At 45.4% G+C, this 72089-nt stretch overlaps 1 long non-coding RNA gene across 1 annotated transcript; it reads right to left on the reverse strand.

The window, feature by feature from the left end:
- Nucleotides 1–14840: 14840 nt before the first annotated feature.
- On the reverse strand, nt 14841–40139 carry LOC134473688 (uncharacterized). Its single transcript, XR_010044074.1, has 3 exons — nt 40088–40139; nt 36199–36300; nt 14841–14876 (listed from the first exon to the last, which is right to left on the reverse strand). It is a non-coding gene; the product is annotated as an uncharacterized LOC134473688 (long non-coding RNA).
- Nucleotides 40140–72089: the final 31950 nt, after the last annotated feature.

A 72089-nucleotide genomic window follows, 5' to 3' on the forward strand; every position in this document is an offset into this window, starting at 1 on the left:
TGAGAATCCACAAACAGTGCCACTCTGCCTGCTCCCAGTCCTTGGAAGTAAAAGAGGAGTCCTCTAGCCCTTGGAAGGGGCTACTTCAAACTGCCAGGTACAGCCTGCCCAAGGAGGGCCTGCCAACAGCGAATGACCACCTTGGGACTGCACCAGCAATCAACGAGTTCTGCCCAGGACACCCACAGAACAGACCCTGGAGAGGCCACTGGAGCATCCAAAGGACCCTCTCGCATCGGATGCACGTGAGCATCTAGCCCAGCAGCAGCCTAGAGGTGGAGCGACCTGTGACCAGCCAGCAGAGATGGAAATGACCACAAAGCAACCTGAGAGCCTCCGGAGTTTCTGGAGAAGGGAACTTCCAGTGAGATCTCGGAAGCACCCTGGATCCTTGCTTGACAGTGAGTGGCAAGGACCCCCAGGTCACCAGAGAGCTGGATTTCCGCTAGAATTACAGAGTGCTGCAGACAGGCAGGGAAGGGGTGCTGGCCTAGAGATTGTCACCTCTCCTCCAAAGGCACTCCACATACTTCTAAGACTCAGCTTATCTACCTGCCACATTGAAGGAAATGATCCACCTCTCCTCTCTCACCCCAGGGCTGAGGATTTGCATCCAGGCCTTTTGCTCTGAGCTACAAGCTCAGCCCTTTTAAATGGTTTTTTTTTTTTTTTTTTTTTTTTTTGAGGCAAAGTCTTTCTAAATCACCCAGGGTGGCCTTGAATCCACCAGCCTCCTGCCTCAGCCTCCCATAGTGCACCCTACACCCAATTGTCTTCTTCATTATTGTGAGGTCATCAGAGCTAATGTATGTACAGTTTGTATGACATGGGAGGGTGGTGTTTTTATTTTTAAAAAATACAACCATGGGAGCTGTTATTTACCATACTAAAAAGTTTTTTTCACAAACTGGGTCTCACTCTGTTGCCCAGACTAGTCCTGAACTCCTGAGCCCAAGCGAGCCTCCTACCTCAGCCTCCAGAGCAGCTGGGCTGATTGATGTGCCTGGCTTCGGACACGGGTTTGACATTCTCACTGGACTCTCACATTCACTTTTATCAGATGCTTTTGTTTTTATACTGAGTCATGCTGTGTAGATCAGACTGTACTTGAACTCACTATAGAGCCCAGGCTGTCCTCGAACTCACAGCAATTCTCCTGCCTTAGCCTCAGCCTTCTGAACACAGGGACTACAGGTGTGCATAATTACACCTGGCTGGGAAAACACTATTAAGAGACTCATTTTTCAGATGAAGAAAGGGAGACTTAGAGAATTATAAGACCACATGTTCTGGGTCCAGAAGCCAGTGAGTTGTCAAGCAGGATTTGAACACAGGCAATGAGGTCTCAGAGTCCCTCTGAATTAGCTCCATTCTCGAGAGACTTTCTCTTCCTTTTTCTTAGGAAATCACAATGTCACCCTTGAACCAACTCACGCTGATGTGACCAGGCCTAAGGAGTATAGGGGAGTGGCTAAGGCCATGCATGGCTTTGGAAATGCCACCTTCAGTCACAGAGGTGGTGTAGCAATGGCTTATTTAACCCTTTCACAACCCTGTGAGAAATGTAATATATTAACTTCCTGTGCAGGTGAAAAATCGGAGACAAGCAGAAAAAAGTAAACCATTCCAAGTTCTATGGTCAAGCAGTAGGAAGTAAAACACAAGTCCACTCCAGCCTCAGGCTGGTTTCCAGAAACACAGTTGCTAGATATTAAGTTATCTCACCTCTGTGAGGCCGGGCAGCCTGTGTCTACATAGGAAAACAAAGGTAGATAAATGCAGGAATTCACAGCCCTATAAAAAATGAATTAAGATAAAACACATACCCTTACTACTTAATGAGGGTGGTTTATGAACATAAATACATGACAATGACTCAGAAGAACATAATTATCTTATCATAAGTTAGAGGCAATCGATTTTCATTTCTAAGTAAATACCATATTTCCTCAGCCCTAACACACCTATCCTTTCCGCATGTCTGAGGTTTGGGTAAAAATCACCATGGATGTACCCGCTGACTCATTTCTTTCCCCCTGGAGTGAGAATGTGGCTAACAATATGTGTCACCTCGGAAATGAGGTCCCCTCTTCCTGTCTCACCTCTGTCGGAGGTAAGCAGCCCTCCTCCTCTGCCTGATCGCCTTTCCCGCCAAGTCAGAAGCAGAAAGCCATGGCTCCCTCCTTAGCAACTCATGGGTAACAGCCTCTCTCTCTCTTTTTTGGCAGTGGGTCTTAGAGAAAAACTAGGTGATTAGGGAAACAGAAGAGAGAGAGAGAGAGAGAGAGAGATCTCTTCCTGGGCCCAGCTCTGCCCCTATATCCTGACCCCTAGCTCAGGAATGGGGATGGTTGGCTGAGCCTGGATTGGTCTCTCTAGGGCTGGAGGTGAGGTCCATGGAGAGTGTGTCTGTGCAGCTGGACAGGTGAGTCGGACGGGAAAGCCTCACTGCAGACCAAGCAGCAACTCCAAAGCAGAGCCAGCAGCAATACCAAGGCTCTGGCTTCCCAGAATGAGTGCATCTCACTGCGCGGTCTTCAGTTTTTTCTCCTGACTCTACCCAGGAGGAGCTCTTGGTCTGTGAGATCACATAGAACACTGCCTTCCTGGCATGTGTGCCCCTGGTACATCACTTGTCTCCTGTCCTGTGCTCGAATTCCTGGCCTCATGTGGCCCCAAACTTCCTGTGATGGCCTTCTTCGAGGGCCGCTGGTCCAGATGTGGGAAGGACAGCTGGCATGGCCCGCACAGCCTCCTCTGTCCTGGAGTTCTCAATACAGGAATGAAACGTGGAAGGACGGAAGGAAGGAAGGAAGGAAGGAAGGAAGGAAGGAAGGAGAGAGGGAGGGAGGGAAGGAGGAAGGAAGGAAGGAAGGAAGGAAGGAAGGAAGGAAGGAAGGAAGGAAGGAAAGAAGGAAGGAAGGAAGGAAGCAAAGGAAGCAGGCAGTGCAGAGTCCAGAGTGTGGGTGCAGCCCTAAACTGTTCCCGCCCTCCTCACCCCTTCAAGCCCAGACATGGAAATGGGGACCTGCAGCTGCACAGGCAGAGGACCCCTTGCCCACTATCCGGGGGTGAAAGTCTGCTTGTAAACTGACCCATCTTGCTATGGTCTCCAAACCATATTCTCTAACCTTTTAAATAGCACATGGCAGACCCCCAAAATAGAAAGGTGCAATGTTAGCTTAGGCCTCTTAACAAAACACTGGTGTGAGGGACCAGGGATACAGCTCAGTGGCACAGCACCTGCCTGGCAAGGGCAAGGTCCTGAGTTCAACTCCCAGTACCCTCCTCACAAAAACACTCTGGCTTGATATTCTATGCCCCCATCTCTGGTACACAACTAGGAAATGGAGCCAGATCGCCAGCCTGAGGTGTGTGGAAGGTGAGTGACAGGGTAGGAAGGGAAAGTGAAGAGCAGACAAAACCCACCACCACTTCAGAAAAAGTTCTGAAGTACACGGCCAGCAGCACTCAAGTGAGGCTGAGAGTCACAGGTCCTGAGGGACACTCAGCAGACACACAGCTCCACGGGTGGCAGGGGCCTGGACGTGTGATCCCAGCTCTGCTCCCACTATGTCTGACCTTGGGCCATGATTTACCCTACCTGCAGCATGGGAGCACTAACTACGTAGCACCTGGCTGCTAGTGTCGGGGGACTCCTGGAAGAGTGCCAACACACAGCTAATTCCATAATATTGTTCACTCCTGCCCAGAGCTTTTCATGTATTATTATCTCATAGCTTCTCCCTAACAAGCCTGGGAAGAAATAATTATTTTGTAGATGAAAAACCTGAGACTCAAGTCACACTGCTGATTTGTCCCAAGGCTGGGGTTCGAAGGATCCCTGTTCTTTCTAACTTCACACTCCCCAAACCAGGCTCCCTCCTTGGGGGATGGAGCAGAAAAGGACCGCCTGGTAGGGAAGGGGAGGTGAATGATGTAGAAAGGAAATGGGCACTACAGGGAAAAGCTGAGAGGGGGCAGCTGGCTAGCAGGGCGCCCTGATGGAGACTATTTTCCCTAAGGACTCTGAACATCCCTCCCGGGAAGGAGGCCAGCTGTGGGCTAGGGCCCAGCAAGGGCCTTCAAGTCTTTCACAGCAAAGCTAGAATCTCTGCACCTCAAGACAAATCCTGCTGCAGACCATGCCACAGGTGAGCAGCCACCTGAGAGGGAGGAGGAGGACGGAAGACAACCCAAGGTCAGGACTCCCCACCGTCCCGGGACGACCGCAGCCCAGGGTCATCATGCCCTGTGATCCTAGACTCCTAAGTCCCAGATGTCTCATCCTGATGCAGCAAATGGAGAGGTGAGGCCCAGAGGAGGCAGGGTCATGGGGCAGCTGGGCAACCACTGGTCTACCCATCCCAGCGTCCAGTAGGGCAGGGAGCCAGCAGGAACCCAGAGCTGCTGTGACCACAGGCCAGGAGCTTCCAGGCCACAAAGGATGGCCAGGGAGACCAGACAGAAGGCTTCTTCTCAGACTGAGAGGAGTCTCCTCCACTGGGAGATAGTCCAGTCTCACATCTTTGCGACTATTCCCAGACTGACTAAATGTGGGGTGGGAACGAGCTGCCTGTGGTCAGCCAAGAGGGCCTCCAGAGTTTGCAGGAAAGCAAAACAAGGTTACACAAAACTGGGAAATGTCAATGAGACCAGAACTTGGGTGTCCTGATGCCTGGTCCCATGGATTTAAGGTATGCACGTGAGACCTAGAATCAGGTCTCCATGGCTCTGGCTGTGTCTCTGTCCCCAGCTAGCAATGGGCACTATTCTTGAAACTTCCTTTGGTTTGTGAATTCTGTACTTCCAAAATATAGAATGGCATGCTAGTGCATGTGCGTGCGTGTGTACACATGTATATGTGTCTATTCATTCCACAGCAAATATTTATCAAGTGCCTTGGGCCAGGTTCTATTTTAGGACCAAGAGATAAAGCAGTTCACAAAACAGATGAAGTGCTTCCTCTGTGTCAGTGGGGCCAACATTCCAGAGGAACCTGATGTCACCTGGGGGCATAGCAGGTGCCTAGACTCTGGGGGGTGGGACAGAGTCACTGGACATAGCCTTTCTCCTGCTTCAACGGCACACTGGAAATCTTGTGGAAGCATTCACTGAGCCCCACCCTGCACCCTGACTCCCTGCTCCCACAGCACCCCAGGGTGCTCTTCTGGCATTCTGCACACTGCCTTACAGTCACTGACTTTCTGGGGACCATGCCTAAGCCACCTCTGAACCCTAAGGCCTCAGTAGGTTGGAGCTCCCCACAGATTCCTTCGATGAAGCCATTGATTCTGGGCTCCAGGCACTCACCTGCAATGCATGGTGATAACCATCTGGGTGACTCCTGACTGTCCTGCAGATCAGATCAGACACAGGAGATGAAAGAACCTTGGAACCAACATTCCAGCAATGATACAGTTCTTATTATCCCCCATAAAAAAAGGCACCAGTTAAGTGTCTCTGGGAAAGGACTTGGCTTGGAGGTGGCTGGTTTTATCTGGAGTGTGCATGTGATTGCGCATGAAGATTTGTGTAAGGGGAAACTGTGTGCCAGCATAGAAGACCAGCCTGACTCCAAAAAACAGCTCTGATGTTTCAAAAGGGTTTGGGGGGCATGGTTCTCCTCCCTGGTTGAGTCAGCCTGCAGCAAAGGAAAGAGGGAAGAAAAAGAGAAAAGGCACCCCTGAGTCCTCAGGTCTGTCCATGGCTGTCAGCTACAGCGAGCAGCTTGCCAAGCAGGACGGAAGCACTGCCCGGCCATAAATGACCACTGGCTCCAGGCTGGCCACCCGCCCTGGCCGCCTGCACGGAAGGGCTGGACTTTACCCAGCAAATCGGGAAGGAACTAGAGCCTCTGAACTTGGGACTTGGGCTTTGTCGATAAGGCCAGTGGACAAACAGAGGGCAGGGGCCAGGGCTCCCCTTTATACACACAGAAGCCCGGCTCCAGGCTGATACTGCTGAGATCTTTGCCCTTTAGTTCAAACAGGAAATCTTAAAATGGAAAATGAGCCGTGCAAGGAAGGGGCGCAGCCATTGGCTTACAGGGAGGATGGAGCAGGTTGTTCGCAAAGGCAAAGGAGCCTTTGGGCTTCACAGGAGAGGAAAAACCGCAGGGCTGGGGTGCTCAGAGGGAGCAAGAAACTCCTGGGGAAGGGAACGGTAGCTCTTGGGCAGGGGGAAAGTCTGAAACTTGGGTCAGAGCCATGGCCTGCAATTTATTCCTTGTGTGGCTCATGGGGGATGACCTCACCCCAGGAACCTCAGTTTCTCCATCAGTAAAAGGGAGCAGCAATTCCGTCCCCTCAAAGCGAGTAGGAGGGGATCCAAATGAAGTCATCACACAAAAGTGCTGTGCCACTCACCAAGGGTTCCACTGACCAACCTGCATCCTGGTGAGGTCCTCCCCAAAATGCATTTTGCAATCGTGAGGGGAAATCCAAAGTAACATCTCCAGCTCCCCATGCCACCCCCATACACCCCCATGCTAGCAGTTCAAAGCAGAGAAAATTGGGAGAGGGTAAATAATTAGAGAACCCCAGCAGTCTCTGAGGTTTCCAAGTAATTATTCACCTGTAAATTACTCCTCTCACCTTAATTTCATCTCCAGATCCCTCAGATAAGGGAAATTCATTTATTTACATCTCTAACTATCCTGCTTTGGTAAACATTCCAACAAGCTTGGATGGCCCATTAAAGAAAAAAATAGAAGAAGTGAGGCAGGCAAAAGAGAGAGAGATTAACTCCTGGTCATTAGTGACATTTACAGAATTACCTTCAAGGGTAATTAATGGGGGAATCAAAGCCAAGGCAAACTTTACCCTGAGCCAAAAGGGAGCCCAAGGCAGCCTGGAGGGAACTGCAGGAAGCCCCGTGCAGGCAGCTGCCCCGCGCCCCCCCAATGTAGGATGCTACATTCCAGGGATCTTTCCTCAGGTCCTGCTGGGCAGTGACTCTTACCATGGTGACAGCTCCCTGTGTAGAGACATCACACCTGATTCTGCCTCCTCTCAAGAGTCTGTGGACCCCAGACCCCTCTAGATGACTCCCCATCTCAGGCCTGGCCATCTCTGGGCCTGGTACCTCTCAGGGTATATTGAATAATCATGAATACACGCAAATAAAATTGCTGCTGTGAATCAGTATATACTACTCTCTCTAGTGTCTCAAAGCCTCTCAAATTTTGTCAGACTCCAAAGTCATCCTACTCAGGTGACAGCCAACCACGACATTTACCAAGAACAGGGGATCCAAATAGCCTCTGTATCCAGTCTCTCCTCTCATTCTCTCAGAATCACCTTTCTCAAAGCGAAACTGAAAAATCAAAGTGATCTCCAGCTCAGGTGACCAAGGAGAAAGCTGTAATGTTGACAGTGGTCCCCAGGGTCACACAGCCCGGATTGCAGTCTGGATTGTCCATAGACCATCTGCAAGGCAGTGGGTTAGTTACTAAACATCTCTCAATTTTAGTTTCCTCATCTATAAAAGGAAAACAAAAATTGTTTTCCCCCTACACACACAACTTACTTACAGTTTACAGTTGTATTCGGAGTTAATGAAAACACAGCCCTCAGTAAGCACTAGCCACTCGGAAGCAGTGTCATTACTGTCACCCGGCCATCCTGGCTCACAATGCCTTCACCGCTTCCCCAGTGACTGCCAATTAAAGTGTGAGCTCCACGCGCCTCAAGAACACGGGCCCTCCTGCCTCTCGGACTTGATGCCACCGACCCAGCCTCCCTGGACCAGCCAGGAAGTCCCTGCTATTTCCCAAACCCCCTCCTCTTTTCGCATGGGCTCTTGCAGATTTCTCTCTGTGAAAACACCCTTCCAGGAACAGCATCAAGGTCCCAAGCACTCATAAAACACCACGGAAGGGACCTGGAACTCAGAGGTGTGTCCCACTTTACGCAGAGAATGTGTGAGGTTCGGGGAAGACCCTCCGGTGGCCTTGGTAAGTTCACTTCCTCTAGACAGAGCCTTCCCGCTGCTTTGAAATACCCACCACTGCCATGCACAGGGAAGGTAGGTGCCTCTCCCAGTTCTCAAAGGAAGAGACCAGGGCTCCTAGAAGGCCAGTGACTGGCTATGGTCACCACTGGGCGACAGTGGGGATATGATTTTAAACTTCCCAAGACAGAAGAATGGAGAGAAAAAAGACAGAGGTGGCCTGACTCTGCAAGCCTGGCCGGCTTCCTTCCAGTTTCCTCATCTGTGAAGAAGGTGTGGAATGACCCTGGATGCCACAGGAGAAACACACTCCAGGAGAAAGCAGTGGCTCAGCAGGGCCCAGCAGGGAAGGCACTGTAGGCGGCAAAGAGCGGGATGTTTACAGTCTGACTCCCAAAGGTCAAGGGTGAAGAAAGCCCTGCTCCCTCCGCTGGGTCAAGGGTCAGCAAGGGCAGCAGAGGGAACATGAGGGCTGGAGGGGCCGGCCCTGAGGAAGCCACAGTGGTGGGAGGAGGTGAAACCTCCCAGAGAGGGAAACCAGGGAGACCCAGGAGCCCGAGGGAGGGGAAGGGACTGAGAAGGAGCAGGGCTGACAGCAGTAGAGGGACCATCCCCACACCCCGCCCGCCTGAAATAGCCACAGTAGTATTTCCCTCCAAGTGTCTGCTATGGGATTCCCCTTTACCCTGCCCTAGGAAAACCAGTGATCTCACAGTGCCAGGAGGCAGGCAGCAGGCAGGGACTCCTCAAGGGCAAGGCCATAGTCCAGAGCCCAGTCTCCTCAAAAGAGATCATGAAGCCCATGTGGTGGTACCTGCCTGAAATCCCAGCACTCCAGAGGCTGAGGCAGGAGGCTTGTTGCAAGCTTGAGAGCAGCCTGGGTACAAAGTGCATTGAAGACAACCTGAACTGGATAATAAGACCTTGCCTCAAAAAGACAGAGAGAGAGACACACACACAGAGAGAGACAGAGAGAGAGACAGAGAGAGATCAATCATGAGTAGGGAAAGATAGAAAAGAAGAGCTAGGCCAGGTGTCACGATGCATGCCTGTAATCCCAGCATACAGGAGGCTGAAGCAGGAGGATTGCTGTGAGTTCAAGGCCAGCCTAGGCCAGCCTGAACTATACAGCAAGACCATGTCTCAAACAAACAAACAAAATTTTAAAAGCAAGAAAGAAAGAAAAGGAAAGAAAGAGAGAGCACTGACATCATATGGAGAATCCCCAAAAAGTCTTTAAATTCATATTCAGTAATATCTTAGAATATTCTCATTATTGTATTGACTTCCCAAATGACTGACTGAATGATTGCATAAATTTAAAAACTGTTTTAAACTGGGTGTGGTGGCACATGCCTGTAATCCCAGCACTCAGGAGGCTGAGAGAGGAGGATTGCTGTGAGTTCGTGGCCAGCCTGGACTACAAAGTGAGTTCAGCCTGAAATGCACAGTGAAACCTTGTCTTACAATGAGCAAAAAAAAAAAAAAAAAAAAGGCTTTGAGATAAACTACTCTGAATTAATATCTTCCTCCTCCACTGACCTTTCTGAGCCCCAGCTTCCTCATTGGACAAATAAACACTTATTTTGTATTTGAAATTTTTACTGTGAGGAATCAAAACAATGTATGCCAAGTATCATCTGTAAGGCTTTTCACTTCACAAACCTTCTCTACCTGCCTATAAAGCAAAGTAGAGTAACGTTTGGAAACACAGGATTCATACTGTTCTCTAACCACCGAGCAATCCATTTGGAAATAAATAATAAAAAGAGAACAAAAAAATCTTACGGATTTTGAAAATGTATGAGCACACTTTTTTTAAAAAGTCAAAGATCAAAGAAGAAATTAAAGTAGAACTAGGACTTACTTAGAACTGAAAGTCAATTAAAATACATGTCAAAATACGTTGAACACAGGCAAACCAATATTTTCTGAGGAATTCAAAACTTGAAATGCCTAGATTAGAAAAGCTGAAATATTATAACTTAACATGATTTAAAGAATTAAAAAATAATCATAGAAATTCACTGAAGGAAAGTAGACATGAGAAAGCAAGAAAAAGCCAGGTGTGGTGACACACACCTGTAATCTCAGCACTTTAGAGACTGAGGGAGGCAAGGACGGCTTCAAGTTCCATTGCTGCCTGGCTCAGAGAGAGAGAGGGAGAGAGAGGAAGAGAGAGAAAGAGAAAGAGAGAAAGGGGGGGGGAGAAGAAGAGAAGTAGCAGTAGTGGAGGAGGAGGAAGATGAAGGAAAAGAAAGAAAGAAAGATAGAGGAAGAAAGAAAAACAGAAAAGAGAGAGAAAGCAGGAAGGAAAAAAGCAAGCAGAAATTGGTGACATAGAAAATAAAAATTAAAAAGTTTTAAAAGAGAGCCAGGCGTGGTGGCACACACTTGTAATCCCAGCTGAGAGGCTGAGGCAGGAGGATCACTGCAAATTCGAGACCAGCCTGGGCTACAAAGTGAGCCCAAGACCAGCCTAAACTGCACAGTGAGATCCTGTCTCAAAAAGACAAAAAAAAAAAAAAAAAAAAAAAAAGTTTTAAAAGAAAATTCGTTCTTTTTTCTTTCTTTCTTTTTAAACGCAGGCTCTCAACCTGGGTGTGGCAGTATATGCCTATAATCCCAGCACTCCGAAGCTAAAGCAAAAGGGTTATGAGTTCAAAGTCAACAGAATATAGCAAATTCAAGGCCAGCCCAGAGGGCAAAACAAGAGCATGTCTCAGAAATTAAACTAAAGGACCAGGGATATAGCTCATTGGTGTGGCACCTGCCTGGCAAGCACAAGGTCCTGAGTTTGATTCCCAATACCCCCCCAAAAAACTAAACTAGTCTAGACTAAACTAAACTAAACTAAGCTAAATTTAAAATACATAATAAAGCCAGGATCTCACCTATGCATGAGTACCTGCCTGTAATCCCAGTACATAGCAAGACCTGTACATAGCAATACATAGCAAGACCCTGTCTCAAAATACCCAAGCATAGTAGCCCACACCTATGATCTCAGCACTCAGGAGGCTGAGGCAGGAGGATGGCTGAGAGTTTGAGGCCAGCCTGGGCTACATAAGCAAGTCCAAGGCTACCTGGTACTACTTAGCAAGACCCTGACTCAAAAAAAACAATCAAACAAAAGAAAACATGAGGCCAAAATAATACATAAAAGAAAAATCACTAGTCAATATAAAGACAAAATACCCGAACAAAAGTTTAGCAGATTAAATCACCAATTATAAAGAATGATATTATGGACAGCCATATTTAGTTTACCCAGAAACTGCCATTGTTAGCTTAACGTACTTATTTTTGACATTTATCATCATAACATATTAAGGGAGATAAATCACAAGATTGTATCAGTAGTCACAAAAAATTTGGATCTGCTTGCTTGTTTGCTTGTTTGTTTTGAGACAGGGTCTCTCTCTGCAGGGCAGGCTGGAACTCATGGTGAGTCTCCTGTTTTAGCATCCCAAGTGCTGGGATTATGGGGGTTTTTGTTTGTTTGTTGTTGTTTTTTTTTTTTTTTTTTTTTTTTTTTTTTTTTTTTGAGATAGGGTTTCTCTATACAGCTCAGGCTGATTTTAAATTCACTATTTGGCCCAAACTGGCCTCAAACTCATGGCAGATCTCCTGCCTCAGCTTCCTGAGTGCTGGGATAATAGGTATGCACCATCATGCCCAGTATAAAAAACTTGAGAAATTCAATGTGATCTAAGTAAAGAGAGAGAGAGAGAGAGAGAGAGAGAGAGAGAACCTAGTAAGCTAGAAACAAAAATTTCCTTAATTTAAAAACTGATATTGGGGACTGGGCATAAGCACCTGCCTTGCAAGCAGGTGGTCGTGAGTTGGATCCCTGGTACCGGTAAAAATGAAAAAGACAAAAAAAAAAAAAAAAAAACTGATATTTACAAAAATCCAAAGTAATTGCCATACTTAACAGTGAATTATTATAATTTCCTCTACATTCATCCAAAAAGTAGCTATTCTCATTGATTTGACATGTTTTTGAGATCCAAAAAATCATGAAATTAGGTAATACAAATGAAAGAAAAATCATGTTGTTTCTCAATTATGTGAAACACACCAATAGGAAATGTAATTAGAAAGATAACAAAATTGTTATCAGGAAACAACTCAATTAGATTTTTCAACACAACAACCAAACACAATTTAAAAAATATAATTTGTTAACGGCACCGAGAAGAATCCTAACAAAAAATATGCAAAGCCCTGCCAGGTATGATGGTGTACCCTGGGAGGCTGAGACAAGAGGATTGCAAATTCTCCCCAGTCTGGGTGGCAGGTCTCATTATGTAGTGCAGTCTAGCCTTGAATTTGCTTATGCAGCCAAAGCTGGCCTTGCACTCATGTGATCCTCCTGCCTCAGCCTCCCAAGTTCTGGGATTACAGACATGCACCACTACATCCTGCTGAGAAAGGACTCCTTAAATAAGATGTACTAGTAAAAACATAAACCCAAATTGAAAACGAGGTACAGTGGCCAGTGCCTGAAATGCCTCAGGAGGCTAAGGCAAGAGGGTTGTGAGTTTGAAGCTACCTAGGCTACACAGTTGAGTTCAAATCCAGCCTTAACTACGCAAAATCACCCTGTCCCACAAAATAAAATAAAAAATAAACCTGGCCATCATGGCATATACCTATAATCCCAGCACTCAGGACCTGAGACAGGAGGATCACTGTAAATTCAAGGACAACCTGAGCTACAAAGTGATTTCAAGGCTAGCCTGAATTCCACAGTAAGACCCTGCCTCAAATAAATAAACAAGTAAACACATCCAAACTGATAAATTCAACAACTTATCTTCACCAAAATTCAACACAAAAAAATGAAAAAGCAAGACTAAAACTCAGAGAAAATACCTACAACATGGACCAAGGAATAGTATTTACTCTACATCAAGAACTTAAGCAACAGAAAAGTGATCATAGGATGCTAACAGATATTTTTAAAAGGGAGAGCCAGGCATGGTGGTGCACACCTGTAATCCTGACGCTTATGAGGCTGAGGCAGGGGTATCACTGTGAGTTTGAGGCCAGCCTGTGCTACATAGTGAGTTCAAGACCAGTCCGAACTGCAGAATGAGACCCTGTTTCTCTTTCTCTCTCTCGCTCTCTCTCTCTCTCTCTCTCACACACACACACACACACACACACAAATATAAAGAAGAAATATATATACATATATAAAAAAGAAAAATATCCATATATAAAGGAAAAACATGAATGATACATAAATTAAAAAAATTTTAAAGGTCTTGAGCCTTATTAAAAATTAAGAAAATTTTAAAAAATAAAAATAAAAAAATAAAAAATTTTAATTAAGAAAATTAAAATCAAGAAATACCATTTTTCAAGCCAGGAATGGTGATGTATGCCTATAATCCAACACTTAGGAGGCTGAGGCAGGAAGACTGCCATGAGTTCAAGACCAACCTGAGCTACATAGTGAATTCAACGCCAGTCTGAATAACGCATTAGCAAGACCCAGTCTTTTTTTTTGGTCTTTTGCGTTTTTATTGGTATTAGGAATGGAACTCACGACCGCATACTTGCAAGGCAGGCGCTTATACCACTGAGTTAAATTCCCAACTCTGCAAGACCCAATCTTATACCCAAAAAAAAAAATAAAGGAAGAAAAGAAATGTCATTTTTCATCTACCAGAATGATAAATATTAAAAAAAAAACTCTGAGGATACCACTGCCAAGCCTCTGTAGCAACAGGAACCCTTATACATTTGCCAGAAGGTACCAGAAGGTATTTGTGCAATCCCTGTGGAAAACAACTTGCATTTGCCAGCATATTTAAGAATGTACTCACGTCTGACCTAGCATGAATATATGCCCTAAATTAAGAGCTCTTGCACAGTGCGACGGCCACATTCCTAAGACTGTTCATAAAATCTCTGCTTGATGTGGCCAAACACTAGAAAGGACCCAGAGGTCTGTCCACGGATAATGGCTAATACCATAACTCATATACTTATGCAACAAAACAAATGCCATACCACTCTAGGAGTGAACGAATTAGACACAGACACATGTGTCGCACTATCGTGTGAGGTTTTGCGTTTGACCACTGGAGCCCCATGAACTTAATTCTGGCTTTCAGTTTCTCTTTAGGTCTTGGCCCACTTAAAAAATGACCCCACTTCTGCGTGAGCCGTGGAGCTCACCAGGACCGACAAGGATGCTCAGATGGACCTCCTGGCACTCCAGGTGACCGGACCTTCCAAGGTCTCTTAACATCCCTCGCTCCAGCATATGCTCTGCTGGCATTTACACAAAGCTCAAAGCACTGTGCAAAGTTAAACAATGCATTGATAAGTGACATCTAAATATGTAAAAAACAATGAAGAAATGCCAAAAAGAAGCTAGAAAGAAACATGCACCAGGCTTCAACGGGATAGTTCATATTGTTGTGGGTCTTTTGGGGGAGAGGGGTTGGTACTGGGGATCGAACTCACCACCTCACACTTGGCACGCAGGCATTTATGCCACCAAGCTAAATCCCCAGCCCCTGCATACTGTATTCCTTGAGTGAAACTATCCTGCCATGTGTTGGTAACACTCTGCTACACGTGTGTGATGCAGATGTGAAGCCACATACACCACACGGACTTACCTATTTAACCAAAGGCTAAAGCTGAGCGCGGTAGTGCTCGCCTGGTAACATTTGGGAAGCTGGGAGGATCAGGTGCTCAAGACAAGCCACAGTGACACTCTGTCTCAAAAAAACATTTTTATAAGAATATAGTAAAAAGCATAGGAACACCTCCTCTATTTTATTAAATGAAGTGTTTCCAGATTCTAGAATCACAAGTAAAGCCAACTGCTAGGGTATGTAGCTTAGTGGTACAGCACTTACCTAACACATGTGAGGTTCTGTATTTGATCACCAGCACTGCAAACAATAAAAGAATAGATTGATAGTAAGTAATAATAAATTTTTAAAACATAAGCATAGAAAAAAGACGAAGAAAATGTATTGTTCAAGTGTTAACCATGGTACCTTTGAGTAACAAATAGGTTTTTTTTCTTCCTTTATTTCTATACATTCTAATTTTCTACAATGAACATGTACTTCTTTTACAAAGAAACTAGACAAACCCTATTGGGCATAGTGGTGTACACTTGTAATTTTAGCATTCAGGAGGCTGAGGCAGAAGGATTACCATGAGGGTTTTTTTTTTTTTTTCCCAGTACTGGGGATCAAACTCACAACCCCATACTTACCAGGCAGGCGCTTGTGCCCCTGAGCTTAATCCCCAGCCCCTACTACAAGTTTAAGGCCAGTCTAAACTATAGAGGAAGATTTTTGTCTAAAAAAAAAATGAAAGAAAAGAAAAAAGACAAACCTCTTCATTGTAAAGATAAATACTAGGCAGTTGAAAGAAAATGAAAACAAACAAACAAACAACATAGGAAAAACCCAACCCAGTGGGTATAAAAATAACTTTCCCTGGGTTTGATCTTCAGGCAGCAAGTCACAATCTCAGGAACTCTTTCTCCGCTGAACTTTTCTGCCTCCCACAAACAAAATTAGGCCAAACATGCCTGGTGGGTTATACTATTCCCTAGGCAGGTAGAAAAGAGAAAACCTTTTGTGCATTTAAGGAAAAAGCACAGCAGGGCTTATTTTTAGATTTACTGTAATCCTATCTCCTAAAAGTCTCTGCCACTGAATGAACTCAGAATGTTTGTTTTTCCTTCTTCAAGCGTCATTTGTTGCTGTTGGTGGTGTGCGTGCATGTGCATACTTGTGGAAGCGCGTGCAACACAGCCTGACTGTATAGAGACTTCCCTTCAGACTAGCAAGTCCCCTGGCATATATCTGATTTGGCCTCGGCCCTTTGCTGGCTTCAGCATTTGCTAAATTATTTCCTGGGAGGAGATTAGGAACTTGGGCAGTGATAATAATAGTAGCAATAATAGTCAGCTGGGATTCTAGTCCCCTGATGGTCCTGCAGAAACTGGGACATAAAAGGGTGAATTTTGTCAGAGAAAGGAAGCACCCAGCACTAGAGGGCACAGGCTGCAGCCAGCTTTCCTTAACCCTTGCCCTGGGACCCCAACCCCAGTCCCTTTCTCCTCCAAGCTGTCCCAAGACTAGTTCGTGGGCTCCACTCAAGGGCCCTTACAGATCTCAGCTGGGTGTGGTGGTGCACACTGCAATCCCAGCACTCGGAATGTCCTAGCAGGAGGACTGCTGCGAGTTCAAGGCCAACCTGGACTAATAGTGAGTTCAAAGCCAGTGTGTGGACCACACACGAGACCTTGTCTCATACGGAGACAAGGAGAGGGAGATGGAGAGGGAGAGGAGAGACCAGACGAGCAGTATATTCATCAGAACAGCTTACGTTCTTTCAGTCCCAGCCACATGCCAGATATCACCAGGCACTTCACACTAAACTAGCTCACTCACCCCTCCTGACAACATAACGAACTGAACGGGATGGTGGCACACACCTTAACCCCAGCACTCAGAAGCCAAGGCAGGAGGATTGCTGTGAGTTTGAGGCCACCTTGGGCTACCTTGCGAGTTCAAGGCCAGCCTGAACTGCATAGTGAGACCCTGTCTTGAAAAAACAAAAAGAAAAGATTGTGAACTAGATGAGGGGGCAGTGTTTCTCATAGGAAGAAACGTGGTTTCAAAGTGGTGAAGTGACTTGCCCTCAGCCTTAAATTCTTTAGGGACTCGGTGCTAAGACTTGACCCAGGCATTGGGCCCTCCGAGCTTAAAGCTACTTCCAGCTCTGCCACCAGGCCACTCCTCTCTGTGTTCCCACCTTCTAGAAAAGTGATGGGAACCTTTCGCAGCATTCACTGATAACAGACAGCCAGGGTGGCACTCCTACCGCAGGTTTGCCACCACTCTTCTAGAATGTCCTCTTGGCCTGCCAGATCTAAGGGTACCTCCTGCCAGGCATGGGGGTACCTGCCTGCAATCCCAGCCTCAGGAGGCCAAGGCAGGAGGATTACCATGAGTTCAAGTCCAGCCTGGACTAGGTAGCGAAACCCTGCTCCCAACAAAAGCACCTCCTCCCGAAGCTTTTCCCAGTTTCATTTAACATTAGTTCATTCATTCACTCGAGACATTTGTGATAGGTTCTGCCTGTGTAGAACTCTGTCAAGCCCAGTATGTTGCCTGCCCAGCGCAGCACTGGTCCCTATAAAATGACAGCGTGTCCCTCCAATACTGATTTCCAAGGTCTTCTTCCAAGTCCAAGTTGGACTTTGCTCTGTGCAAGCACCAGCGTCTCCCCAGTCAGCTGTCAGTACCTTGTTCTGCCCGCCTCTTCGAACTCCACTCCCTGTCCACCTAAGAAAAGGAACCAGCTTTCTTGTCTGTCCCAGAAGGATTCCAAGCTCTGCTGCAGCCTTCCTGTGCCCGCAATAAAGGCCTTGCTCCTTTTTCTGACTTTGTTTCTCTACCGTGCCCAAAAACCTAATAACTTGTATTAAGCAGGTACTATGTGAGGAGCACTGGGAATTGCATCATGCATACTGAGCAGGAGCTGGAAGGCGAGAGTTAACTGCAAGCACTGGCAGAAGCGGGGAGTCACCAGAAGGACCTGCCCATGGACTCAGAGGGACCGGACAGACACCGCAGATGGAACACCACTGCACACACCCGAGTCATAGACAGGAGCCCTGCAGGGTCATCCTCACGTCATCAGAGTGCAGTGGAAACACACCTGTGAAGCCCCCAGCACAAATTCTTCCACACAGTAGGTTCCCATCAAATGGCATATCCTTTCTGGTACATTTTTTTTTTTCTTTTGGAGAATAAAAATCACCTTGGGGGTCAATGCCTTATGATTTCTGTAGGTATCAGAATTCTGAACCTAAGGACAGGATACTGAGCAGGTCGACCCCGTATCCATGAGTTACCACATCTGTCACTTAAGTGCCACTGAAGGAGAAGCCTTCATTCCTCTTTCCCACCACCATGTCCTCGATGCTAAGCAGAGCTTGGCAGAGTACTGAGCTGGGCATGTTTGTTGTGAGAGTGTCTGATGGCCTCACTCATCCACCAGCCAATGGTCTCAAAGATTTGGTCTCTTACCAACAGCCCCAACATCCTGAAGAACTACTTGGAAATGCAGATTCTCAGGTCCCAACCCAGGCCCACTGAATCAGAAACTCTGTGTTGGGGCCCAGGAATCAGTATTTTAACAAGGGCCAGGAGCTGCTTGATTCTGTACAGCAGTTCTCCAGAGTGAGCTCCTAGACAGCAGGCTTGGTTTACTGAGGTCTAAGAGCACAGCCCTGAGTGAAGCCGCCACTGTGCCTCGCTGTAAAACTCAGCCAACAGGAAGAAAATCAGGACCAAAGTGGTTAAGAAAGAGGCCCTCTGCTAGGATTGCTGGGGGGGTGATGCACACCTATAATCCCAGCACTCGGAAGGCTGAGGCAGGTGGATTGTTGGGAGTTCAAGGCCTGCCTGTACCATACAGTGAGACCTCATCCTATACAATAAACGAAGAGGCCTCCCCACTTCCACTGTCTCCAGATGGGGGCTCCTCCCTCTGCCAAAGGTGCCCTTCCTTTTCCATACAACTAAGCTCCAACACTAAAGTCCCCTCTTCTGGGAGTTTTGGGGAGCAATTCCCAGAAAAAAACGAATTGTCCCTTGCCTGTGCTGCCCGGGGCCAGAGGACAGGCTTCCACGATGGCCAGCATCTCATCAACCGCATGAGCTGGTTTAGAAATAGCTCTGCATGTGTGCTCTCTGGCACTGGTGCCACTAACCAGACAAGACTGCTGGGCAGCACCAAGAGGCTGAGTCCAAGTTCCAACTCTAGATTTTGAAAATGTAGTACAAATAAAAGAATGCAGAGTATCTCATTAATAATATTTTTTTCAAAAACAATGTTTATTTTGAGCCAAGTATTGTGTTACATGCCTATAATCCCAGCATTCAAGAGGCTGAGGCAGGAGGATTGCTGCAAGTTTGAGGCCAGCCTGGGTAAGCAAGTTCAAGGCCAGTTTGAACTACACAGCAAAAACCTTGACTCAAATAATCCAGTAATGATGATGAGGATGACAATGGTGATATATATCACTTGAACTATAATTCTATTGAGCAGTGCTCGCTGAAAGGTCAGATTGCCATCACAGTGGTTGCCAGGCTACAAGAAAGCTCATTCACAACGGGCAATGCCCACTTCCTCTTTTATGTACAGTAAATATTCAATAAGCAGATAAGTGGAAATTTTTTTTAAAAAATCACAAATCTCTCAAGGCAAAAAATTGAAAAAAAAAAAAAGGAAAGAAAGAAAAAAGAAAAAGATCACATCTGATATCAACACTGGGCATCAATTCAGTTTGGTCCAACTCAGCACTCAAAGAAAAAAACAAGTTTGGGGGGCCTGCAGGTGCCGGCCCTGAGGAGCCAGATAATTTCACGCAGCTCAGTTCTGCTCTTAACCCTGACGACTGCCTGCTGGGGGCCCACCCAGACTCATCAGGAACACAGGATCAGTCACTGCAGCCTGTCACAGACTGGAGCATGCAGGAGGGGAAGAAGTCCCACCCCCACCCCTTGCCTGGCCTAGATTTTCTGGAAAGCTACAGAGTGTGCAGACACTGTGTTCCTTGGATTTATAGCTCATTTTAAAATGTTTTGGGTGAGGCCTAAAGCTTTACATGCAACGTTGTTTTCTTTGTCTTTAAATACGATTTCTCTCAAAGAAAAGAATTTAGGAAAGCTGAAGCGAAGGAGGCCACTGAGGAAAAGAAGCAAGCTCCTGTTGCCTGTCTCTCTGAGTCATTCAGAAAATCTTGGTCCATGTCTAGGGGACCAGAGGGAAAGCTTGCCTTGCCAGTCCTGTAAGTATTGAAGAGGCTAGCAGCACAGCGGAAGCCCAGGGCCACAGTTCTCATCTGTGCAGTTATGTACCGTCCTCATTATCCAAGGGCTCTTTGGAAACTCATTCATTGGCTCACTAACAAGTGTATTTTTACTCCCAAAATCGGTACTTAGAGTGCTTTCATGGTCACTTAGACAGGCAAAGGTCAGAACAAATTTGAAAGTGGGCACAGTGGTGCCTACCAGTAATCCCAGGACTCTGGGAGGCTGAGGCAGGAAGAGCGCAAGTAGAGGTCAGTCTGAGCAACCTAGCAAGAGCTTGTCTCAAAACAAAAACGGGCTGGGGATATAATTTGTATTACCCATGCAGGTTCCCAGCTGAAGCTGTACCAAGTCTGTGTTCCTGTGCAGCTCTCATGCAAGGACAATGAACACAGGTCCTTTCACAGTCTATCCAGTGCCCCCTTTTCTTTACGTTTGTGCTTGTGGGTGCTGGTCTCGCTGTTTAAAATGCTCCCCTAGAAGCACAGTGCTTCAGTGCTACCTGCAATCCTATGCACACAGGCTCTCATGCGCCTTCTGGAAATTAGACATGTTAGCCAAGCTGCATTCATGCAATGAGCTACAGAGCTGGTGGCTTTGAGAGCACTGTTAATGAATCACAAAATATATTAAGTAAGACGTCCACTGTGGTTTGTCCCCTACAAACTGATGTTTAACACTGTCACTTTGATAGTGGGGCTCGGTGGTACAGGGCCTAAGGCCTTGGGTTCAATCGCCCACCAAAAACCCAACAGCATACTAGTACTGGCAGGTGAGACCCAAAAGGACATTTAGAGAGATGAATGACTTCCTCCTGGGGACGGGGGAAATGCTAAGCACATGGGCAAGGGGGGCAGATGGGAAAAAAAGGGCACAGCTTGATTTGGGCAGAAGGATGCATCTGAATCAGAAACTGTGTTGGGGCCCAGGGCATCATGGAAACTTTGAGGTGGTCATAGATAGACTGGTTTGAGTTTCTTCCAACAATTCTTCATCAATCAGGCCAGTCAAGCTTGCTTCTCACCTGTTTCATTTAATAAAGTTGGAGGAATTCTTAATTTTATTTTCTAAAAATACTGAATGTTTGATTGGTGCATTTCTAAAATTCAGGTGAACAAAAATAAAAGTAAAGTCAACTACATTGCTATACTCTAAAAATAATCACTATTTATGTTTTTGTGAATCTCTCTCTAGAATGTTAAGTAAATATTTTGCTGGCATACATGCATGCATGTGTGTGTGTGATACTGACCTTATTTACAAACTAAGATCATACTGTGCGTTTCAAGTAGCTTCTTATCACTTCACAAACGCTGCAAACATGTTACAGATGTTAATAAACATGCTGCTTCCCCACTAGCTGTAACACATGCAGGATCCCACTGAATGGACGGGCCAAGATTTGTTAAGTTTTCCTTCCCTGAAGAATTTGTGTCTCTGCATGGCAAGGACTGTTCTTCCACATGATGACACATGCTCATGTCCAGTACTCTTGGAAGCTGGGGCAGGAAGATGACAAATTCTACGCCACCCAAGGTAACTTAAAAGAGACCCTAGCCAGCCAACTACAAACTGAAATCTCTTACAAACTGTGAGCTAAAATAAACCTTGCCTCCTTTTTTTTTTTTTTTTTTTTTTAATTTAAGAGGAAAAAGAGAAAAACACAAAAGAAACCAAAGCGGCGTAAGGGTACACGCAATACAGAACTACAAAACAAAACAAAACAAAACAAAACAAAAAACCATAACAGTAAGAAATTACCTGCTAGTAGATTACACACTATTTTCTTGAAAATAGTTCCTCAAGTCACAGTATCAAAGAACACAAGGTGGACATTCAAACAGGGAGACTGCAAACAGCTGTGTTCAATGTTCCAAAAACATTGATAAAGTCAGCTATTTAACACCCCCAAACACACTTGCTGTTATATCCGTTAGAGCTCTTTTTCTTTTTTTTTTTTCCCTCTCTTTTTTACAACAAAATTTACACATCTTGGATTTTATTACTCCTTAGTGCTTATTACTTTCTTTGGGGGGGGGGGAAGAATACAGTCAAATATGGCAAAACAAAGCTGTCAGTCAATACCAAGGATAGACATAGCACATGGTGTAGAACAGAGTACAAGTTTATCAACAATGGTTATCAACGTTGTCCCTTGTTTCCTTAAAAAGAATTGTCTATCTTATTAGATATTATAAAGTTGGACAAAACAGTAGAGAACAAGACCAATAAAACTTAGGCATTGTAAACATTACAGGACTTCCAAAGAAGACAATAGTCAAACCAGAATGGGTATCTTGGTGAATCTTATTGTCTTCAAAGTAGTTGCCTATGTCTTCAAACTTGATACTATCATATAGAATGGAACAGAGTCTAATCAGTCAAAACAAGATCGTGGGAGTACTACAGGACTTCAAAACAAGTTAATAGGAAATCGAAAAGAGTTACTATTTATATATCCTAATTTTTTTGAATTTTTTCTTTAATTAAGACAAACATAAGAAATGACTAAATAATTTTTTTTGAAACAATAAGGGGGAGATTGAGATAAAACAGGACATAACAATATAACAATAGAGGTCACAGCATGACTGTTTCAATAACCTAGTACTTCACCACCTTATAACCTGACTTAATAGTAGTTACCATAGTGTCTTTTTCCTTGAAATATTTGGGTAAAACTTCATATACTCTAGCTTCAAATATTTTCATATCAAGAAGCCCAGAATAAAGCCTTTCTAATTAATGAGTGAAAACTTTATAAGGCTTCAAGGCCACCTAATGGGGAATCATGATTACCACATATTTTTATATATTTGAATCATTATTTACATTAGGGAAACTATTCGGTATTCACACATGCGAGATTGATTTATTTCACTTATGAGTATGGTCTCAAGCTGCGCCCATTTATTGATAAATATCTCAATGTGATCCTTCTTTATAGCTGAATAATACTCCATTGTATAGAAATACCACAACTTTTTTATCCATTCCTCAGTTGATGGGCACTTGGGTTGTTTCCAAGATCTGGCGATTACAAATTGTGCTGCTATAAACATAGGTGCACATAAATCACTGTGGTATGATGCTTTCAGTTCTTCTGGGAATATGCCTAGAAGTGGAATAGCTGGAATAAATGGGATTTCCAGTCCCAACTTTTTGAGAAATCTCCAGACAGATCTCCACAAAGGCTGTACCAGTCTACACTCCCACCAGCAGTGCAGGAGAGTTCCTTTTTCCCCACAGCCTCTCCAGCATTTGTTGTCGGTTTTCTTGATCCTGGCCATTCTTTCAGGAGTGAGATGGTATCTCAGTGTAAACCTTGCCTCCTTTAAAAAATTTTTTTGGGTGTGTGACACAGTCTCCCAGTCCACACTGCCATTGTGTAGCCCAGGCTGGCCTCAACTCACAGCAATCCTCCTTCTTCAGCCTGCCAGGTTCTGGGGTTACAGATGTGCACCACTCTGCCTGGCTCAAAAGAAATTTTTAGCAAGATCCTGTCTCAAAATAAAAAGTAAAAAAGGTCCAAGGATGTACCTCAGTCCAAAGGTCCTGGGTTCAATCCCCATCACCACACACACACAAAAGTCCCATTAATTATAAAATACAGTATTTTGTTAGAAAATTTGAAAGGGGCTGGGGATTTAGCTCAGCGGCATAGGCGCCTGCCTTGCAAGCAGGCAGTCGTGAGTTCAATCCCCGGTACCGATAAAAATGAAAAAGACAAAAAAAAAAAGAAAGAAAATTTGAAATGATAGAAAAATAAAGGTCTTCTATTTTTAACTTTTTTATTTTTAGTGTGCAGGTTGAATCCAGAGTAGCCTCCGCATGATAGGCAAGGTACACGCTCTGAGCTACACGCTCAGGCCCGTACCGACTTTCTCATAACAAATCACTTTTGAGTGAGGCATAATGGACACACCTGTAATGGCAGCACTCTGAAAGGCTGAGGCAGGAGGATCATTGTGAGTTCAAGGCCCGCATGAGCTACACGGCAAGACCCATCTCAAAACACACACAAAAAAATCTAAGTTCAACCCTAGACTCCGTAAAAGGATGGAAGCCTGGCAGGATGGCGCATGTCTATAATCCCGAACCCAGGAGGACTACAGCAAGCTGAAGGTTGGCCTACAGATGGGCTGGAGAGTGAGGTCAAGGCCAGTCTGCGTTACCTAGTGAGACCGTATCACAAAATAAAGGCGCTGGGGGTGTAGCTCGGTGCAAAGGCCCTGGGTTGAATCCCCAGTGCCACAAGTAATGGTAACAGTCATCATTTTTGAGTGGGGCATAGTAGAACATGCCTGTAATTCCATCTGCATGGGAGGCTATAGCAAGAGGATCAAAAATTCAAGGGCAGCCTGGGCAACACAGTGAGGCCTTGTCATAAATAAGAAACAAGGGGCTGGGAATTTAGCTCAGCGGCATAAGCGCCTGCTTTTCAAGCACGCAGTTGTGACACGTTCGATCCCTGGCACCGATTAAAAAAAAAAAAGTTAAGAAACAAAAAGGGCTGGAGATAGAGCTCAGTGGCAGAGCACTTGCCTAGCAGTGTGAGATCCCGAGTTCATCACTAGCACCACAAAAACAACATTAATAATAACCTCCGAAACGCGCCCAATCTCGTCTGATCTCAGAAGCTAAGCAGGGTTGGGCCTGGTTAGTACTTGGATGGGAGACCGCCTGGGAATACCGGGTGCTGTAGGCTTTAAAAATAATAATAATAATAACCTCCGAATCACATGGAATAACAAGACCTATTAACAGACTGATTTTATTCAATACCCAAGAAACACAGGACTTCATGAGGGTGTCATCTGATAATAAGCCTAACATGGCCTTTTCCTGGTAACTGACTTAATCTTCCTTTTCTTTCTGAAACAGAACAAGCCTAGTTGGACATGGTGCCACATGCCTATAAATCCAGCACTCAGGAGGCTGGGGCAGGATCACTGTGAATCTGAAGCCAGTTTGGGCTACACCGTGAGTTTAAGGCCAGTCACAACTGCATGGCAAGACCCTGTCTCAAACAAACTAACTAAATGAATAAAAATAATAAAATAAAATAAAAAGTCCAGTTACCATAATGCTGATACCCTCCACCCCCCAAAAAATCCCTGCATTATATAAAACTTAAATTACCTTAGGATACAAGTGGTTTTTTTCTTTTAAAACAATTCTGTAAGACAAAACAAAACACACATAACTGCTTCAAAAATAGTTTAGTCTGACATTCTCACACTAAACTGATTCTAGAAGCATGTGTTTAGTATAAATGTAAAAAAGCAACACACAACGATTAATTTTCTGCACTACATATTTCTTTAAAGTTTGTAATTTTATTCAATTATCGTGCTAATTTTTATCAAAGGGGGGCAGCAGAGTTTAGGCATGTAAAATTAAAAGCAAAATAAAATTACATTCTCTTATTCTTTACACCCACTATTAACATTTTGATGTATTTCCCTGCAAACTTTTTACACAGTTCAAGGTCAAAGTATAAAAGCAATATTACATCTTGCTTATTTTAATAAGCATTTTCCATTTATAAACTTTTCGCAAACATTTTTATTCGTTTGTGAGATACAGTCTCATTGCGTAGTTCAGAGTAGACTCCAATTCACTATGTAGCTCAGGATAACCTCAAATTTGCAGTGATTCTCCTGCCTCAGCCTTCTAAGCACTGGGATTTACAGGAGTGTGTCACTAGGCCCAGCCTTCTTAAAATTGTTAATGACTGTATGATATTCCATTGAACAGTATGTAATTATTTATGTGTTTCTCCTATATTTGAATGCTTAGGTTGTTTTTAAATTTTTCTCTACTAAACATGAAATATGAATCTGCATTTTGAGTTCCATTCCCAGAATGGAGTAGCTCTTGGCAATGAGCACTTTGCAGGCTTGCCATATATATTGCCAAACTGCTTTCCCAAAGGGGTTGTACCATTTCATACTCCCACCAACACTGCTGCTCCTTCCATTTTTAATAGATCATGTGACCAAAATAGCCAATGGAAAATCTGATTAAACAGTGACCCAGCTAGCCAGTGAACTCTGCAGCCCAGGAGCGTGTTCATGACACGCAGCCTGCGGAACATGGAGAAAGTTATGCTGCTATGTCAAACAGAAAAAGGAACTCAGCCTCCCGGCCACTGCATCAGAAATAAACAGATAAGCCTGCCTCAGAATGTGGTCTGGGGAAACAGCCACATGGGAGGCTAAAAGTGACAAAGGAATCTAAGATTTATCACTACCCTTCTGGTTTTAGTTATTTTGATTATCTAGGTTAATTCTATCTTATGTTGCTATACTAATTTTTAATATTTCAGAAGTACAGCCCAGTATGGTGGTGCATGCCTGTAATCCCAGAACTTGGGAGGCTGAGGCAGAAAGATCACTGTGAGTTCCTGAGCAGCCAGGACTACATAAGTAAGTTCAAGGCCAGCCTTCACTATAGAGTAAAGCCCTGTTAAGGAAGGAAGGAAGGAAGGAAGGAAAAGAGAGAGAGAATAAGAAAAAAATATCAGAAACATTACATATAAGCAAAATGTTCAAGCTAAAACCTTGGGACAATATGCAGGGTGAGGTGGTACATAACTACCAGCACTCAGGAGGCTGAGGCAGGAGGCTCAGAGTTCAAGGCTAGCATGAACAACACTGCAAAACTCTGTCCCAAAAAAAGGAAGGAGGAGGGGGATGGGCTGAGCAGGGTAATACATATGTGTAAACCCAGGATCTGGGAAGCCAAGACAGGAAGAGCTCCATGATTTCAAAGCCAGCATGCGCAACACAAGTGAGTTCAAGGCCAATCTGGACTACACAGTGAGACCTTGTTTCCAAAGAAAGAAGAGAAAAAAGAAAAAAAAAAAAAAAACAGGGAAAAAACTGCACAGGATTTCTCAAAAGCTGCTTCTGCAAAATTCTAGCATTTTCAAGGCCTGCCCAAGTATTTTGGTGGCTGGAGGATCATGGTGGTCTTTTCCAAATTCCCAGAAATAATTAAGTCAATGAATGGAATTTTCTCAAATGTAAATTCTCCCATGATTTTTTTCTCCCCCTCCAACCTCTGGCAACAGCTTCTGCTAACAGATGACAAAAATGAAGACTTCACAAATAGTAACAGAAAACCACTGGAGCAGCTGGCCGCTTTCTATGGATGCTGCCCTGTGGTCGCAGGGCTTCACCGCGGCGTGGAATCATACTTTCTGCCGGCAAAACCAGCCTTGGTCCTGTGCAGGAGTGGGTATCAGTAGGCGGTGAGGCTCCCCCAGAGCACCGTGATGTCAGGGCTGAAATCCCTCGCTGTGACTGGGAAACCCAGAGGGTGGCACCCTCCGGGCAGACCAGTCTCCTTTCCAGCGCTAACCTGGAGCCAGACCTGGCCCCAGGCCTCTCATTCAGTCTCCCTGCTGCCATTTCAAGTGTAATCCAGGGGCCTCGGCCTGGCAGACCCCGAACGCATCAGGAATGCAGAACACCAGGCCCCTCCCCGGCCATATGGAAGAAGAATTTGCTTTTGTTTTGTTTTTGTCTTTTAGGAGGCAGTGTCGCACTATGGTTTAGGCTGGTCTGGAATTCACTATGTAGCCCAGGTTGGCCTCAGATTTACAGCAATCCTCCTGCTCTGCCTTCATCCCAGAAGAATCTGTGCTAACCAGGTGCCAGGCGATTCAGGTGCAAACTGGGTCTGTACGAGCGCTACAGCAGCTGCCACTGCCTGAGTGGGGAGAGCCACGGAGCTCGGCCCTCGCCTGCCTGTCCAGCCCTTCTCAGTTAACCCTCACAGAGCTGCCATTCCCTAGAGTCAGGCTTTCTCAGCCCCACAAAGCCTAACTTTGCAGATGCTCTCTCTGGGCCAGACTCCTCCCTGTGAATCACACGGAGCCTGCACCCAGCAGACTCCTCCTCTAAGAAGCCTGCAGAGAACCCGCCCAACCTGCCCACCTCTGAGTCCTTGAGCTGCAGGTGGCAGTGCCCCTGTGGGTGCCTCACTAGACCCTTATGCTATGTTTGTGAAGTGGAAGTGGACAGATGAATGAGTGAATGAATAATCACTCATCCCTCCCAGTGCCGTGCCATCCCTGATGTGATATCCACAGCCTGTCCTCACGTGGCTCTCGTGCCAGTCAAATGACTTGTGGGCACACAGACACCTTGTAAGTCAAAAAGATCTGCAGACTTAGATAAGCTTCCCAAGGGTTGACTGGGCAGTGGCAATGCCCAAGGGACAGCAACGCATGCAGATTACAAGGCCCCATGTGGAGAGCCTGGGGTCCAGGAGGAACTGTGGGGTTTATAAGCTTCCCAGGCGCTTCCAGTGTGGTACCAAATCTACGGACAGCTGCCTCAGGTTCTTGCCCTGCCCTCACCCCACGGCAAGGATCAGGGTCACTGAGAGGTGCCCGGTGCAGACGGGAAGGCCTTACTCTCCTGGCCGCAGAGTCAGGACTGGCCTCCCAAAAAAGAGGGCCTCCTTAAAACCACGTACCCCTAACCGCTCTATAAAGCAGGCCCTCATGTGCATGCTGCTCATCCCAGGTGACGGTAGCGGCCAGAGCCTGGCCCACCATGCCCACACCTCAGAACCCAGGCTGCACTGCCCACTATCAGGCAGCTCCATGGCTTTGGCCACAGCAGGCCCAGGTAAGCCGAGGACAAGGTGCCCACACAACCTGGGAATTCCAGGCCTAACCACTGTAGCCCATTAGTGGTATTTTCCTCCCCAAGCAGGAGGCAGACTGGCTCTGACCTCACGGCCCAGGAAGTCTGACCACCTCAGGGCCCCACGTCTTTTGAGGAGCCCAGGCATTGGCACCCCTGCAAGCAAGAGTCTCCTCAGTTCTTTACAGCCCAGCTGCAGCCAGAAGCTTTCCAGAGTCCTGGAGTGGGCATCCTCTCCGGCTCGCAGGGACTTTCCCCAGACCACCACGTATGACAGCAGGGACACCCCCTTTCCAGGGCTGACACCCAACTCTCTGTTCCCAGAAGGACCCAAGCTCACTCTGTCACCCCTTCTCTCAGTGGACTGTGCTGACCCTGGGCCAGCCACAAGTAACAGTCTCTGCAGCAAGCCTGTCACAGGAAGACTGGTCTTCTGTGCAGCCATGACGGCCCCACATCCAGTACTGTCACCACGAGCGCACAGGTCGGGGGACAGGGGCTCTCAGAGGCTAGGGAATTCATTCAAAGCACGGCACGGCAGAGCTGCCGTTTAAACCCAAACGCTCTTCTACTTCTCCCTGCCTCGACTTAATTTTACTTTTCAGTCTTTGGATTTTTTTTAAGATATATTTTTACCCTTTTACTTTGTAGTTCTAAAACTTCTCCTATTTTCCTGAAGCTTCTGCACACATATGGCAGTAACCATCAGCTTGGGTTCTAACAGTTTCCCTTGAAGGTATTTCCCCAAAACTGAGGCTGAACTCGTAAGGTGTCTAGAGAGATATGTGTGTGGGGACTCTATTTCAAATTAACATGTTAATACACATGTAATAAAATATATAATGCAACAAAGGAAAGTAACTTTTATTTTTAGGAAAGTAATTTTATAAAACTGAATTATCAAACTATTCAGAAAGAGCTGAGCGTAGTGGCTCACGCCTGTAATCCCAGCACTCGGGAGGTTGGGGCAGGAGGATCATTACAAGTTCGAGACCAGCCTGGGCTACAGAGTGATCCCAAGGCCAGCCTGAACTGCATAGTGAGATCCTGTCTCAAAAGGAGCTGAGCGTAGTGGTACACATCTTTATCCCAGTACTCTGGGAGGTTGAAGTGGGAGGAATACAAATTCAAGACCAGCCTGGGTAAATCATGACTTAATGGGACCCTGTCTCAAAATTCGGAAAGGACTGGGTGTGTGGCTAACTGTGAAGGCCCTGGGGAAGGCGCAATCAAAAAAAAAAAAAAAACCTCAAAAACAAATTTGTTTTTTTTTTTTCTTTTTCCTGCTGATTTTCTTGAGACTGGTTCTCACTTTGCAGTTCATGCAGGCCTCAAACTGATGATGATTCTCCTGCCTCGGCCTTCCAAATCCTGGGATTACAGGTGGACACAACCATGCCCAGCCTCCTGCAGCTATTTCTACTTGAAATCCTGCAAATAAGTTATCTGAAATGGGCTAGGATGTCTGTCTTCTTGAAAAAGAAGTAAGCAAGGGTTCTCACTGAAGCTACTGAAAGGAAGGACCAGGATCCACAGCTGCCCAGTGCCAGTGCTGAACGGGCAGCCACTGTCTCAGCTGCACAAGAGGCTTTGGGTGGGGGAAGGGGCCGTGTGTCTGAACGGCTGCCTCGGGCGTTCCAATCTCCCCCTGCCATAACTCTTAGAGTTGGCCAGAGGTGCCCAGGTAACCCATCAGCGTGCATACCATCCAAAACACTAATTTTCAGGAAGCCAGATAGAAATGAATCACAGAACAATGAGCACGGAAGACGGAACTACGGCAGAAGCCTGGCCGGCCCGGGTGCTGGGGAGCAGAGGGGCAGGGGAGCACACAGGGTGGAGCTCACCAGGTGGAAAAGCAAGGGCTTCAATGTTCAGGACCTGAGGGAAACCGGAAGCCCCATGAAGCTCTGTGGGGAAGGAGGCCCCTGGGTAAGCGCTGCGCCTCGGTGTCCCAGAGCTCAGCTCTGGCAGCAAACACATGCAGGGGTTTGCTTTGCTGCACGCAGATCCTGACCCTGCGCGGGGCTGCAGCTGTGTTGGTGACGGGGAGACAGCGCAGAACCAGCGAGCCCCACTGCCCGGCAGGTGCCCAGACAGAAAGACTGCGGTGAGGCTCCCTAGAGGATGCAGACCTGAGGGGGGCTGGTGACAAATGGGAGTGAGGCAGCCAAGGGAAGGGCTGGGAGGGCGCCTCCACAACAGGGACCTCCAGAGCGAACGACACGCAAAGCCAGACACATCTGATTCTTGGTCCACGCAGCTCCGTGCGTCTGCCCAGGCGTTACTAGGTCCAAAGTCCTGACCCAGTGGGCTTGGTTTCCCAGGTCTGCAGCTGTCCTTCGTGAGGGCTGCTTTGCTAACTCCCAAACGGACACTCTGTCTCCTGATAAATGATCACAGAGGAGGCGCTCCATCATCAAAATGTGGCATTACAATCACTTAAAGCTAGAGGGGAACAAGGGTGTCACCCTGTCAATGCACAGCACTCAGCAGTTATCAAAGCCCTTTTCCAGGAACGGACTTTGGTTTTTTGTTTTTGTTTTTGTTTTGTTGAGACAGAGTCTCAAACTCATGGTGACCCTCCTGCCTCAGCCTCCTGAGTGCTGGGATTACAAGCATGTGCCACTAAGCATGAAAGGAATGGATTCTGTATTAGTCAACTTTGCATTGCTGTTACAAAATAACTGAGAGAAGCAACTTAAAAGAAGAAAAGGTATATTCTGGCTCAGAAGTATCAGTCCATGGTTGCTTGGTTTCTCTGCTTTGGGCCTGAGGTAAGGCATACCATAGCATGGTGGAGCAGAGATGCTCAATTGTCTGCAGCCAGGAGGCAGGGGCAGAGGAGGGATCGGGTCCCAACATCCGCCAAGGGCATGTTCCCAAAGATCTACTTCCACCAATTACCCCTGCTTCCTGAAGTTTCCACATTCTCCCAACAGTGATACAAGCCAGGGACCAAGCCTCCAACACGTGGCCTCTGGGAGACACTCCAGATCCACAGTCACGGACTTGGTCCACAGCCACCCTGGAGGCACTAGGGCAGGTCAGAGGTCATCAATTCCATCCCAACAGCCAAGCCATCACCCAGACAGTACATGGAGACTTGTCCCAGAGGCAGACTGGTCAGGAAGAGAGCCAGGGCTTGCAGCCCTATTTTTTGGTAGCCATTCCAATCCCTTTCTACCAGTGCAAATCTCACAAGGCCTGGGATGGTGAAAGCAATTCAAGATGGCTTTTAGGTACACACACATACACACAACCTTGATAGGGGTGTGATTCACTCAACAAACATTTATTGAGCCCTGACTGCGTTTACAGACCTGTACTAGAAACTGACGAATGAAAAAGATTAGATAGAGGGAGGAGAATGACTCAGAAGAAGGGCTGGCAGCACAGAGTAGTGGACAGGGAGCCCCTGCCCACAGTAGGGGACCTGGCTCTATCGGCAGAACTCAGAAAGTCACAAAAGATCAACCACTGCTTGTTTCAGACAAAACCCAGTCGATTTCAGTCCCAACTGCAAAGGTGAAATCCCTTCAAAAGCAACAGGCTTCTTAGCACAAACCCAAGACCCTTCACTGCCTGACCCTCTCCAGGCTTCACTGCTGAAGACCCCATGCCTCCTGCTCTGCTGCCCTGACAGAAGGACCAACGGTTCCCAAAGCTGCATGTCCTCTCCACGCAGTACTGTTCCCTACACCTGGATGGCCTTTGCCCAGGATCTGCTGTCCTTTTTACACCTGGAAAATGTTTACTTGACCTTTAAGGTCCAATTCAGGCTGGGCATGCTAGAGCATGCCTGTAATCCCAGCACTGGAGAGGCTGAGGCAGGAGGATCACGGAGAGTGCCAGGCCAGCCTGATCCACATGGCAAGATACTATCTCTAAAAGTCGGTGAGGGCAGAGATTTAGTTCAATGACACAAGCACCTGCCTGGCAAGGACAAGGTGGTGTGTTAGACCCCTGGTACCAAAAAATAAATAAATAAGAAAAGGAGGAGAAAGAGGAGGAGGAGGAGGAGGAGGGGGAGGAGGAGGAGGAGGAGGAAGGAGCAGCAGCAGCTGGGTGTGGTGGATACCTGTAACCCCTGCACTGTGGAAGTGGCTCTGATAATGAGGTAACAATGAAGAGGCAGAGAGAGAAGGGGAAAGAACCCAAGAACAGCTGCTACACAAGGTGGAGAACTGCTCCATGCAGGGCTTCAGGGTGCGGTGTGCATGTACATGGACGCTGCTCCCAAGCCGGGCTGCCCCCCAGGACCCTCAGCAAGCCCCCTCTTCAGGGAACCTGGTAAGCTCACAGCGCACTGACCAAAAAAGCCCACACCACACTGCTGGGACGAGTGGCCAACAACCACACCAAGGTTATTCAGCCTAGGAAAAAAAACATGAGCCAGGCATCACGGTATACACCTGTAGATCCAGCTACTCAGAAGGCTGAGGCAGGAGGATCACTTGAACCCTTGCATTCCTTCAAAAACCCTTGAACTCTAGATACAACAAGGCCTGGCCTCAAGAAAATTTAATAAATACACAATAAAAATAGGGCTAGGGGTATATCTCATAGGTAAAGTATTTGCCTAGCATGTATGAGGCTCTGAATTCCATTTCTAGCACTGCAAAAACTAAAATGATTAATGAAAATAAATTTTTAAAAAAATAAGAGTTAGGCCAGGTGGTACACCCCTATAATCCCAGAACCCAGGACGCTAAAGCACGAGCACTACCATGAGTTCAAGGCCAGCCTGAACTATACAGCAGGAACCTGTCTTAAAGAACAAAAGTAACAGTAATAATATAGTGATAGACTTTTTACAACATACTTGTACATGACCCTTCTCATTAAGTGCAATCATCTCTACCCTCTAAATTCAGTGGAGTATCTGGGGGTGGTGGTGCACACCTGTTATCCCAGTGCTGAGGAAGCTGAGGAGGAGGACCACAAACCCAAGGCTTTTTGTCTTGTCTTGCCCCTGTATCCCCCAGGGCATCTTTTTTGTTTTGTTTTGTTTTTGTCTTTTTGAGACAGAGTCTCACTGTGTAGTTCAGGCTGGCCTTAAGCTCACTTTGTAGCCCAGGCTGGTCTTGAACTTATAACGATCCTCCTGCCTCAGCCTCCCCTGTGCTAGGATTACAAGTGTGTGCTACTATGCCCAGCTTCCTCAGGGCACTTTTTTATCCTGCTTTTTTCTCTTTTCCTTCATTGCCAGCTTCTCCCATTCTCTTTACTTCTACTTTCTCAGACAAACTAAAAAAAGGAAAGGAGGAGAAAGAAGGAAGGAGGGAGGGAGAGAAAAAGGAGAAAGAGAGGGGAAGGAGAGGGATATGGAGGGAGAAGAGGGGAGGAAAAAAAACAAGGAGGCAGAGTGGACACCATAGTACGAAACCTGTACAGGCAGGAGTGTTGAGACAAGGTCTTGTTATGTACTCCAGGCTGGCCTCAAAGTCACTGTATCCTCCTGTCTCAGCCTCCTGCTGGTATTACTAGTAGGTGCCACAATGCCTGGCCTGACAGCTGTACTATCATACCCATTTCACTGGTAAAGAAGTCAAGGCTCACGCCAGACATCATGGCACACACCTGTAATCCCACTGCTCTGGGAAGCTGAGGATGGAGAATCACTAGTTCAAGCCCAGGCTGGGCAACTTAGCAACTTAGTGAGACTCTATCTCAACGTCGAAAGGGCTGGGCATGTAGCTCAGTGCCAAGGCTCTGGGTTCAATCTCCATCCCCAGCACAGGTGCTGGGGGAGGTGGAGTTGAGGCTCAGAGCAGCTGAAAGCAGCTTGGCCCGTGATCTGGACTCTGCTCTGTCTGACCCTACGGTCCATCACTTCATCACCATGCTATCTTGCCTCAAATACTTCTGAGTATCTGCCTCTCCTGTAACTTAGTCATGAGTTTGGATCATAAGAGTTGGAAGGAGAAATTTAAATATGATTCATTTTATCACTGTGCTGACTCCTAAGCTTCTTCAACTGAAACTGGAAGAAGAGCAATATTCATATCCTGACCTCTTCCTGCCAAGAATGCCAAGTGATTCTGACATCTGTTAGGTCACTTAATTCTAAAGCCTTAGGGCCAGGGATTTAGCTCGGAGGCACAAGCACCTGCCTGGCAAGTGCAAGGTCATGAGTTTGATCCCAGGTACCAAAAAACAAACAAGCAAACAAACAAACACCTAAGGCTTACAGAGTGGGTTCTAATATTTCTGCCTTGCATGTGAGAAACCTAGCCATGGAAAAATCAAAAGATAATCCAACACTGCCAGTCTACATTTAAAAGTCATGAGCTTCTTTTCTGATTAATGGTACCGCTCTATTCAACATTCTGTTTTGATAAGTTCTATAGTGTTCTATATTTCATCTCATTTTGATATATGTGATTGGAAGAGCAATTATTATAAAGATAACAAAATTAAAAAAAAGAGTCATGAGTTGTAAGGGTGATCAAAATATATGGAGATCTGCTTTTTAAAAATTAGAGAAGCCACTCTGGGTGAGGGAGGAGTACAACAAGAAACCAATCTGCCCGTCCCATAAACCATGTAAACCATATGGGGCCCAGGAAGAGAGAAGCCAGTTGACCCTTCGTACAGGGGCAGAAAATCAAGGAGCTCCCCTCTTTAAGCAACTGGTGTGGAGGAACATAGGCTGAGTGACAGCAACTGAGGCACAAAAACAACTAAATGATTGTACTGTCTGATTGACTTTGCAGGCCCAAGGCAGGTAGTCTGAGCACCTATTAGGAGAGTAACAGTATGCAAAACAGCAAATATGAGGGATTTCCTTCTTATTTTTGGAATCCTATATTGTTCGGTTTAGTTTTTTTCTGATTTATTGTTTGGTTTTATCTAATGTTCTGTTTTGATTATCTTTTTTCCTTTAGTACCGAGGATCAAACTCAGGACTTTGCGTTTGCCAAGTGGGCACTTATGCCACTGAGCCAAACCTCAGCCTTTGATTGATTTTATTCTGTTTTGTTTTATTTGATTTTACTATGTCTCATGATATGGACAAGTATTGTGAAGGTAACAAGATATTATCATAGCTATTGCTGATTTCCTACTATCCTGTTTTGAAGTTCTGTATCACTTTCACTGTTTTGTTTTGATTAGCTTTATTCTATTTTAAATTTCATTCTCTTTAAAATAAAAATTACTTCCAGGTGTGATGGCACTCACCTGTAATCCCAGCACTAGGGAGGCTGAGGCAGGAAGGTCCCTGTGTGAATTTGAAGCTAGCCTGGTTAGTCAGTAGCTCAAAACCAGTCTGAACTACATAGAGAGCCCCTATCTCAAAGAACAAAAACGGGCTGGGGGTTTAGCTCAGCGGCATAAGCGCCTGCCTTGCAAGCAGGCAGTCGTGAGTTCAATCTCCAGTACTGATAAAAAGCAAAAAGACAAAAAAAAAAAAAAAAAAAACCCAAATTTAAAAAAATAAATAAGTATAATAAAAGATATAGTCATCAATTCCTCTCCAAATATTTCCTCCCGATTCAAACACTTATCCCATCGTCCTTGCCATTTCCCAAAGAAGTCCTGGAAGTCCTCTTTTGTGCGTTTATAAAGTAGGATAAACAACACACACACACACACACACACACACACACACACACACACATAGTGAACGCTGCTACCACCTGCCATCCACAGAAAGGAGGCTCATAAACCCATTCTGGTGCACCCTCATCCACCTTACTCACCAGGTCTGGCCCCGTGCAACTTCTGGCTTCCCTCCGAAGTTTAAATGATCCCGCAGAGGAAATGTCTTCAATCGGCCCAGGACATCAAGGTAGCCATGGCAACTAGAGACACAAATGGCAAGGATGGTGGGATGTGTGTCTGAACTGAGGGGAGGATTTGAGGACGGATTCATGGCAACGTGTGTTTTGCTGTAGTCACTTTTAATCATTTACCAAACTTTCTCTCACACCTTGTATGCCTTTTTCACTGCACAGCCATGATCTTCTTATAGTCTCAGCTTAATGTGATGAGAATTATTCTGTGACTATTTTAACAAAGAGAAACAGTTATTTCTGCATGTTCTAAATGCATAACTATACACATATTTTGAGTATAAGTAGAGGATTTAGAGGTACAGAGATCAGAAGATTTTGGAAAGCCCAAAGCGATGGCACACACTTGTAATTCCAGCACTCAGGGGGCTGAGACAGAAGGATCACTGTGAGTTCAAAGCCAGCCTGGGCTACATGGTGAGTTCAAGATCAGCCTGAAACATATAATGAAACTTGTCTCAAAAAAAAAAAAAGACCAGGAAAAAAAGAAGAAGATGATTTTGGAACACAGACAAACCAAAAAGGGTTATAGAGGGTAGGAGTATAGCTCAGTGGCAAAGTGCTTGCCTAGCATGTGCAAGGCCTGGGTTTGCTCTCCAGTACTTTAAAAAAAAGCCAAATACCAAAAGGAGGTTCTTCCTGTGTCTTGGCCACCCTATGTTGAGGACTGAGTTAAGGACATAAAAGAAAGGCAAGAGATCTAAATGGCAACTGTGTTTGGATTCAAGCCAAAGGATTTTTTATGTAAAAAATTATGGCTAACTTTTCAACACTGATTTTCAGGATTATATACCAGAATTAATGTTTATCAATCCCTGGCTTGAAATTATACTCTAAAGCTACTGTGATAAAAACAGCATGATACTGACAGAAAAACAGAAAATCAGATGCCCAAAGATCAATGGAACAGATTAAAAGATGCAGAAATAACTCCAGATCCACTAAGCCACCTATTTTTTTTTTTTGTCTTTTTCCTTTTTATCGGTACCAGGAATCGAACTCACGACTGCCTGCAAGGCAGGCGCTTATGCCGCTGAGCTAAATCCCCAGCCCCCAGTGCCTCAGCGGCATAAGCGCCTGCCTTGTAAGCAGGCGGTCGTGAGTTCGATCCCTGATACCAGTAAAAATGAAAAAGACAAAAATAAATAAATCCCCAGCCCCAAGCCACCTTATTTTTGACAAAGGTGCCAAACACATTCACTGGAAGAAAAATAGCCTCTTTAATAAATGGTGCTGGAAAAACTGGCTCTGCACATGCTGAAGATTAAAATGGGACCCACATATTTCAACATATAATAAACTAAATGTGGAATGGATCAAAAATCTAAATATTAAAACAGAAATATTAAACCTGGAATAGTGGCACATGCCAGTAATCCCAGCACCTGAGTGGCTGAGGCAGGAGGACTGCTGTGAATTCTTTATGGCTGAATAGTACTTCACTGTATTAGTACTCCAGCCTGGGCTACAAAGTGAGTTGAAGACCAGCCTGAACTGCAGAGCAAAACCCTGTCTCAAAAAAGACCATAAAATAAGAATAAAAAATATGGGCCAGGGATTTAGCACATCAGCATAAGCACCTGCCTGGGAAGCACGAGGTTATGAGTTCAATCCACAGTACCACAAAAAAAAAAAAAAAAAGAGTAAAAAAAATATAAAATAGAAACACTAAGTGCACTGAAATAGGCAAAACCCCTGAAAACATTGGTATAGGCAAAGACTTTATGAGTAAAACCCCGATAGCATGGGAACTATCACAAACAATCAACAATTGGGATCTTGTCTTATTAAAAAGCTTTTGCACAGCAAGAGAAACCACCAACAGAATAAAGAGGCAACCCACAGCGTGGGAAAAATGTTTGCCAGCTGTCCCTCAGACAAAGAATTACTATCAAGAACATATAAAGAACTCAAAATAAAGCAGACCACCCAAATTTAAAGACCCAATCCAAAAATGGGCATCAGAGATAAATACATAACTTCTCAGGATGAAGAAAAATAAATAGCAAATAAATACATGAAAAAATGTTCAACATCACTGGTCATTCAAGAGATGAAAATTAAAACAAAACAGATTCCACCTCACCCTGAAAGAATGGCTATTATCAAGAAATCTACCAGTAACAAATGCTGGAAAAACTGTAGGAAAAAAGGAACCCTTTTCCACTGCTAGTGGGAGTGTAGACTGCTGCAATCACTCTGGAAAACAGTGTGGAGATTCCTCAAAAACCTCTAGAATTAGAGGTTTCATTCTGACCCAGCTATTCCCCTTCTGGGTATCCTCCAAGAATTAAAAACATCATGCCACAGTAATATATGTGCACCCATGTTTAGCAGCACAATTTGTAATAGCTAGATCTTGGAAACAACCTAAATGCCCATCAACTGAAGAATGGATAAAAAAAGAGGTGGGTTTTTTTTTTTTGGTACAAGGAATCAAACTCTGGACCTTATGTTTGCCAGGCAGGCACTTGTATCACTGACCTATATCCCTGGCAGATGTAGTATTTTTAATACAGTGGAGTACTATTCAGCCATAAAAAAGAATAAAGTTGAGCAACTTTTATAAGTAAAGGAATGCAACTCAAAACCATACTTCCAAGTGAAATAAATCAGACTCACACGGGTAAACATTGTATTGTCTCAATAGTGTGAGACACTGAAATATGTGTGTGTGTATAATAAACACTAATTTCTTAGTTCATTAAAAAAGTTTGTGCTAATATTGTTTGGATAATTAGATGCAGACATTCTGTACTTTGAGTAATTTAAAGATAACATGCAATGTATTAACCATCATTGCCCTCTAATTATCTTGTTTTGGAACTTTATTTTTTCTGTCTTTAAAATAAAATAAAACTTCCAATAACATGACTTCCTGATTCTCATGGAGCCCTCGAGTCTGGTATTATCAACCCCATTTCTAGTGAAGTCCAAGAAAAACGGCGGCTCCAAAGCCACAGCCGGAAGACACAGGTCCTGGCCTTCCCGCCTTCCCTCCGCATCGCACTGCTGGCCCGAGAGGCCATGTGCAAATCCACACCGCGTCACTTCTCACATGTGGCCCCGGGCCCCACAAGCCCAGTCTAGACAAAACACATGCCTCAGTCTTCCTATAAAAGCGGCAGCCTCCAGCTGGTATTTCAAAGTTGCTGTCACCAAAGGGCTCCGGTCCAGAACTCTGTTCCTGTCCTCTTCCTAAATCAGGATCGGAAATCTGCTCTCCTTGCATCCAAGGCAGAAGCAAGTCCTGGGATGTGGGGGCACAAATCCACTGGCCAGAGTTCAGTAAAACCCCTCTTACTGCAGGCCTAAAAATCGCTTTGGAATCTCAAGCTGCCTACCAGGGGAAGTGGCCTGTCCCGGTGGCCCTGTTCATCATGCTAAGCAGTATTCCTGGAAGGGTCTGCATGGACCCTAAAATCCCAATTTAAATGTATGGGGCGGGGGACACAGCTCAGCAGCACAGTGCCCCCCAGGCAAGCGCAAGGTCCTTTGTTCGATTATCACTACCCCAAAAACCCACACATTAATAAATGTACTGGAAAGCTTAGTATTTTAAGGCACCCCGCTGGTAATTTCTTTTGGGGGAGAGGTCTCACTACATAGCCCAAGCGGGCCTTAACAGAGATCCTCCTGCTTGACTCCGGGTGCTGGGCCCCGACTCGCCCCATTTCTAACATTGATTTTAATGCTGAGGATAGAAAGTCAGTTCTCGCTCACTCATGGGTGCGTCACTATCTGCAGAGAAACAAATGGGGTCCTTTTTCCCTCCTCAAGAGACAGGGAAACCCACCCAAAACTGGCTCATTCACTCGCCAAATAAAACTCTTCACGGCTCTCAGGGCTCCGTCCACGCTTCCGCTTCCGGTCCGTCTTGCTCGCACTTCCGGTCCTGCCTGACTTCCGGTCCTCACTGTAGGTTTGCTTCAGGGCACTACCGTAGCCAATGAGGACTTCTCCCTGCAGTGTGTTGAACCAGTTCCTTTCCTTTCCACCACTCTTCCCATCAAAGCTTAAGTTTTTAATACCAAAAAAGATAGCTAGATCCAGTGCACACCTATCACCCCAGCGCTCAGGATGCTGAAGCAGGAGGATCCTGGGAGGCAGGCCTGAGCTGCACTGAGTAAACCTGGCTCAATACTTAAATAAGCAAATAATCCCTTCACTCAGTTCCCTCCAGCTATACCTTTAGCTCTCACTGCAGGTGCTCTTCCTCACCTCTTGCACAGCCCACGAATTGGCATCTCGCTCATTCTGCTACCCAAACAATTCTACTGGGATCTTTTGTTGACCTAACCCGGGGTCAGTTGAATACTGACAGCCGCTGTGTGTCACTCCCATCCTCAGCCCCAGCAAGACCAGGGATCATTGGCCCCTCCCCCGCGGGTTCCCCGCACCCTCGCACCCTCGTGGGAAGCCAAGCTGCAATCTAGGAGGTCCTTGGTCCTAATCCCGTCTGAAAGGTTAGCAGCTTCGAGTTAACCTGAGGGCCTGAGGCATTCGTCTCTACATAGTCCCCCAGTAGAGAAAGATTCCAAGTCCAGTGCTGAGAAGCCATCAGTCTCTGCTTTCCAAGATTTCTGGAAAGATTTGGCTTCCTTCAGACTGACCCATCCTTCTTTAGAAATGCTAAAATTCCTGCCTTGGCCACCTGTTCTCTGTTCAGCTTTGCATATCTGTGGCCCATCCACAGATGAGAGTTCCCCTTCACCTTTAAGAAAGCAACCTGATTTGCAAGTGGCTGAGATAGCTCTAGCCCCTGGGTATCTCGGAGGAAGGATCCTGTTCCTGGCCTGAGGTCATCCTTGGAATTCCTGATCCCTGCACACTCCAGCCGTCCTCCTCCTCCTTTTCCAAGGCCTCTTGAGTTCCCTCCCATCCCCATCAATTAGCAGGACTAATGGTCCCCCCACTGTGTTCCCTAGCACAACTGCCAATTTATCATAGCAAGGTATTGATTATTCTTGACATTCTATTAGGGCCATTTTGGGCCCATTACACTTATTTTCATTTCAAAATAGAGCGTTAAAAGGCAATCTACAACTGCCTGACACCTAAGCAAACACCCAGACCCATTATGTCAACAACTTGGTAAATGTTTTACTCAGTGGTTTCCAGCTGCCATGAGGAGAGATCCAACCATTTGCCAGATGCTCAGATAGTGCTTGGAGAATAATCTTTAAAGGGCATTATCTGGAAGGGAGTGCTGCAGTAATAAATAATTTTAGGTTTGCTGAATTTTTTTTCATGCAGTGCTGGCTGGGGATTGAAACCAGAGCCACTTGCATGCTAGGCAAGACTTCTACCACTGAGCTGGCTTCCCAGCCTTGAAATTTTTAATTTTTTTTGAAGGGGGACAACAAACATGCGAAGCATGGTAGCATGTAACTAATCCCAGCATCCAGGAGGCTGAGACAGGATGATTGCCACAAATTCAAAGCCAGCCTAAAGTTACATGGTGAGTTCATGGTTAGCCTGAACCCATAGCAAGACCCAGTCTCAAAGAAAGAAAAAAAGGAAGAGGAAGGAAAGAAAGAAAGAAAGAAAGAAAGAAAGAAAGAAAGAAAGAAAGAAAGGGAAAGAACAAAAAACAGTATGATGTAAGGAAAACAGAGCATGGACTAAATTTGGATTCATGTTAGACAAATTGGACTTCAGTGTTCGTCCTGACAAGGTTGCTTGCTAGCTCTGTGGCATTTCTAAAGCTCAGTTTCCTAGGGCTGGGGATTTAGCTCAACGGCATAAGCGCCTGCCTTGCAAGCAGGCAGTCGTGAGTTTGACCCCCGGTACCGATAAAAAAGGAAAAAGATAAAAAAAAAAAAAAAAGCTCAGTTTCCTCATCTGTATGATGGGCACAAATAGAAGGTTGACTGCCTGGGGAATTTTTTACTTTTTCAATTGAGTTTTATTGGTACATTTTAGGTATAAACCTGAGTATTACTGAAATAAGAAACTTGAAAGCCCTTTGTAGACTATAAGCTTTGTGAACATTTTGTGAGTTCTGCTACTAGTTTTTTTTTTTTTTTTTTAAATAGGGTCTTACTCTGCAGTTCAGGCTGGCCTTGAACTCAAATTGTAACCCAGACTGGCCTTAAACTCACAGTGATCCTCCAGTCTCAACTTCCCAAGTGCAGGAATTACAGGCATGTAGTACCATGCCCGTCTCTGCCACTAATTCTTAAATGGCAATATAGTTGGTTTGGTCCATTCTCATTGATGACTTATACTAAAAGAAATAGAAATTTAAAAAGAGGAAGTTGGGCCAATCAAGCAGCCCAATTTCACCTTGACCCAACTACGTCACATAGGATCCTTCATTGCTTCGCAGGGTTCTTTGGAGAACAGTGATATGGAGCTGGCAAATGGCTTCCAAAAGCCAAGAAGTGTTAGGGGCACGTCTTGGGGTAGAAATGCTTTAAGCAGCAGGCAACTGAGAACATTCAGTCCTCTTCTCCTGTAGTAATATCAGCCACAAAACATAGAATTTTAATATCTACTGATCATATGAGCCACTGACCCTCCGACCCTGGCCTGACAGAAGGCTCCCACAGTCTGGATGACCTTGGGCTGGTCATTTCAAGTCCTGCCTCTTCACCTGGCTCCTGCAGACATGAAGATACCCCTTCCTACCTGCTTACCTCATGGGTCTCAAGTGAGGTCATGTGTTTGAAAGACTTTGGTAAACAGCAACTGTTTACAAAGCTGTCTGCCTGAAAATAATCAGTAAGAGTGAGAGATAAATGTGAAAGGACAGAGGACAGAGGACAGTCCTTGGGGGTGGCGCTGCACCAGGCAGGAGCAGGAGTTTCTGTCTGAAGACAATCAGAGCTGGCGATGCTTTCCAGGAACTGATGCACCCACCGGGAAAGTGATCTAGATTGGAGTTTGCTTTGGGATTGTACACAACAGCTTTGAGAGTTTTAGGTTTGAATCCTGCTTACATCACGAATGGTGATAATTTACATACTCTCAGGCAATTTATTTAATCTTTCTGAGCCTCTTGGTTTTTCTGTGTAGCAGGAGAATAGTGATAGCCTCTGCCTCTCTGGCATTGTCATGCTGATTATTGAGATAATGCACTTAAAACAACTTGCACAGTGCTTATCCCAGTTCTCTGTTGGGATGTTAGCTGCACTTTCAGTTGATAGGTGGGCTGTGGAAGGAAAAAGAGAGGCAATGAATGTATTAAACTGGTAAATTGTTTCATTTTGGCTCAGTGCCCTGTATTGCTCTCACTTAGTGAAACGTATCAACATCCTACACATCGGCAGGAACCAGAGCATTGCAGGGCAAAGGAGAACAGTGTTGTCGGGCATGGTGGTGGTAAAATTGACTTTTTGTCACAGTATTCTTCTCACATGTTACACAACTTTGTTTTGTTTTATTAAAGTTAAAACAGCAACAAAAAAAATAAGCTTTGCCCTGAAGTGTGGTAGCTTTGGGCTGTGAGGCGTTGTAAAGATCAGAAGTCCGCAATTTACAGAAAGTAAAGCCAAGTGCTAGAGTGACAGGTTCTCACTGCAGTGAGGAGCACCCCCTGGGACCTGAGTGCAGCTCCGTGGGCACAGCAGGCCAGACCAGGGTGGATGCGGCTTGTCCTGCAGCAGCTGTGCAGCTCTGGGTTCAGCCCCTGGCCCCACATTCCTTTCACCTGTGCTTCCAGGGCTCTGCCAGTTGCTTCTTCAGCCCCTGCTCAACGTTACCTCCTTCCAGAGTCTCTGTCATCTTACCTCATTATCTTCATTCTTTTCTTCATAGCGTTTATGTGCTATCTAATAATCATCTCTTTTATTTACGTGCTTTCTGCGCCCCTTTCTTTCCATAGAAGATAAACACTGTTAGACCAAGGACAGTGTTTCACTCGCCCACACTCTCCCTAGCATAGAACACTGGCATGGCACTCAGAAGGTGTTTGACAATAAAGGAACTAATGAATACATGACAGTTGCTAATGATAGGGAAGGAGCAGGCCAGCTGCGTCCCAGCTTCCCACTGAGTGAAAAAGGGGATGTGCTCAGACTTTGCAGAATGGCAGAACTTTTGGACATAGAAAAACTGGTAGCCAAGGCCAAGCTGCAGGCAGTGGTTGGTGTGAGGTTTACGCCAACAGCAGCCACCTTTAGTTTGGTATCAACATTAGCAGTGAGCATCTGTAAGCATAGGCCTGCTGGTTGAATATAGTCCCTTGGATCTGGTCCCTTGGCTTGAAGGCAGTAATGGATATAAAGGCTAACGACCATACTGTTCCCAAAATGAAAAATTAAAGACAAAATCTAGTACACATCTGTAATTCCAGCAGCCTGGGAGGTTGAGGTAGAAGAAATACAAGTTCAAGTCCAGCCACGTGATTTAGCAGTTTAATTAGACTGTCACAAAATATGAGAAAGAAAAAATGTCTAGCTCAAAGGAAATAAATTCTTGGGAAATTTTACAGCTCCTTTTGATTCAACCCACACTGTTGGGTCAAATCCTGTAATAAGACAAGCTCAGTGCGTGTATCTCTGTGTGCATGGGATTTAAGCAGCAACAATGAACACAAAGAGAATGAAGACAGCAAGGAAGAAGCACCGATCGTTCTGGCTCAGATGACCAAAGGGCTTCAGAAGCCCCGCCTGAAACGATCAACCAAGCCAGACTCTGGCCTTGTGTGCCTGTCAGAGGGAAAGTGCAGCCTGCAGAGAAATTCACAGCTCAGCCAGCCCTGGAGTCAGCACCCCAGCACCCCTGCTACCAGAGTCTGTGGCTCCTGGAGATGTAACACCCTTTGCTGGCACCACAAATGATGGCAGGTTTGGGGACAGATCCGGATCTGCCAATAGGCAAACCACTTCCTGAAAGCTGCTTTGCTGTTTGCAAAGAGAAGGATGAACTCACAAACCCCTCAGTGCCTTGGGAAGAAGCCCTAGCTCTTCTGACCACAGTTTGGGCGGTGCAGAGGCTCCCTGGCAGGACGCAAGAATGGTGCTTGCACTTGGCAGGTGAAAGTGAGGTTCTGAACTCCCAGGAAAAACATAACAGTGCCTCCTCTGATCATTGGACTCGCTCTTAAAATGTTGTACCTCTGCACTTTTCCAGACAGTTTTATAATAATTTTTTAAAAAGTTATTACTATGTAGCCCAGGCCTCAAATACACAATTCTCCTGCGTCAGCTTCATGCATGCTGGGATTACAGACATGCACCACCATGTCTGACTTCTGTTAATAATTTTTTTAATATTCCACCTTCTCACATTCGAAGTGTAACTGTTCCCATAGCAGAGCCTGAAATTTAACTTCCATGCGACAATTTGGGAAACGGCCAATGCTGGAGGGTACATGCATTCCAGTTCCTCCCTGCGCCACCCTCCGCTCTCCTGAAGCCCCCTCATTATCCTATATACCTCAGTTTCTTCATTTACAACCTGAGCAACTGGATGAAAGCAGTGTCTTGCAAATAACCAAGTTCAACGCATCACTAAACAAAATAAAAGCCAAACATGAGATGCATGCCTTTAACTGGGAGGCTAAGCAAATTCAAGCCCATCCTGGGCAACTTAGTGAGATCCTGTCTCAAAATAAAAAATCAAAAGAGCTGGGAGTAGCTAAGTATGAAAGCCCTTGGTTCAAACTCCAGCACCATAATAAGTTTACATGCATACATACATACATACATACATACATAAAGTAGGTTGTAACCAATTTTTTAAAAGTGAAATAGAATAGTGTAAAATATAAAATACCACAGTGTGGGGGGGGGGCATTGTTTGTTTGTTTGCTTTTTGACACAGGATCTTCCTGCAAAATCCAGGCTGGCCTTGACTTCACTATTTTGCCCAAGCTGGTCTTGAACTCTTAATGCTGAGGTCACAGGCATGCACCACCACACCTGACTCCAGCATTGTCTCCTGAAATGCATTTCATCTATAAACAAAGAGGCGGTGATATCAGCACAAAATATATTTCTCACCATGGGTTACCCTTAGGAAAAAAAGAAGAAAGCTCGTGACATACTCACTAGAGCAGGTTTTCAAGGTTCACAAACAAGCATAGACCAATCAACAGGTCCCTACTATTCCTTACCTAATTACCTGTTCCTCACTGTTTCCCCAGATGGAGCCCAGCTCCATGTGCACATTCGATTTGGCTCAACTTTGGCTCAACTTTCTAACTGTGGATACGGTGACCTAGAAAAGGAGACACTCAATGCTGCATTCATTGTCCAGCATGACATCAGCCAGAAAGCATTGGGAAAATAATAATATTATGATCAGTGAGTGAAGGCCTGCCCTGTGCCAGGTTCTGGACTAAGTAAACTGCACACACTGTAGGTGTGCGTTACCCAAGGTCTGCGGGACTCATTTTGGGGAAATGGAAACTGACACACAGAAAAGTAATAACGTGGCCTTCCCAAGCCTCAGAACTGGCAAATGACTAAGGCAGCATAGGAGTCCTTATCTGTCCACCCCTGGGGTCTTTTTCTCAGATGCTTCGCAGCAAAGTGAGTTTGTTCCAACCTCATCCCAGTCTTTACTGTACAAGCAACCAGGTCCTCCCCAGCCTCACAGTGATCCCCAGTTGGTACAAGTGAGTTGTTTGCATTTCTAAAGGAGCAATCAAATACTCTTCTTCCAGCCTCAGAGCAGGGGCATGCTCCAGAAGGCCTGGATTAAACTGAGACGTCTACTACTTTGGGGGACATTCTTTCTTCTTCTTCTTCTTCTTCTTCTTCTTCTTCTTCTTCTTCTTCTTCTTCTTCTTCTTCTTCTTTTTCTTCCTCCTCCTCCTCCTCCTCTTTTTCTTCTTCTTCTTCGTGCCGGGATCAAACTCAATGACCTCATACTTGCCAGACAGGTGCTTGTGCCACTGTGCTGAACCCCCAGCCCAAGGGGACATTCTTAATATACAAAATTTCTTCTAGAACAATCAGTCCTTTGAGATTTCCCCAGATTGCCAGCAATTGGACAGAAAATTCCATCTCCCATACCTGGTTGCTTCATAGCACCCATTGCCTTGTGCTCTTTACCTGTAAATGTTCTTCATCTCTGAGCTGTTTGGGAATTCCTTTCTATCCTGAAAGTGTCCTCTTGTCATTCTGATGCATCCAACTGCATTTCACCATTTCACTGGTGAAACTGTTTCAGGCAGCTGAGCTAGTTAGAAATACTATAGGCAGTGAGACAAGGCTAGGTCCTCAAAGGAGCCAGTGCTGAAGCCCAGATACCTTGCAACTGTGGGGGAGACAGACACCTCCTACAGTGGGCCAGGCCTCCAAGAAGAAAGATCAAACAAATGCATCCACATCCTAAGGACTGATATTCTAAATGGTTCCCTACCACCTTGAGGAAGCCAGGAGTCGCCATTCCAACCTCCTAGGAAGAGTCACTGCTCTCCAAGAATGCCTGCTTTCTACATGACTCGCTTCCCCATTTGTCCCTAATGTAATCAATTTTACCTGATCTTATTGGCTAACCATAGCTCTATCCTACCTTATGCCCATCTGCCTTGTGAGTTCCCAGTCCCCCACCTTGAGCCCTTTTCGCCCCCATGATTTTGCTCTTTAAAAGTCCCTGGAAAAGACAGAGTTCTGGGCAACCCACTCTCGGAACCACTAAGACAGAAGACAGACCCCTCTCTAAGACAGAAGCTTTTTCTCTCAATAAATATATTCTGCTCTTAACCGCCATTGTTTCTAAAATTCATTCTTCGATTTTAGAGAACACGAACTCACAGACATAATAAGTTGGGAGTTTCATTTCCCTATATCAAAACCACATCTGGCTGGTGCCATTGGGTAAGAACTTGTCCAGTATACTTGAGAATACAGAATAAAGACATCCAGGTGCCAACTTTCTTCATATCAAAAAGATCCTTTTGTTTTTTGTTTGAGATAATTCAGATTGAACCCAAAGAGCTACCTCTCTATCTTCTTTTTATTTTTTATTTGGAGAGAGGGTTTTCCTAAATCACTAAATTGCCCAGACTAGGCACAAATTTACAATCCCTTGGTCTCACCTCCTAGACTGCTGGGATTAGTCTTGGGCCCCTGCACCTCATTTAGAAGTTTTAGAGTTTTCTAATTCACCACCCAGATTACAACATCCCCACTACCCTACAGTTCCAAGGAAATTACTCAGGGCTTAAATTAAACTTTAACCTTGTTTCAAGTTAAAAATACAGTTTAGCACATTAGTTTCATATGTTCCTATTTCCTGGCCTCAAAGAATCTAACAGCTTGGAGCCGGCAGTAGTTGAAGTCCAATTTAGCACTCAATAGCCGGCATCCCCACCCCCAGGCAAGGGGACTAGAGGGGTCCCCCTGCTCCCACAAGGATGTATGCAATTTGGGGGACTGGTTCCTCCATTCTTGAACTTCCCCTGGGCAGTATCCACATTGTATGCCTGATCTGATGTCTATCTCCTTTACAGGTGCAGGGTCAGCGTTTCTGGGCAAGGTAACCCTCAATAAAAGAGATTACCCTGAACTATTTTTTAAAAATTTTTTTTTTGAGACAGGGTCTTACTGTGTAATTCAGGCAGCATTAAACTTGCTAAGTATCCTAGCAGGCGAACTTGGGATGATCCTGCCTCAGCCTCCTAAATGCAGTGATTGCAAGCCCATACCACCCTGCTGGGCTTTTTCCAGTGATCTTTTTATCGAAGTATAAAATCCATGTAGACATGTACACATTTATATTCATATAGTAGAAGAGAATATGTCGAGAACTCTAGCAATCCTGCACTGTGACTCTGTCTTCAAATGCCCCAACTTGTAACCAGATAGTCACCTTGTCTAGTAGGAACACTTGGTTTGGCTGTGTGTGTGTGTGTGTGTGTGTGTATGATTGTGTTTCTAGGGATCCAACTCAAAGCAGGCAAGCCTCTTGAGCTACCCTCAGCCCGCTTTGGCTTGGGGTTGAGCTCCACTGGTGAGCGTTAGCTGTGGCATTGTGACATTGGGTTCTTCACACATTTGCTACCAACCATTCCACTCTGACCGTGCTGTTGACAAGTATTTAGGTTGTTTCTAATTTGGGGCTCTAATGAACAGAGTTGTCATCAACACTCGTATATTTCTTGTTAAGTATTTGCCCAAAAGCAAAATTGTTCAGCAATCAGTTTTAATTGTTCAGCAATCAGTTGGCCATAGAAGCTGACAGGTTGATTTTAAAATTTATGTGAAAATATAAAGAGCCCAACACCACCCAGATGATCCTGAAGAATAAAGCAGGAGGTCTTTTTTCTTTTTTTTTTTTAAACAGGGTCACACTGTGCAGTTCAGACTGCACACTTTGTAGCCCAGGCTGGTCTCAAACTTGCAGTGATCCTCCTGTCTCAGCCTTCCGCGTGCTGGGATTACAGGTCTACCATGTCCGGCTTCTAAGCAGGAGGTCTCGTACCACTACCTACTAAAAAATTCCAGTAATTAGGACAGTGTGGTGCTGGCACAAATAGATCAGTGGATTGGAAGACAGAAACAGACTCACAAAGACAGGCCACTTGATTTATGATACTGGTGGTACTGTGATTTAGAGAGCAGAGGATGATGTTTTCAATAAACAGAGCCAGACCCACTAAATAAACACATTTTTTAAAAAAAATTAACCGTACATTAAAATTAGTTCCAGATGGACTACAGACCTACACATTAAAATATTAAAGTAAAACAACAACTTTGCAAGACATATATATATATATATATATATATATATAGTGAAATAATGCTGCTTTGTGAGGTTCCTGTATCACACACACATATAATATGTGTGCACTACATATTCCAGTGTATGTACAACAGAGTAAAACTTGGGATAAGCACATATTTCTTAAGTAGCACATAATAAACACTAGTCATAAGGGAATAAAATTCACAAATTGGACTACTCTTATTTACTTATTTTTTGGACTACTATTAAAATACGAAGGTTATTTCATTTTTCAATGCACCCTACTCCTCTGGAGTAGCTCTTGCTCTCTTTGGCTCTTCCCCTTCCCTCATCTTCAAATAAATTATCTGCCTTTATTTAAAATAAATCAAATAAAAATAAAAGTTGTTCGCCAAAAGATATCAGCAAGTGATTGAACACAGAGCAGAGATTGAGAAAACGTATTTGCAAAAATATATCCAACAAAAGCTGGGCACAGTGGTACAGGCCTGTAACCCTGGCATCAGAGGCTGAGGCTCAAGGGTCAACAGAGTTCCCGCCCAGCAGTGTCACAGTGTCTCAAAAGAACCAAAAAAAAAGCCCCAAAAGTATATCCAACAACATTCTATATTGTACATGGAATGGAAAAATCTTTTCTCTTTCCTTTTTCCCTTTCCTTCTCCATCCCTTTCCATTTGTTCCTCCTTTCCCTTTCCCTTTCCTTTCCTTCTTCCCCTCTTCCATGTTCCCCTCCTCTCCCTTCCCTTCCCTTGAGATGGCACTATGGCACAGGCAGGACCCGAACTTCTGGACTCAAGTGATCCTCCTACCTCAGCCTCCTAAGAGGCTGGAACTACAGGTCCTCACCACTGCACCCCACCAAAAGTATTATTATTATTATTATTAACCAGGATCAAAATCAGGATCTCGCTCTTGGCAAGCAAGCCCCTACAACGCTGAGCTAAATCCCTGGCCTGAAAGGTATTATTTTTTAAAGAACTGCCTGTCCTGAAGAAGGACATTTTTTTCTTACCATTATTCCCCGAACAATGCAGTACAGTAGTACAGTAACTGTTCACATAGCACTTGCACTGTCTCAAGTATCTCGAGTAGCCCAGAGGTGACTTAGAAAAGACAGGAGGATGTGTGAGGTTATATACAAACACTACACCATTTTACACCAAGGACTTGAGCAGCTGCAGGGTTCCTATCAGCAGGGGTCTTGGGATCAATCTCCTACAGATCCTGAGGGAAGACTGTACATTCAAGGGGCAATAAACATAAGAAAAGGTACATAGGGAAATGCAAATTCAACTGTCACGAGACACCTGCCACACTGGAAAGGACTAAAATGGAAAAGTCAAGTCCAGCATGCTGGCTTTTGTCTGTGGGGCCAGCCCTCTGAGAGGCTGGGACAGGAGGATTGCAAATTCAGGCTCAGGCTGGGTAACTCATGGAATCCCCACGAATACAAAGTAAGTAAAGCCAGTAAGCCATTCAATAAATGAACACAAAAAAATCAAGTCATACTTGGTGTTAGCGAGAATGGGGAGTCCCTCAAGCTCTCCTGGCCCGCTGAGGAAGCTAATTCATCCACTGCATTTTTTAAATGCTGAATTTGGCGAACACCACAAAACAAATTAACAGAATCTATCCAAAAATGTGTTCCTTCCCAGCTCCAAGCGGGAGGTACAAAATGGTGGCCTGGAAGCCGCAGGGTTGTCACCACCAAACATGTGCACCTTAAGCTGTACTTGTGGTCGAGCCTGTGCTTCCTCCATCCTGGAAGGAGCCTCCATGGGCTCCTTTTCTTCTCGCTGCTCCTGTACTCAGACATCAGCATTCTCAGAGCCACATTCCCTCCTTGGTGTTTTGCTAGAGTCTGTGAAAGCCACTGGGAATAGGATGGACCCCGGCCAGGCTGAGCTCCGGGAAACAAATGGGCACAAGCTTCGAACAGCTCGTGGCTCCCATCTCCTCCTCCGGAGACTAGCACCATCCAACCACTCTCAGGACAACCCCACAGCGAACTACTGGTAGGCGAGGCTACCTGCTTTTTCATTTCTCCATGGATTCAGGTTGCAGAATCATCCTCCTAGAAGAGCAAACGGGGCTGCACATACTGAGTACCCCTTTGCATCTCCTGTGACTGGTGATACACTGTGTCTGATTGTACTTATCTCCTGACTGTTTGCAAGGCTACATATTTTTAAATGCATTTCTATTTTTTCTTAGGTAATTGGTAGTTTCCATATTTTGACCACTTGGCTGTTAAATTTTCCCTATCATTTTGAAATAATAATCTATGTATAAGAATATTAACTTTTTATCTGTTCTATTTTATGGGGGTGGGAATTGAACCAGCGCCTTCACACAGTGCTATATTCCCAGCCATGTTCAGTTTTTTTATTTTGAGACACAGTCTCACTAAATTGGCCAAGCTGGGCTAGAACTTTCAATCTTCCTGCCTCAGTTTCCCAAAGTGCTGCAATTACAGCTGTGCGCCACCATGCCTGGCTCTCTCCTTCATTTGTGGGTTTTTTTTTTTTGTATATGAATTTTAAATGTTCATATACTAAATTATATTGTCTGTTATAACTTACTGTATAACTTTCTCTGTGTGTGTGTGTGTACGTACCAGGGATCAAATTCATAGTCACACACTTGCCACACAGGCGCTTAAGACACTAAGCTAAATCCTCAGCAACTTTCTCTCTTTTTGAGACTGGGCCTCACTATGAAGTTGAGGTTAGCTTTAACTCACTAGGTAGCCCAAGCTAGCCCCAAATTTATGATCCTCCTGCCTCAGCCTCTGCTAGAATTACAGGTGTATGCCATGTCCAGCCTGTTATAACTTATGTGCTTTGTAGAATATTTAGGTAAATCCCTTTCTATCTTCAAATTATAAAATAGTTACGTGATTTTTAAAAATATGATTCGTTTGGTGTCTTTAAATATTTAAATCGCCTGGACTTTACTCTGCATGAGACTGCAGTTGTGTGTACACAACCATCTTCCCCCCACATGGTAGACAGCAGCTCCAGCACCAGTTATTAAATACTTTTTTTTTTTTTTTTTTTTTTGAGACAGGATCTTACTATGTAGCTCAGGCTGGCTTTGAACTGACGAACCTCCTGCCTCAGCCTTCCAAGTGCTGAGATTGCAGGTGTGCACCGCTGTTTCTGGCTGATTTATTGAATAATGTATGCCTCCCCATCTGTCTATGTTTGGATGATATTGTAAGAGGCTTTCTGGGCAGTCCAACATCACAGAAGGACCACGCAACACCTATGGGGAGGAAGCTGCATTGTCACAATGATGTGACAGAAAAGGTGGGCGCCTAAAGTATCATAGGAGAAGAAAGGAGAGCAGAGCACGGAGGAGAGAGGAGGACGTGACCGTGCCAGCCCTCCCGGGCTCCCTGACTCCCACTCGCCTCTCTAGCTGCCTTGCTCAGGTGAATCTGGACCCAGATTCCTGCACCGAAATCTTGGCTTCACCATCTGCTGGCACAATTCTAATCTCAAGCAAGTTTCTTGATACTTGCAGTTGCTGTTTTCCATCTGTGAAATGAAGGTCATAGTAACACCTATCACAGAGCATCTTGGGGAGGATTTAAAAGCTAATTCATATGAGGCTCTAATGCTGGTACCTGGGACAGAGTGGTTTCAACTAGTATTGTTACTAGTGTTTTGTTTCCTTTGGTTGTTTTTTCGAGTTATCTTTGAACTCACTATGTGGTCCAGGCTGACCCTGAACTCAAGGTGATCCTCCTGCCTCAGCCTCCTAAGGACTGGTATTACAGTCACACACCCCTCTGTTATCAGAGTTTGTTGTTGTTTGTTTGTTTTCAGGAACAGATGAGTTTATTTCAGCAGTGTTTGAAACTCTTGCCTTCAGCAAGAGTACTACAAAAATTATACCAGGAAGACAATTTTTTACACTGTCATAAAAGTTCCTTTTGTACTTTTGTTCAACACTGATCAACAAGCAGTTTCAGTCCACATCTGTTGTGATTATCTGTTGAGTCAATCCAAGCTTCTTCGAAGACTCTGGCATCTCAGGTGGGGGAGCCCGAGGGAGACTGAAGTGAACCTTCACAATGTCATCGACAAACCCCTGTAGTGCAGAGTCCCGGTCATGCTGAGTCCACACAGCATTAAAGCCAAGCCTCTGGAGGACCTGAGAAGCACTGCTACCTTTCTCTGTATTCAGCACAGAAGCGGCAGCATGAAAGGCAGTTGCCCAAAAGACTCCAGCTATGTGGCCCCACCACATATGTTACAGCCAACCAAACACTGTGATGCGCAATCGAGACAGGCATCCTCCTCCCCATGCATGTTGCTACACAAGGCTTCACAGAGTTCCTAAAAGCCAAACTTGCAGGGCCCTTGCATACAGTAGCAGAGAAAGTGGAAGCCTGTCCCTTAGCCAACCATGAGCACCACACTTTATAAGTGTAACTGAGAGTCCATTAAATATGCCCTTGTACTTTTGGGGGTCCACTGTAATTTAAGACCCCCACAAAGCCACACAGTGTGTAAAACTCCGTGGAACCATGTTCACAGCTATATTCTTGTGCAGCGGCAGCGGCCAACTTGCAGGGGCAGCATGGGAGCCCAGGGACCCCAGGGAGCTGCTGCTGCTGCTGGGGCCCACGAGGCCATCATGCACCAGCTGCAATGCGGCATGTAGAAGGGGTTTGCCCACGCAATGGATGAGAACACGTCCTCGCAAACACCCTCCTTCGACAGGCTGTGGCTCACAGAACTTTCAGGGTTTTATTTTTGGTATCAGAAATCAAACTCAGGACCTTGGCTTGCCAGGCAGGTGCTCATGCTGCTGTGCTATATTCTATCAGTGTTTTTGTTTTTGTTTTGTTTTATCTGTTTTTTGTCTTTTTGAGACAGGGTCTCACTGTGCTGTTAAGGCTGGCCTTGGGCTCACTTTGTAGCCCTGGCTGGTGTCAAACTTGCAGCAATCCTCCTGCTTCAGCCTCCCAAGTGCTGGGAATACAGGTGTGAGCCACCACAACCAGCTTTTTTAAAAAATCAATTTTTTTTTTTTTTTTTTTTGTCTTTTTGGGTCAGGGTTTCCCTCTGCAGTTCAGGCTGGCCTTGAATTCACTTTGTAACCCAGGCTGGCCTCGAACTCACAGCCATTCTCCTGGGGTGGCCTCCCAAGGACTGGGATTATAGGTGTACACCATATCAGTTTATTTTACTTCAATTCATTTTATTTTTTTGGTACCAGAATCGAACTCACGACCTCATGCTTGCCAAGCAGGCACAGCCACTGAGCTGTATCAATTTATTTTTAAGGAACAGTGCAACCATCCCTTTTCTCACGGAACATAGCTTCGAGCCCTCCCTCCCTATGGGTATGAAAGTCTAGGCCTGAAACCATGGAAAGGGCTAGGAAGGATTCAGGATCAGATGATCACTGGAGTCACGTAAGAAAGGCTTTATTGTCTTGAGACTAGGTCTAGCAAGTGTCAGGGTTGTAGATGTGGACCACCACACCCCTTGGCTCTGTATTCTTATTTTTCACTGTTTGCTTGTTTTGGGGTTTTTGAGACAAGGTCTCACTATGTAGTTCAGGCTGGTCTTGAACTTTCAGCAATTCTCCTGCTCTGGAGTGCTGGGATTACAAGCATGCACCCCTATGCCTGTCTTGGGTCTATATTCTTCAGGGTAAATCTAAGTCATAAAGGCTGAGAGAGCAAGGATGTCACTAACCGAATGTGTTAGCAGATTAATGAAAAATGCTGATTTTCTTCTCAGTGTAGGCCACTCTGTTTTGTTTTTTTTAATGTAATACTGAGATTGAATCCAAGGCCATCATACCCAGCTACTTTGTACCCCTTTTTATTTTCTATTTTGAGTCAGGCTGGGTTTGGTTGGGGTTTTTTGTTTGTTTTGTTTTTTCCTACAGGGATTGTACTCACAACCTCACGATTGCCAGGAAGGTGCTTATACCTGTGGAGCTAAACCCCACCAGGCTGGGTTTGAACTTGTGATCCTCCTGCCTTAGCTTCCAAGACTGCTAGATTACAGGTGTGTGCTACCATACACAGCTACTTTTAGAGGTTCCGAACCTCCCCACCATGCTACAGAAGGGACCACGATTTCCAAAACTCTTTCTTGACTGACCTCCCTCCATCCCTGAGCACCCCAGGTGGCCAGGGCTCAGACTGCAGGCCTCGGGTCCGGCCAATATTTTCCACCTGCGAACCACAGCTGAGGCTCAGCTCACCTGGGGACATCAGGCATAGTGATAAGAGCACAGGTGTCCAAGCCCAGCTCCAACAGCTTTGAGACCTCGGCCACCTCCAGGGAGTCCCTGAGGGTGAACATTCAGACCGCAGGGCCCTGTGAGGAAGAAGCATGAAACCAGAGAGCAAAGGGCCTGACAGCGCCTGGGGCCCAGAGATGGTGAATAAATGCCGAATATTTCCACTTGACGCTGAGCTTCCTGCTCTCCTTGGAGCCAGCTGAGGATGGGAACCAGTACCACCTTCATCTTCAGATGCCCGAGTCCCTGAAGAACAGATCCACAGGCTCCCGAGGGTTGAGGGTGTCACTGCTAGTCCCTGCAGGAAACAGGACACTGGAAGCCAACACTGGAAGTGACAAATTCATACATGTTCTCCCTCAGCATCCTGAGCCCTGCAGCGACAGCAGCGTGGGTGGCCGCCACTACTTTACAGGGGAGTTTTTTTCAGTTTTCCTCCTCCCAAACCTTCTGTGTTTTGTTTTGTTTTTTAGTAAGTTTTTTGAGGGGAGAGGGGGTAAAATAAAGGGTCTCACTGTGTAGTTCAGGCTGCCCTTGAATTTGTGATTATCGTCCTGCCTCAGCCTCCAGAGTGCAGGGATTTGGCTTGCATGTGCCACCACATCTGGCTCTCCTTAGGCCCTCTGAAGGTGCCAGTCCAGTTTGTTGACCCACTAAGCACCCACTGAGCGCCCACCCAGTATTCCAGACTCAAAGGAAGTTGGGAAGGCATCCAAGTAGATGCTAACTGATAAATGGATATACAAACCATGTATACATGTGAAAGAATTTTTTTTTTTTAGTCTGGAGGATTATGTTATTAAATGACTAAATTGTTCAGGTGGGGCTTGAACTCAAAACCTCCTTGCTTCCCAGAGTGCTACACTTGGTTTATACTAGGATATTATTCAACCTTGAAAAAGAAATTCTGACACGTGGTGTGTCATGGATAAATTTTAAAGGCATCGTGCGTAGGAAATAAGCCTGTCACGAGGGTCTGTGTAACTGGACCGCTCAAATTCATGGGCATAGAAAGGAGAATGAAAGTCACCAGGAGCTGAGGGGAGAGCACTGCAGGTAGTGTCCAAGAAGGTCCACGCTGCTGGGGGAAGAGTTCTGGACATGGATGGGGTGGTGGCTGCATGGCAGTGTAAACACCACGCTTAATGCACTGAACTCTACACTTGAAAACTGTTACAATGGTCACCTTCATATTATGTATACCTTCTACAATTCCTAAAATGATAAAGGACTGGCAAGTAGGAGCTGTACTGCTCCCAGAACTTTCACTGCTGGTTGAGGGACAGAGAGGTAAACAAGTTTGCAAAGCCAGAAGTGAAGAGGTCCAGAGTGTGAGGTGAGCCCAGGTGTCTCTGACTGACATTTCTTTAGCCCAGGGACAGAAGTTCTCCGTAGCAGTGAGCCCTGCCAGGGGTGGGTGGGGCTGCAGGGGGGACCCAGACACTTCAAATACAGCTTGGAGGACTGTGATTACAAACTGTTTCCCCTGTGAGCCATGTGGCTGGAACTCACTTCCTTCACTGAGCCTCAGCCTTGACAGGAGTGAATGTCGAAGCATAGCACTCCCTGAAGGACAGTCTGCTGTCCCAGAATTTCCTCCTAGGCTGCGGCCCTTGTCCCTGTCACTAACTCTCCGTCTATTGCCTCTACCTTCTTTGTAAGAGCTCCCAAATCCATGTGGGCCTTTTCCTACCAACGGACCAGGGTCCAACACAAGGAAGACCACCTGAGCTTCAGAGGGGCCGACTCTAAGGCCACCATGGTCTTTCCCCCGGCCAGTCATCAGACCTTTGCAGGTGAGTGTTAGATAGAGGTGACCTTGATATGCCCTAAAGCATCGGGGAAGAGATGTGCACAGCTGTGAAGAGATTGGATGGCTGCTCCAGAAGGAAGTTGAACTTGATTCAAGATTAATCCATCAAAGGAAGGAATGTGTCCTTGGGGAGTGGATGGCAGCCGGGAGAAGAGATGTTGTCAGCATCACAGTCACACAAGAAGCAGAACTCATTCATTCTTTCATTCATTCAATAAACAATTGTTAAACCTGCTCCCTGTCCCAGGCACTGGGCAGGTGTGAGGATGAAGAGTGAACAAAGCAGTTGGGATCCTGTAAGAGGGAGTCTGAAAATAAGATGGACCAAGTGAGGTGAATTAGATACCAGAGGTGATGGATTCCACTGTTAACCCAAGGACTGGAACCCGGCTCCGTTCAGGGAAGAGAAGTCTTCACTGGTGGATTCTGAGCCTTCTCCTCCCAGTGGCAGAAGGGACCCAGCAAGCCGCCTGGGGCCACCACCTGGAATGGTGGAGGCCCACAGCTGACCCAAGTGGATTCTGCAAGGTAGCTGTCTGCTCACACTCTGGCTCCCCACAGTCAGACTTCCTAGAAGGAAAGAGTGGCGGCAGCTGGTGTGTGGTCCTCACTGTGATGCTTCTAATCTTCTGTATAAGTGAACAGGTGGAACCTAACATACATCCATACTCTGTAAATACTCACGTCCCTGAGATTAGATAGCACACCTCCATCCCTACAAGTTGAAGTGGCCTCAGGTGGGCTGAGGTGTAAACTCTCAAGTCTAGTGGGCTCCAAAGACCTATGCTACTAGCTAAGGCCACATAGAAGCCAGTCAGCTGCCCTTCGCTTGACCATAGAATTCCATGTCTGATGCAAACCACTGCACTAGGGCTAAGGATATAGCTCAGTGGCACAAGCACCTGCCTGGCAAGCACAAGGTCCTGAGTTCGCTTCCCAATACACACAAAAAAAATTGCACCTCACCCATTTCAACTATAAAATGGGCCTGATGCTTCCAATTTCCCAGGTGGCGCTGGGAACAGAATGATACAAAATGTCCAACAGTCAGCAAGACTCACTGCTTTTCATCTGGCTCTTCTTTCTGATGGCTATGCCGTGAAAGTCTTTCAGGAGGAGCTGGAGGGAAGGAAGCAGCAAGCAGTCTTAGAGGAGTCCTGGTTTCCAGGTGCGAGGGAGGCCAGGCGTGGGGTGCTGCTGGGCAGACCACGGTAGCTGGGGAGTCCTTCCAATCCGATATGCAGCAGGACTGGGCTGAGGCAATGAACTCTAGTCACAAAACCTTGGCCCTCTGTCTTGCACATTTGTGTGCAAAGTTTTGAACCCTGTGTCCAGAAACACAATGAGCATTGTGCCCTGTGTGGCTCCAGCTGCCCCACTCTGCCCCAGTGGAATGTGACCTGGAAAGTGGACTCTAGTTTTGGAAAGAGAGAGACAGGGCCGGGGATTTAACTCAGTGGCATAAGCGCCTGCCTGGCAAGTGCAAGGTCATGAGTTCAATCCCTGGGTACAGCAAAAAAAAAAGAGGGAGAGAGAGACCGAAGGGGGAAATAGTTATAACCTAAGGAAAATAATCACCCTTTTAGACCATAAATACCCCATTATGTCTCCATGTGAATATAATTTTGTTTGAACAAGTTGAACTAAATTTAATTTGTCTGATCTTGAATTTTCAAAACACACACATACTTATACAGACCTTTACGTGTGGGAAAAGAAAACCCCCACTGCTTGGGGTTGCATTTTAAGCTTAAGATAAATTTAGAAGGTCATCCTCAAGGCTTGTTCTGTGCACAGAGGACTGTGTTAAAACTGAGGCAAGCTCTGGCAGCCAAGATGCCCAATCACACAGAATAGAAGAGGGAAGAAGAGGCAGGCACCCCAGCAGCCTGCTGAGTGACCTGAGCAGGTTACTTAATTTCTCTAAGCTTTGTAGGTCTAAGCATGTGAACCACCCGCCCCACCTATGGCAGGGGTGATGGTCAGCATAGCCAATAAATCATGCTAGGGTTCACGCTTCAATGTGAGCTCATAGAGAGGACCGGGGTACTGGAGGGAAGGAGCCATTCTGGTACAGAATACTTGGTGGTCTCAAAATAGTGGTTGTTTACTTACCAACTACTACCATTGCAATAGAAAATCCTAATAGCTGCATACCTCGTACCAGTGTCTAGTGAATGATAACTTCCCTATAGTTTTCAGTGAAGACTGAACAAGGTCACTGTTTTGTTTTTGGGGGTGTTTGTTTGTCTTTTTGAGACAGGGTCTCACTATGCAGTTCAGGCTGGCCTTGAACTTACTTTGTAGCCCAGGCTGGTCTCCAATTTGCAATGATCCTTTTGCTCCAGCCTCCCCAGTGCTGAGATTACTGGTGTGTGCCATCACACCTAGTGAAACAAAGTCATTGTTATGGTTTGTATCTAGCTGTCCCCCCACAGCCTCATGTGCTCATGGCTGAGGCTTTTCAGAGGTAGACAGATATGGATTTGTGATGATGGGATTTAGGATGTGATGCTGGGATTGATTCATGGTTGGATGCTATGATTAAGGCTTCCTCACCCTGGGTGTGAGTGTTACCTGCCTTAAGGGTGGGTAGCCTGGATAGAATATAAGGGCCTGCTGATATCACTTGCAGCTTGCTACTTCACTTCTGGCTGTCTTCTGTCTGTCCTGCTTTATATAGACTGTTTCTCCTCTGTCAAGCCCCTCTGCCATGCCACCCTGCCTTGGATCCAGCCAGCTATGGACTCAAACCTTTGGAAACTGTGACTCGAAATTAACCTTTCCTGCTTGAACTTGGGTGTCGGGGTACTTTATCCCAGCAATGAGAAAAGTAGCACAGACAGTCATGAAGATAAATGGATGAGAGTGAGTAAGTGGCTGGGTCTCTTGAACTGTACTTGTGAGTCAACCATTGTCTCATCTAGCGAATAATTTGTTTTGGGGTAGTCATGCTAGGACTAGAACTTCACACATGCTAAGCAAGTGCTCTACCACTGAACTATACCTTCAGCCCTCACCTCGTAACTATTTTATTGACCACTTACAATGTGACTGTTTACCTGCCAGGTGAGGCAGAGCTCATGCTTCCGCCTCAGGGCAGTAAGCGATGGATGACAAGAACATCCCCAGTGGACAGGATGGTATCAGCAAGGCACAGCAACAAAAAGCAAAGTACAAGCAAGCAAACAAAAGAGAGACTGTCACCCAGCGTGGGGAAGCTCAGCACTGTGGGAGGCTGTGGCACAAAGATCACCAAGAATTCAAATCCAGCCTGGGCAGCTTAGTGAGACCTGTCTCAAAATAAAAGATTTAAAGAATGGCTGGGATGCAGTTCAGGCCAAAGCCCTGGGTTCCGTCGCCAATACTGCTGCAGGAGAAAAGCAGTTTACCTTGTTTAAGAAGCCATAATCTATCCCAGTGGTCAGTATGAGGCTTCAGACCAGCACAGCAAGAGACAGTACGCTCAGGAAGGCACAAGGAGCCCTGTCCTCTTAGGGCTGAAGTTGCCACACAGGGGAACCCGGGACTGGCAGGATGGGTGGTGTGAACCCCAGAAGAGCCTCTGGGCAGCACCAGGCATAGCCATTCCCAGGGCTCCAGGTAGAGGCAAGAACAGGATTATGTCAATAACCCAGGTAATGATCACAAAGCAAAAAATAAATTGGTAGAATAAATGCGAAACATGGAGGGTTTTGTTTTGAGGATTTTTTTCTTTTAAGTGGAGGGGTGAGAGAGACCAGTATAACCAAAATTAAGTTTGTAAACGTAGGGCTGGAGAGAAAGTGACATATTCAAGAAGTACTTAGAAAGTCAAGTGAGAGGGGTTGGGAGACGGGGAGGGTTTCTGCCTAGTGTCTTCTCTCTTGCTTTCTCCAGGTTTCTTGTGAGCTGCACTCCCCAAACCCTGGGACAAGAAAAATAATTCCATAGCTTCCAATTATCTTACTATGATCTTTACCTTAATGAGCCAAGACATTGTAGCCCATAAAGTTGCTGAGGACTCTGCCCGTCGTGCCATGGTTCCCCTGGTTGTTTTATTTTGTTCTACAGCCCTGGGAACTGAACCCGGGGCCTTTGCACTGAACTACATTCCTCAGATTATCATCATCATTATTACTGCTATTGAGATAGGGTATTGCTAAGTTGCCTGGACTGGGCACAAATTGGAGATTCTCTCTGACTCAGAGTCCCAGAGCACTGAGATTCCAGGCATATGTCACTGTGCCCAACTTTTCTCTTGGTTGCTGAGGAAGAACTTCCCTACAGCAAAGGGTGGATATTCAAAGCATACATCTCAACAAAGTCGATTCGGTTGTATCAAATATTCTCTCTCTCTCTTTCTCTCTCTCTCTCTCTCTCTTACATGCATACACACACACACACACACACACACAAAGACTGACAGGAAAGCACAAGCCAGACGTTCCCCCTAAGTTTAAGAACTTTCACTACAAAAGGACGCATATTGAGTGTGATGACACCATTAAACTCAAACAGCCTTCTTCCCACGGAACACAAGACCTTCTGGGATCTGGCCTCTGCCCTCTTCCCCCTCATCCACTGCCAACACCACCACCATCCTCTTCCCAAATCCAGACCCAGGCTTCCTGAGCCTCTGTGTTCCTATCCGTCCTGTGACAGCAACCCTGCTTCTCACGCCGTTCCTGGCTGCAGGTTCATCCAGTGGACGCTCTCTCAGCCTGCAGGGCCCCTTCCAGGGCTTCCTTGTCTGTGACAGCTTTTTCCTCCACTCTCCTGCTCCATTCAGTTGCTGCTTCTTTTTTGATTTCTAGAATTTACAGCAGCACAGTTCACACAGCAGGCTTTGCAGAGTCTGAGTACACTTTCACTGCCTTTGGATCCTGTTGTCATCATTGAATACTCAGTAAATATGTTTTAGAAGGAAGGAGGAAAAGAAGAAAATCACTTTTATTCTTAGTTTCTAAGTCTGATGAAAAATAAAGTGGTTTTCAATGAAAGAATGGGAATCTGCTGAGCACGGTGGCACAGACGTATCATCCCAGCACTCAGAAGGCTGAGGCAGGAGGATAGTGAGTGCCAGGCCTTTCTGGATTACATAATGAGGTCCAGCCTGGACTATACACAAGGCCCTGTATCAAAAATAAATGAAACACAAAGGGACTCAGAGGTCCTCTATGAAGCTTCAGGTCTACAACTGAACAATCGTGGTTTACTGATAAATCAACCTGTCAGATTTGCTTTTCTTTTCCTTTTCTGTCCTTTCTTTTCCCTTCCCTCTCTTCATCCTCTCCTTCTCCTCTTTCTTCTTCTTAGTTGTTGAGACAGGATCTTGCAATATAGCTCAGGCCAGTCTCAAAGTCACTGCAGTCCTCCTGCCTCAGCCCCCCAAGTGTGGGATTATAACCATGCACCACTGTTGTAATTAGGGGTTGTGCAGAGAACAATTAGAATCAGGACATAGAGTTCATAATATTATTTTATAATGGTCACCAGGAGTTAACACAAGGAAATCTATCCATAACACCAAAGACATAGAATCAAGGGCCTAAATCCCACAGAAATGTCCCACATGAGTCCAGATAAAAACCCAAAGCTCAGGACAATGCCTCCCACAAGTCCAAGTGGAGGTCCATAGCCCACAAGAAGGACTCACAACAGTCTCTTTTATGGATCTATGCCGGGAAGGCCCAAGGGTCAGCAGTGGAAGCCAGAAAGTTCATGTCAGCAGGGTGAAGGAGCTGTGCTGGTTGGATGAGGGTTCTATGCTGGAGCTGAGAAGTCACACTCACAAAAAAGACCAGGGCTATCCTGAAAGGCACCACAGCCATCCTCAGCAACACGGAGGCCCCGAGCTCCTCTGACGACAGGCACAGTTGGGTACATGTCAGGAAGCCAGCATGACCAGTTCATCCTGGAGACCAACTAGCACACGTCTTCCCCTCAGGAGCCAGGAAGCAATGCTGATGTAGGACCAGAGCTTCTCCAGGAGAACCAACAGCTCAAACAGCAACACAACGCCTCAATGCAACAACACATTAAGGCCTCAACACCTTAACAACCTCCTTCTCCTTCTCCACCTATTTATGCTGGCAACTTTCCTCAGGTGGAGCATCTTCACTCAGTGCCATGCTGATGTAATCCAGCTGGCATTAAGTTGACCACTAGTTCTTAATCCATAACAACCACACTGCTGGTGAGCTGGCTATTCTTTTTTTTTTCTTTCATTGAACCTAGGACCTTCACACTGCTACACTCCCAGCCCTCCTTCTCCTTCCCTCCTCCTCCTCCTTCTCCTCCTGCTCCTCCTCCTCTTCCTTGTTTTAGAGAGGGCCTTGCTAAGTCACTAAGTTGTTGTCCAGGCTGGGCTTGAATTTGCAATCCTCCTGCCTCAGTTTCCCAGAGTGAACACCACCATGCCCGGCTCCTACTTTTCAACTGTACACAATCCTCAGGCCAAGAGCTCAGAGTGAGAAAACTGTGAGTGATCTGTCCTATTTCTACCATCTCTCATTGGGTCCCCTTTATGTGAATAGGGGCTGATGCAAAACATATTTCTTTTCATTTTTATACCCTGGAATGCAAAACAGAGAAACAGGGAGGGGAGGAAAAAAGAGATGTTGAATTCTTTCTACACATGACACAATGAAGTTAAATAATGGGAGGTTTTTAATTGTGCTCTACTGGAGAGCTCAGTTCAATAGCCTGGTTAGCAAACCCTGCCCTGGCAGTGGGATCGCAGGTTCTCAAGGGCAAACCAGCCAGCGGCGCTGCAGCAGCCCTGCCCTTTCATGAGGCTCCATCTCCAGACCCGTTTTCTTCTGGACAATTTACTTTATTAAATAGTTGCAGCTGCAATTAAGAGTGGGGTGAACCAGGCATGTGTTTGGGTCCGAGATGTGTCCTATGTGATTTTTTAAATACTTTGGGTTTGGCAAAAGCCAAGACGCATTCTGTCAAGCTCTTTTTTCCCCTTCATTTTTAAACCCGTGTGTATTCAAGAGAAATGTGGTCCATCTGATTCTCATTCATTTTCGCTTAACTCGACAAAAAGTTGTCTTGGAAGAACCAGAAAATGTCCAAGCAGCAAATCGAGCCTCTTTAACAGAAGCCTTATTAGAATGCATGGCTCTCAGACCAGACAGCTTGAGGTTCTCCAAGCAGGCTGAGCTTTTGTACTGAGCTGCCCCTTGAGCTCGCTCACCAACCTGGTCTTGCCTGGCCCTCCACCCAGTCCCTGCCTGGTGACTGCTCCTCCAAGCCCGGACCGTGGCCAGCTCTTTGCAAGCGCTTTCTTCATTGTCCGACCTGGAAATAACCGCAGTATCCGCTGAGTTCCCGGGCCACAGGTTCCCTCTCCTGCACGAGAGTCCCTGACTCCATCCCGCTCCGAGCTGCAGTCTGCCGGTGAATTGATGTCTGCGTGTGTTAAGCCCTTGACTTTAATTAAAGGCCTTCCCGAGAAATGGCAGACAAAAATTGGCATTTGTGGTAAAGCTCTTGCCAAAAACATTAATTATTGTGTCTATCAATGTCCCTCTGTGGGCATCCAGGTGAGAAGTGAACTTGAAGTTTTAGGACCGAAATAACCACGGACTTCTTCCGCTCTGATAATGAGCGCTGTGGAACTCAGCTTGTTCCTTTTTTGTCTTGGCTGCCAGGAAGCTGAGAGACTGATTTGATGTTTAATCCTAGCAACTATATCACATACTAGCTTCCTTCTTTTTTTTTTTCTAAATGGACTTGGTTTTCTATTTCTATATTATTAACATTGCAAAGGAAAAGAAAACACACTTCACTCTAAGCTACTATGCCACTCTTTTTGGGGCAGTAGTAAAGGAATCAAACTCAAGACCAGGATTGTCAGGCAGGTGCTATGTCCCTGAGCCATATCCCTAGCCCCTTGTGACTTGCTCTGAAGTTCTATAAAATAGCAGAATAAAATATTAAGAAACAATTCAGGGTTGGGGATTTAGCTCAGTGACGAAAGTGCCTGCCTGGCAAACACAAGGTCATGAGTTCAATTCCCAATACCAAAAATAAAAGAAAAAGAAAAAGAAACAATTCAATTAGACCTATTAGAGTAGGTCTAATACTTAGGATATAAGAGGACATGTTTTGTTTTAATCTTTTGTTTTTTGGTTTTGGAGACAGGGTCTCCTCATGTAGTTCAGGCCCTCAGCCTGAACTCCCTACGGAACTCAGGCTAGACTTGAAGTCATAGTGATCCTCCTGCCTTGCCTCCTGAGTACTAGGATTACAGGTGTGTACTGCCACATCTGTCTTGCTTTTCATCTTTAGAAATTCATACAGCCTGGTGTGATGGTGCATGTCTATAATGCCAGTACTCAGGAGCCCAAGGCATCTTTTCAAGTTTGAGGTCATCCTGGATTACATAGTGAGTCTAAAGCCAGCCTAAACTACGCAACAACAACCCTTCTCAAAAAAAAGAAAAAGAATTTTCATAAATTAAATCTCGTACCATACGTGAGTGAGTTAATCAAAAGTTTCTGTTCTTTTTGGCAGTATTTAATTTTATTTAACTTCATACATTTTAGAGATACTCTCTCCCTCTGTGTCATATCTTCAGCTGCTCATGCTTCTTTTTTAAATTTTCTTATTTTTATTAGTAGCTATTTGCAGTACATGCAAAATCATCATGCAAAATTGCTACATGTATATAACATATCTGTACGAGCTTTTGATAGCATAGCTTATCCCATCATATTCATCTCCAAATCTCTAATCACACAGCAAAGTACCTTCATGTTTGGCAACAGTTTATGAAACATACGGGGAAAAAATGTTCACTTAAGTGACTGTAATTAGAAGTAAAAAAGAACTCAGAAGGCTGAGGCAGAAAGATCACCATGATTCAAGGTCAGCCTGCAGTGCAGTGAATTCAAGGCCAGGTTAACCACCTGGTGAGACCCTGTCTCAAAAAAACAAAAAGAAAGAAAAGTCAAAAATCTACTAAGAACTGCTTTTTGTCAGGGTGGACAACAGGTTTGTTTCTCATGGTCAAACCTATTTTCCAAGCTCAATTTTCAGCAGTGTTGCAGAGGAGCTAAGAGCTGGAGCATCTGGGTTTTGAGAGCCAGTAACCCTGGAACTCTCCTCACTTCCTAGGTTGAGAATATCTAGGCTGAGGCCAACCGGGGTCGAGAACTAATCTAGGTCTAAGCTGAGCTCAGCAGCATAACTTGCCTGGAACGTGCAAGGTGCTGGGTGCACTTCGAACGGCACCGAAGGAAAAAACAAGGGAAAAGAACTGATCTAACATCGGATGGAGCCTGATGTTTGAGCTACCAAGGACTCACTCCAGTCCCTCCTCCACACCACAGACCTGAGAGCCCAACCTGAGAGCGGAGAGAACTGACCTGAGCTGGCAGGTGTGGAGCCAGGCTCCCTGGACCTGGGCCCCTGCCCTGTGCGCGTAAGAACAACAGCCAGCTGCCCCCTGCCTTCCCAGTGTGCAGGACACCGTTTGCAGATTGGCTGTTTGTGCTCCAGGTACACTGCCTGCAGTCTGTTACTCTCGGGTTTTTTTCTGCCCCCACAGGCCTTGCCAAAGCACCTACATGCAGTATTTGGCACCATTTTCTTCTTCAAATATCAAGTAAATTTTTAGGTAACCCAAACCGATTGTGCAATCCAGGCTAGCTGGTCTTGACCTTGCTATGTAATAATTATGTATCAATAAATTTTTATTGATTATACTTTTTATTTAAAAAATGTAAAAGATAAGAACTGCAGGCCGCCTAAGCTGGCCTCCTGACTCAGCCTCCTGCAGGCTGAAATTGCAGGTGTTTGCTGTCACACTCAGCCCACAGTGGTCTTAAATACAAGACAGGAGTATTTTGACTGGCACCTCAGCTCCTTGAGGACAAGGAATATATCTTAGCTGTGAGATCCTAGTGCAAAAGCCAATGTGGAGCTCACAGCAGGTCAGCAAAGTGAGATTCTGTCGATAGCCACAATTTGAAGTTCGAACCAGAAAGAACTGAACTGGAATCCATGAGCAAAGCTTACCTGTTACTCTCCTGAACAGGCCTCAATATCATCATGAGGAGGAGAGCTGAGCATGGTGGCTCATAGCTGTAATCCTAGCACTCAGGAGGCTAAGGCAGGAGGATCCTTGCAATTTCGAAACCAGCCTGGGCTACAAGGTGAGCTGAAGACAAGTCCGAACTGCATAGCGAGACTCTGTCTCAAAAAACCACACACACATACACACACACACACACACACACACACACACACACACACACACAATCCCCCTCACACACACACCAAAAATATATATATATGGGGGAGGTTTAAACAGGGTGTTTCTGTATAGTTCAGGGTAATCTTGAACTCACAGCAATCCTCCTGCTTCAGTCTGCAGGTACTGGGGTGTGCCACTATGCCTAATATTCTTTTTTTTTTTTTTCTGTCTTTTTGAGAAAGGATATTTCTGTGCAGTTCAGACTAGCCTTGAACTCACTTTGTAGCCTAGGCTGGTCTCAAACTTGCAATGATCCTCCTGCCTCAGCCTCCCGAGTGCTGGGATTACAGGCATGAGCCACCACGCCCCCTGCCTAATATTCTTAATTATAAAATAAAACAAAGGGCTTGGGATGTAAATCAGTGGCAAAGCAGTCGCCTAACACATGTACAGCCCTGGGTCCATCTCCAGTACTACAAAAAGTAAAACTGATGTGCATACAGGTAATGTCAGCTACCTGCGAGCCTAGAGCAGAAAATTCACAAATCTGAGGCCAGCCTAGGTCACTGTCTAAAAATAAAAAGGATTAGGGCTGGAGATTTAGCTCAGTGGCATAAGCGCCTGCCTTGCAAGCAGGCAGTCGTTAGTTCGATCCCTGGTACCAATAAAAAGGAAAAAGACAAAAATAAATAAATAAAAATAAAAAAGATTCAAACCAGTTGTGGTAACACATACCTATAATCCCAGCACTGGGAGGCTGAAGCAGGAAGATCACCTGGACTTCTATGTCAGCCTGGGCTCCACAGTGAGTTCAAAGCCAATCTGAACTACAGAGCAAGATCCAGTCTCAAAAAACCATAAGTAAACAAGTAATAAAGGACTGGCAATGCAGCTCTGTGGTAGGTAGTACACTAGGTTCACACATGAGACCCCAGGCTTAATCCCTGACACAGCAAAACTACTTTCTAGAGCTGCTGTGAGGACAGATAGAGTTAATGGCATGTTCAGAGCAAGGGACATGCTACATGATTCACAGCCCTATCAGTGACCGTGGCCTCTGTCAACATTTTTACCACAAGGGGAAGAAGTCAAATTTAAATTGGTTTTCTTAAAGAACAAGCTGGGCATGGTGGTGCACACCTGTCATTCCAGAACTCAGTAGGCTGAGGCAGGAAGTTGCTGCAAGTTTGAGGCCAGCCTGGGCATAGTAAGTTCAAAGCCAGCCTGAACTGCAGAATGAGACCTTTTTTCAAAAAAAAAGAAAAGAACAAAGAACAACAAATACAGTTATTCAGCTGGTTTTCTCTGCTATTTATAGTCAGAGTTAGAGCCTGCTGTTCAGTTGGCCCGTCTCATCCCCACTTCTGCTTCTACTCCCGGTGAAGTCATATCGTTGGGCTTTACTCCGTCTGTCTATTGACACAGAACCTGTGAGTCACAAATTCAACAGGATGACTTTGCCACAGTGTGATTGACTGGAAAATGTTCCCTCATCTGATTTTTTTTTTCAAGCAAAGAGGCATGCTTATTTTTGCAGCACAGAGTGCAGGCCCTTTATTTATTTGACATGGGTCCCTCTGACATTCAAATGGGCCAAGAAAGGACTCCTAATGTGCATATTTTGCTGCACGAAGTACCATCTATTGCCCCCCCCCCCGCCTTCCTGCTGACCATTATATCTAAAACAAACAGTCCCAGCACAATGGTGAGATTGCACTTGAGTTTGGTGTTTACTTGACATTTACACACTGCCGGTGTGCTGGACAGCCCAGCATTCCAGGACAGGGGCTCAGCAGCGGAACTGTGTCCTACTTCACTCCCAACAGCCTGCGCAGATGGACAGGGTCTTTAGAAGTTGTTTGTGCTAACTCTATCTGAATCAGGAACTTTTAGGGGAAGGAGAAGCCTTTAAATATCTTCAGTCTTCCCAGAGAATCTGTTCCCTACCCATGCGGGACAGAATGACCATGGCTATATTTCTCTTCTTACCCTTTAATCAGCATGCACAGCGTAGCAGGTGTGCCAGTCACCATGGTTATTGATGTGATTAATTTCATCACCAGTGGTGGAGTGCATGCCTGTAATCCCAGAATTTGAAAGGCTGAGGCAGGAGGATTGCTCTGAGTTCAAGGCCAGTCTGAACTACATAGCAAGACACTGTCTCACAAACAAAACAAAACAACATAAAACAGATGGGATTAAGAGTGTTTACTTTACAAGATGATTGTGGGAATAATGTAAGCAAAGTATCCCAGGCAGGGTTAGAGTCTTAGAAGGTACTCTTTGAAAGTTGGATCTCCTTGCTTGGTTGAGATCTATGCAGATTAGGGGTTTACTGATCAATGCCCGTGGAGGCTGGAACTTAGATAAGATAGAAGCCAAGATACCTCTTTTTTCATCCCAACTCTGCTAACAGGTAACCCAGGCAAATTACCTCACCTCCAGGCTTCTGTTAATGTCTGCAAAGGAAGACCTCCAATTACATTCTCACACGTATGACTTCCTATCTTCAGTCTGCAGGAAGCCCACATTTACTGACATTGAAGTTTGACTAGCTCAAACAATGATATACACAGATGCTGATGCTTAAAAGAGGTGGTAGGCGAACAGATCATAATATTCAGTCCTGGGCAACAATGATGTAAAAACATCATTGTTTATCTGTGTGCGCTCTCCCATATTTGTAATCTTAGTGCTCAGGAGGCTGAAGTAGGAGGATCAGTACTGCGTTCAAGACAGCCTGCACTGTTCAGTGAAAGCCTGTCTCTAAATAATTAAATAACCCATACACTCAGCAGTAGAATGCTTGCCTATATGCAAGGTCTTGGGTTCAACCCCTGGCACTGCTGAAAAAAAAAAAAAAAGGATTAAAAAGGAAACCAGTATCTTATCACTTTGCTAAGGAGAATATGAACTGAAATTTTTGAGGACTAGTTTAAAATGGCTGAAATTTACTATAAATCAATTTCTGTAATTTTTGTTTTAAGACAGGGTCTCACTGTATAGTGCAGGCTGGCCTCAAACTCATGGCAATTCTCCTGTCTCAGCCTCTGAGTGCTGGGATTATACGCATACACCATCACACCTGGAGAGTTTCTATAATTGGACTATAAGGAAATAAATAAATATGCTAAGGATGCACATACATTTTGGAAAGATTAAAACCTGGAGACATTTAAATGTAAATCAAAAGATTTTTAAAATAGCAATACTTGGGAATACTATGGTATGTTTAAAAATCTAAGATATAGCTGGGCATGGTGACACAGCCTGGTGGGAGCCAGAGGCACAAGGATCCCACGTGAGGTCAGCCTGGATACACAGTGAAATACTGTCTCAAACAAAAACAAAACCTGCCACTCCCCCATCATGTATCCACATAAGGAAAATGTCTGTACTAAGAAACAATGAATGCAAATGTATAAAGCTGTGTGTAGATGATAATGCTTTAGAAGCAAACTTTAATGTTTCCATTTAGAAATAATAACTGAAAACTTATACACCAAATTGTTGATCATGGTCAAAGCTGCAAAGGTGATTTGTGGAGTTTTTCTCCCCCACTTAAAAATCATTTATTAACTGATTTTTTAAATTAATTGACTTTTTAAAAAAGCTTCCTGTCTCACTACTGGGGATCAAACCTAGGCCTTTGCACCCACCACACAAATGCTGCAACTCAACAGGTATTATCAGAAAAGATAAAAAAAATTACCTTTAAAAAAATTTTTTAAAAGGGCCGGAGATTTAGCTCAGTGGCATAAGTGCCTGCCTTGTAAGCGTGTGGTTGTGAGTTCGATCTCTGGTACCAAAAATAAACAAATAATTAAATTAAATAATTAAATAAAAAGTGTAATTTTGCGGTAAGCATGGTAT

Source organism: Cavia porcellus, unplaced genomic scaffold, assembly GCF_034190915.1.
Source record: "Cavia porcellus strain 051 isolate PalLab524CR breed Dunkin Hartley unplaced genomic scaffold, mCavPor4.1 scaffold_1, whole genome shotgun sequence".
Taxonomy (NCBI): domain Eukaryota; kingdom Metazoa; phylum Chordata; class Mammalia; order Rodentia; family Caviidae; genus Cavia; species Cavia porcellus.